Genomic DNA, 56,792 nt, shown 5'->3' on the forward strand with positions numbered 1-56,792 from the left:
GTTAGTCTTAAGTTTGTAATGAAAGCGACGCTACTGATTCCATATTTATTTTAGAAGGATCTTTATCAAGTTCATCAGTGTGAAAGGATGAATCCATAATTAACCACTTAAAGACAGCATTTTTCTCTCAACTAGTGATTTTCATTCTGCTACCATAGTTCAGCTCACCCTTGGGTCTACAATAGTCACACTCATGTCATAGGATCTGAACTATACAATTGTGTATTGTGGACAATTGCTTTAAATTGATACAAGGAAAGAATAATCAATGTCTCAAGTTTACAGAAAACCAGACCGAAACAATTGACCAATATAAATAACTCTTAATACTTGTTTATTCTGCTTTATTCATATAATAACACTAAGATCCTAACACACGTCCCCCTATATTCTCCTTAAGCTAGTTTTCTGGCCTTTAAGTAAAAACATCTCAAAGTCAACAATTAGTTTTATAGCCACTGTTCTTATCAAATGGTGATACACCAAAATCCCAATTCTCATGAATTTTAACATATTCAAAGTACATTATTTAACCTAAGACTGAAAACTGTGCCTTAACTTTATTAAAAAAGATAGCCACATCAGTTTAACTACATATGTGATACTACCTATTCAATTTATTAAAAATTGTAATAAACATAATAATAAACTAGTGCTCCAAACTTAGGCTGTGCATGGGGAAGACCCTATAAGAAGACACAAGAGACTGCCTTGGCAATACGAAGTACAGATTCCTTCTACAGAGATGGAGAAATAAAAGGACAAATCTAGTTGTCTAAAAGACAATTCACTGTACACATTTTATTTACAGTTTTGTACACTGTCTTAATATGAATGGGACCGCTTTTCTACTTGAGCCATTTGTAACCAAAGCAAAATAAACTAAGTAATACAAAGTGTTAAAGTACAGCATAAAGATACAAAAGCAGACATACTAATTCTAGGTAGGAATGTAATTATGGTGTTACATTTTTATAGTCCACAATTATGTTTAGGGATCACACAGACATAGATCACTGATTTGAATGAAATGCATAAATTTGTAGCAAAGCTTTGTAGTTACAAAAAAACAAAAAATTACCAAAGAATGCACAAATTTAATGTTTATTCCACCTTTCTGTCATATTCCTGGATCCTTCACCAATGTTACATGAGGAAAAAACAAAAACAAAACAAATGAAAAACTGAAATCAGAATCACTAATGTTATCAAGGAGGGAAGCAAATAAATTAAACTCTAGCAGCCATCAGCAAGAGGACAGCAAGGAGAATGCTGGGAAAGGAAATGAGGTTGCTAGAAAACTGTACTCAGACTCTCACCAGCAAAACATGCTCCTGCAGAGTGGAACAGAAACAGGTCTTTTCCTGCTAAGGTAACAGAAATGCAAGTTCTTTTTCGAATACTGTGGAAAGGCAAATGTGTGTATCATGGTAATTCTAACCAGCTGTTACAATGCGGGCCAGGAACACATCTGCGGGTTCTGGGGTGACAGATACTGTAATTCTTTGATTGGGATAGTGGACACACTAGCAAAAATTGGGGGAGGGCAGGGAAGAAATGAACACAAAGGTACAAGACAAAGGCGAATGAGACTTCTCTTATATCTTAGCAACATTTAGATGGAATCAAACTTCAGTGCAGTCCACTCTGCTTGGACGAGGCTTTGGTTCAGCTCCCAGTCTCGATTGCGTGACGCAGTCTCCTGTGAGAATACTCAGGTGTCTTCTTAAACAACAAACCTATTTTTAGTGGTGGAGCCGCTCTTTGTAGCTGTGTCTGCATGGGACTGATAACCAATCACTATCTTTGGAGGAAGTCCTAACCTTTCCTTGTATACCCTCCTAGAAGACAAAGGAAACAAGGACCATTAATTATTCCTCAAAATAAATAAATAAATAAAAAGTTTTTGATAAATTCATGTTAGTCTTTACATGAAAAATGTTCACACAGGAAGCAAAACAAAATATTGGCTCATTTTCTTTCAGTATAACCAGCAAAATTAAAAATCAGCATTTATTTTTACAATCATACATCACTTTATAAATATTTATAATCCCACCAGGTCTGTGTAGGTTACTACAATTATTATTATTAAATCAGTAGTGAACAAAGCAAGATCAGTCCATGAGCTAACAGCAAATCAGTAATTATAAATACCTATGATGAAATAGTCACACATATACCTCACTTACTTAAAAAATAAGTAATATGCACTATCTTCTTCATTCCTCTATCTAAAAGGTTAAAACTAAGGTGGATATTTTGTCACAAGCCTGGAATCCCAGCATCTATGAGATTAAGGCAGAAAAAGGCCAGCTTGGTTTACACAGCAAGACACTATCTCAAAAAAGAAAAAAGAAAATATTGATATTTTTACATATGAATTCTATTCTGCCTAGGTACTAATCACAACCCAATTTCCAAATTAGTTGTGACTACTTTTAAGAACACATGTGGTGTGTACTAAACAGGGCTAAGTATGGGATATGTAAATCAGACTGCAGTATTAAGAGAAATCTCTCCTTAACAGCCCAAAAGGTGGCTGGGCATTGTGGTACATGCCTTCAATCCCAGCACTTGAGAAGCAGAGACAGGTAGAACTCTGAGTTGGAGGCTAGCCTGGTCTACATAGTGAATTCCAGGTCAGCTAAGGGTATATAGAGAAATCCTGGTTCAAAATAAATGGATGGATGGACAGACGACCAGTGTCAAGGTGTTAAGTTTAGTCTTCAGTGAATGAAGCACATCTAAATGCTAAGAAAAACAACAAAAGCTATAGAAAAATTAAAAAGTGTATGGCCATGTATTCTAAGTGATTATGAAATAAGGCTGACAAAACACCTGAAAATGTGCACAGAATTTCCTTGTCAACCCTAGAAATCTGAATTTTTAATTCCCAGGAAAAAATACCAAACACTCAAAAAATGAGCAGGAGTTTTACATTCCAGAATTTAACTTCTAAACAGGTTTTTTGTTGGGGGGTGTCATGGGGGGTGGCTGTAGACCAGGCTAGCCTTGAATTCACAGATCAAACTGCCTCTACTTCCTGAGTACTAGGATTAAAGGCTTATGCCACCACCACCTGGCCTCAACAGGTATTTTTTTGAAATAAATAATCTGACAACAAGTATGAGAACAACATTGTAACAGATTAATATACACTTTACCATTAAAAATGTATTTACAAAACAAGAGAAAGAAAGAAAGAAAGAAAGAAAGAAAGAAAGAAAGAAAGAAAGAAAGAGGAAGAAGGAAAGAAAAGAAAGGAAGGAGTAGATGAAATGTGTCAACTGGCCGGGCGGTGGTGGCGCACGCCTTTAATCCCAGCACTCAGGAGACAGAGGCAGGCGGATCTCTGTGAGTTCGAGGCCAGCCTGGTCTCCAGAGCGAGTGCCAGGATAGGCTCCAAAGCTACACAGAGAAACCCTGTCTCAAAAAATCAAAAGAAAAAGAAAAAAAGTCAAGAAGCATCAAAAAAAAAAAAAAAAAAAAAAAAAAAAAAAAAAAAAGCTATTTTCAGCCTGGCCGTGGTGGTACAGGCTTTTAATCCCAGCACTCAGGAGGCAGGCAGAAGCAGGCAGATCAAAAGTTCAAAGTCAGCCTACTCTATATAGCAATTTCCAGGACAACTAGGGCTACAGAGAAACCGTGTCTCAAAAAACCAAAAACAAAAAAATCCCTTGAAAAACTGAATGTTTTTAGATTTCAAAACATCTGATATAAAACATCCATAACAAATTAGTTTCTATTTTAAAGAAATACGACATTCCTACAAGTAAATGTGTAACTAAAAGATGAAAAATGACAAGTCAAGAACGTCTCCTTTCTTATAAATCCCACTTACAATCAAATTTTATTTTTCTTCTTACTGATTTAAGTTGATAGGGGCCAGGTGAGGGGGAGGAGACTGGCCACATTTATAAAGAATAAAACTTACCAAGACAAAATACAAAAGTTTATAAACTCGTTGGCTCTAAACATGGACATGACTCGCTACCTTCATTCAACTAGCCTAGGCAATTATATACACCACTGCACAAAAGCATTTTACAGAAGACAAACACATTCAGTATCAACAGGGTTCAAGCTTCTAAGTGTTCATAAAACATTTACAAAGAAAATAACAGCTCATAACGCCCAAATTTCTAAAGGTGGATGATTTAGTCAAGTTAACGCTGTCAAAGTAGGTAGGAAGAACAAAAGCCGCACCCTATGTGTGTGACTGCGTCTCTGTTTTCACACTCAGTCGTCCATATTGCTATCTTATCACCTTTAGCTCTGACATTAACAACAGCTCCACATACATCATCACTGTAGTCATCAAAAGATTCTCCAATAAGGCACAGCAGCTGAAAAAAAAAGAACACCCAAATTACATGAAACATATCAACAACAATGAGAAAAGCAAAGAGCTCTTCTAGGTGTACATTATAAAAGAAAGCAGCTTTTAAATCTAGAGTTGACTTCTTAAACTGGTCAGGCAGAGGCAGCATTGCCAAGTCTGAAGCCATCTTGATCTACAGAGACAAAAACAAAGCAAATGAATAAAGAAATTGATTCTTAATTTTTTTTGTTGTTGCCATTTTGGTGGGGATGGAGACAGGACATGCACATAATGGCAAACCGAGTAAGAGGACAATTGGCAGCAGCTGGTCCTGCCCTTCCACCCTATAGGTTATGGGAATTAAACTCAAAACTTGGCAGCAAGCACTCCCACCTGTGGAGCCAGAAGCCAACTTAAAAACTGACTTTTAGCCAGGCAGTGGTGGCACTCGCTTTTAATCCCAACACTTGGGAGGCAGAGAGGCTGATCTCTATGAGTTCGAGGCTAGTCTGGTTCACAGTGAGTGCTGAGAGGCTCCAAAGCTAGAGAAACCCATCTCGAAAAACCAAAAACAAACAAACAAAACCCTGACTTTTAAACTGTCTAAATTTAAACATTTATATATTTTTTTACCTTGGCTTAAGAAAATTCAAATGTTTTAACTTTTTCTGCAAACTGGGCACACACAAAAATGATCTCATTAATATCCATCTGCTCGACTGCTTAGTTTGTTGGCAAACAGTCATTAGCAAGATGACTGAAATAGCTACTTATGCTCCCATTTAATTGCCATGTTCTAACAGTTTCAAAGTAGAGTTCATTAGCATTAAGCACATTTAACATTGCTGAGCAACTGTTACTAGAATCTATAGCCATAATTGTTTTTAACTTACAAAAGTGAAATGTCCCTTTTCCTATGGCAGTGGGTCATGGGTCATGTCCCCTTTAGGGACTTAACAGCCCTTTCACAAGGGTTGCCCAAGACCATTGGAAAACACAGATATTTACACTACAATCGATAAAACTATAGTTAGGAAGTAGCAACAATAATTTTAGTTAGGTCACAACAACATGATGTATTAAAGGTTTGCAGAATCGGGAAGGTTGAGAACCACTGTCCTATGGGATTCCAAAATGATATTTACTCATTCTCCTCCAAAAGTGTAACTTTTGCTTTAAAATATTACTGATACACATATGTAGTAAGTGCTTATTCACTTAGTAAAAGCTAACTATAAATCAGGTATGGAGTCTAAGTGGTTACAAAAAAAGCATCAACCATGAACTTTGCTCCCCAGAACCTGACCATAGAAAATGCTTATGACTTCATATTTATAAAACCAAAGTGCTAAAGTCCCATATCAAGACACATACACCAAATAATATCAACCAATAAGCTTAGTTTGATTACACTGATTTCAAAATTTTGTAACTTTTAATCAGCAATGCTATGAATGGGTTGTAAAAACTTACATCAATTACAAACTGTGAGATCCTATCATTTTTGATTAATGAGATGACAGGGGAGAGCTGACTGTAGAAGGTGGAATTAATGTCAATCACTTTGTATCTGACTTGTAGATAATATAATCATTCACCAGACCGACATATACAAGACACTCTCATGGACATGTATATAACCCACAGCATTCCAAGGCTGGAGGAAGGGGGATCCTGGGCTCAACCCCAGCACAGCTGTGTAGTCAGACACTGCCTTTAAAGAGCAAGGGTTGGTGACTGTCAGTCAGCAGGAAAAGCATCCCTTAATTTTTCTAAATGTGTTTTTATTTTATAGGTATTTTTAGATTAGTATAAAGGTAGTGGTTTCCCCATGGCATCTTCATACTTGTGTCATGGTATCATCATCTCATTTCCACTCCAGACAGCGGATTCCCCACCCCCACAGTGCTTCCCTTTAGCCCATCCTTGTACTTTCCAATAGAATGTACGCACTGTCCTATTTCCAAACCTCATTAGGTCCTGTTAGTAGCTTCATGACCTACAAACACACACATACAAATCTTAAACCTAAGTTCTACATATGAGAGAAAACATGAAATTTCTCTTTCCGACTTTGCTTAACAAGATATTTTCAGGTTACACCCAAAAATATCAAAACAACAACAACAACAACAACAAAACCCATAAAATGCTTCAGGTATTTGCATGTCATCCTTATGATACTAATTTCTATTTTGTTTCAATTTTAGTATATGCAATGCCACGTGAGCACCACACAAGGATTTTTTTTTTTTCTAGAACAGGTGACCTGGGTAAGCCAAAGAAAATACATCCTAAAGGTGGTCTGTAATTTTAAAGCCTTACTGTCTCTAGCCAAAAGCGATCGAGGTCACTTCGTCTCTGCTGTTTGTTCAATGTAATTAGCCATCGTCCTCCCCGTTTGTTCTTCTCATCTTCCCACATAGGCTCAATACCATCCTACAAAGTAAGAACACAATTAGAAATCAGCAAGCAACAATACTAACTTTTCTTTTATTCCCTACACCCCTGTGGTTGGTACAGCCTCTTCAAGTACACAAAAATTATGTGCCAGAGACATGTGACCACAGTAGAGTACCACTTCATCACCAAATATCTCATCTTGAGGTTCCACTTTATCTGAAGGTTCTGAAAATTCCCCAGAAGCAGACACCTTTTAGAAGCTACATTAAAAATTATGTACATGAAGCCGGGCTTTGGTGGTGCACAACTTCAATCCCAGCACTTGGGAGACAGAGGCAAGTGGATCTCTGTGAGTTCAAGACCAGCCTGGTCTACAAGAGTTAGTTCCAGAATAGTCTCCAAAGCCACAGAGAAACCCTGTCTCGAAAAACCAAAGTTTATGAGCCAATTAGTGTCCTATCCTAGCACCCAACAAAGCTCTATTTATCTCATAGGTTTAAAATTAGCCGACAAAGTCAGGCTACTCAAGTATATCTAGGAAAGGCTGTACAGGATGAGCAAAGCTCAAAGTCAATCCCAAGATGTGCCCATGAGTAACTAAGTCACACCAGACTGCTGCTGTACTCAAGCCTGGTAAAGCCAACTGCCTGAATCTATAGCCAATTTTTACAAATATATGAATGACCTGGTCCTGTAAGAAATATAAACAATCATTGATTAGGCATACCTTAAAAAGTGAGTAGTCACAGCCAGGCATTAAATTACTAGACAACTGGATATGGTTGTATAAACTAGGTAAAAGAAAATAATAATTAAAAACTTAGTATGTAATGCAGGATTTGGCTGCTTACACACACACACATATATATATATATATACATACACATACTTGGAAAATATGAAAAAAAAGTATAAGTAAATGGACAAAACAGGTCTAAATAATGATTACATTTAAGGAAATTTATAACAAACTACTACAAAGAATTAGCTGAAATGACTTTATTCCAACAAAAATATTTCAATACCTTTTTAACTCAATTCATAGATGTGTATTTAAGAATAGGAAAAGAGATCTCTGTGAGTTCGAGGCCAGACTGGTCTACAGAGTGAGTGCCAGGATAGGCTCCAAAGCTACACAGAGAAACAGTCTCGGAAAAACAAAACAAAAGAATAGGAAAAGAAACCAACCAGTCTGCATTGTTCAATTGACATTATCTCCCCAGCAAGCATCCAAGAGTAAACACAAGAGTGGTTCTCCAACTCCAAAAATGGTTCCATGCCAGTCAGCACTTGGAGGTTGAGGAGCTTGGGGCACATACTAGGCTCACAGCCATATACCAACAGTTGGACCTGTATTTCTGAGCTATTTCCCAAACAGCCATGGAACAGTATTTGAGATGTTTGATACTCACTGCCTGAAGGCAGAAGACTGTATCACTTATCTCTTGTAGTCTCTTAAAAGTAACATTGATTTAAACATTGGTTAACAGTATTTGTCTATCTACAACATCAGAAGGCAGAGATTATCTTAGTTACATGTCTGCAAACCTTTTAAGAGGCATGTTTTCCTGTGCTGACTTTAACTTTGTCTAGGAATATTTCAGACAATTTTAAGAATTCTACATCTTTCTTATCACATTACATAGTCTAATCCTACTTGGATAAGATAACATTATTATGCATAAAGTGTCTAATGGTTCATTATTCCCAAACCACAGTCACTAAGAATCTTCAGATTATACAGATGAGACTGTTCATATGAAATCTGCTAGAAAGGAGTGAGAAATAAAGCAGTAGGCCAGTATGCACAAGGAGGAAAAGGACTCTTTCCAGTATCAATTACAGTACCCAATTTCTCTTACACTAACTAAGGAGGAAAAGGACTCTCCCCAGTATCAGTTACAGTACCCAATGATTTCTCTTACACTAACTAGGCTGTGGGGATGTGCTCTATTGGAGGACAAGCTAGAAACAATTATATAAACTTGGCAAAGCCAAACAATCCAGATCAGGTACAAATATGACTGGAGGTGGGGTTCAAGACCCTTCTTTTCCTTAGTAGGAAATTAGAGGGCTTCCTTCTGTACATATAAAGGAGGCTTCAGAGTTATTTAAGAATCTTGCAATGAACACAATTAAGAGTACAAAACCACTTCATGCTTTCAAGAACTCCCAATTAACTAGATAACTACCTCTCTTAATTAGCAGAACTTAAAATATTCTTGTATCATAAAAAGAAAATAGCAGAAAAAAAGTGAATTCAACAGTTTTATTTAGTCTATACTTTGCCCTTTTCAGTGATGCAATATATACCAAATGTCTATTAGAGGCCAAGCATTGGAAACACACTGAAGACCGACTACGTCCTTGAAAAAATCTACATCTATGAATTATGACTACAATCCATTCTCATGTGTGAGCAAACACACATAGGGAGTTCCATGAAAATGTTAAGAGTCATTAAATTCAGCATGTATATGAACCTAACATAAATAAATATACAGACTGGGCAACCTCGAGGTAACTCAGACTCTTTAAAATTTGTCCTTTTCATTTTCAAACAGTGTTTCCCTATATATTCTCCAAGAAAATCAAAACAAATTAACTTTGGAGGAGCTGGGATGCAGCTCAAAGGTACAGCATTTGCCTATCTAAGTTTCTGAATGCGATCCTCAGAAAACAAAAACTGGAAACATTGATTCAAAGCTTCTAAGGCATGGGCAGTATATGTCTGAAAGGTAAAGGCAAGTTCTAGAATGCTAGGACATCTTCAACAACTCAGCTTTATCCTGTCTGAAAACAAACACAACACTTTTAAAGACTTTCAGTTTATATTCTATTTTTAAATCTTGGAAAAGTTTGATTCCAAGTCAACTTTCCTAAACTGAAAACTAAACCTTAAAAAAAAAAAAAAACTTTTTTTCAATTGCTCTTTCAAAAATTACAATAAAATTGATGAACTAACACCATCATTCTCTAGGCATGCCTCTGAATCTTAATCACTTCAGCTTTTGATATCCTAAGTGGGGAATTCCAGGTATCACAGTGAAAACTGTTTGCAGAGCAGGCTCCAATACCCAGGTATGACACAAACATCCATCTAGGTGACTGCACAGGGGAACAAACTCCAACAATGTTCTCAAAAATTCTAAGACTGTAAGAGGGGATTCTCACAGGCAGATGAGGAATAGAGACTATTCAAGCCTAAATAAAGGCTGACTCTAATGAAACGGTCTCTATCTCTATCTCTATCTCTATCTCTCTCTCTCTCTCTCTCTCTCTCTCTCTCTCTGTTGTTTTGTGCTGGAGGATCAAGCATAGGGCTTTTGAACATACTAAATCTACAGCAAAGCAAAATCAAGTCAAACATTTGTGAAGAGACAAATGAACTTCGTCTTTCATTTTGTGAATGACGTAAAATAAAAAAATATACAACTTAAAGTATAGTTTAAAATAAAATTACTTACGCCCAAAAGTCTTCAACAGTATCAAACTTAGAGATCAACCGAAGGTTTGCTTGCCAAGTTTTGCTTTTATCATTTTTAAAAAACCAGAGTGCCCACCTAAAAATAAAAAGGCAGTATATAAAAACACACATTCATAGCAGAATTATTTACCAGTCAAAAGGTAGAAATGTCCATCAGCAAGAAAATGATGTAAAAATGTAGAACTGACAGACAGTGGAAAAGCCATCAACCCTGAAGAGGAATCTGACACTCAGTACAACAAGGGTGAAGTCTAAGAACACGGGACTATATGAAATAATACCCACCCCAACCATGGCTCTACTTACATGAGGGACCTAAGGTAGTCCGATCTGGAGAACAAAAGTGGTGCCAAGGAATAGACAGAATGTTGCTGGCAACTTACTTAACTTGTTTTAGTTTAAAAGATGAAAACAGGAGCCAGGTGATGGTGGCACATGCCTTTAATCCCAACACTCAGGAGGTAGAGGCAGGTGATTCTCTGTGAGTTCAAGGCCAGCTTAGTCTACAAAGTGAGTGCCAGGACAACCAGGGCTGTCACACAGAGAAACCATCTCGAAAAAACAAGGGGGAAATAGCACAGCAGGCAAATGCACTCACAGTCAGCCTGGTGACCGTGTTTGGAAAAGTTTGGAACTGGAACCCATGTAGAAGCTAGTTTTGGTTTGTCCTATGACCTCATATTTGTGCTAAGGCACATGAAAACCTTTACATATGTATGTAGACATACACAAAAATAAGTATTTTCATAAAATACCAGGGGGGTCTGAAACAGGGTTTCTCTGTGTAACCTTGATTGTTCTAAAATTTTTTGTAGACCAGGATGACCCTGAACTCAGATATCACTGCCTTCCTCCAAGCTAGGACTAAAGACATGTGTCACCTGGCTCTAAAATACATTTTTTAAAGATGTAAATAGGTTTTTTTTTTTAATACAATATAACATGAATGCAATTATTACTAAGCTATAGGTTTTAAAAGGTTAAGAGGGGCTGGACTGGTGGCTCAGTGGTTGAAAGCTCTGGCTATTCTTGCAGAGGACTCAGTTACAATTCCCAGTACCCACATGGTGGTTCACAGTTATCCTTAACTAGTTCCAGGATCTGATGCCCTCTTCTGGCTTCCAGAAGCACTATATACACATGCTGGCCAAAAACCACCAAGCTCATAAAAATAAATCTAAAGTTAAAAAAATAAAACACAAAGGTAATGTAAGTTGTTATTTGTGCTTTACTATATACATTTATAAGAACACAATTTAAAGTGGCAGCTTCTATTACAAAAGCAAACTAGTTTTCATTTAAAGAGTAGATGCATTTTAGTTGGAAAAACAGTGCTTTATTAGTTTGTCAGGTCCTAGGTTTGATCCTCAGAATTAAAAATAAATAGCATTGTGTATCAACTACATAACAGATTCTCTGCAATAGACAATTACAGTGTACAAAATAATATGATAGTAGTCAAGAAAGTACAATTATTTAAAGACAAAACAATAGAAATTGGCTAAAAGGAAAAAGAGGAATGGGGAAAGCATTAAATGTGATGCTATAGTCAAACACACTAAAAAAACAGATCAACAGATATGCTTTAAAATAATGTATGACAATTTCTATATAGCTATATATACTTCTGGCTTACGGTTTTCCTCCTAACATAGTTTATACAGAAGCCTTACACCCCCCCACCTACCTGCAGTGTCTAATGGTAATAATTATTACTCTCTGAGATACAAAACAGTCATCTCTCCATACCCTTAGGTTTCACACCCTCAAGATGTCAGCAACCTCAGAAAACATTTAGGGGAAGCCCTTGCACCCATTCTGCACAGGGTTCTACCTGTATGACACAAACAAAAACCATTCAAAGCGTCTACACTGTGTGAGGTAGCATCATTTAGAAATGACTCAAAATGCATCTTCTTAAGCTAAGGGACTCGCAACCTCAGAAGTTGTACAACCAAGCCTACAAACCTTATGATCTCAGCTGCATGTGGTGGCTCAAACCTGAAGGAATTCGAAACTCATGGGCTACCCGGTGAGTTCCAAGCTATGTTGGGCTACAGTATAAGCACCTTTCTCACTAAATTCCTACCCTTTTACATGTCCTTTACATATCCTACATGAAAAACACATCTGTTTAACAAAATACTGTTTTGAATGGGGATACAAATTATCCATTTTTTTTCCAATTTCACTTGAAAGACTGATAAGCTATACTTATTTTCTGGGAAAAGAATAAGCCTATTACTTAAAATTACGAGTTATCAGGATAAAAATTGTAATTACGCAAAGCTTGCAGTTGTTGCAATAAGCTTGACAATTTCACAAAACAATGGTATTTCTGATGAGTTTAGGTGATGTTTTATGCTCTAAATGAAATGTGTCCACATTTTTCAGATCTGCATAAATCACTGGATTCTTCTCAGAGCAATCAATAGATCATTCTACAAGAATCACACAAGTAAAAGACCTGTTTCAAAGGCAAGAAAAGCCAACGGATTCCAATGTCCTGTCTTAGCATTATTACTGTAACAACAGAGTTAAGCATGAACACAAAAAACAAAACTCTTAAGAGTCCTCAGTATTACTGTTCTGTTTTAAGAGTTTAAAAGGAGGCAGGCAGTGATGAGCTCACCTTTAGTCCCAGCACTCAGGAGCCAGAGACAGATCTCTGTGAGTTTGAGGCCAGCCCCATCTACAGAGAGAGTTCCAGGGCTACAGAAAAACCCTGCCTTAAAAAGAAAAAGTTTAAAAGGAGGGGCTGGAGAGAGACCTCAATGGTGAACAGCACTTGCAGAGGAAACATGTTTGCTTCCCAGCACCCACAAGGTAGTTCACAACCAGTGTGTTTAACGCCAATTCCAAAGGATTTGACACCTTCTGGCCTCCATTTGCATTGTATGCACATGAGGGGAACACTTACACACCTAAAATAAAAACAATGAACAATTTTTTTAAGTGAAAAGGGGGTCACAAGATCAAATATTTGAGGAATTATTGAAAACAAAATGATATAATCATAAAGGACATTAGCATATTTATTTTTAGAATTACTACATGGGGGCTGGAGAGATGGCTCAGAGGTTAAGAGCACTGACAGCTCTTCCAGAGGTCCTGAGTTCAATTCCCAGCAACCACATGGTAGCTCACAACCACCCATTATGAGATCTGGTGCCCACTTCTGGTGTGCAGGTATACATGGAAGCAGAATGTTGTATACATAATAAATAAATAAAATCTTAAAAAAAAATTACTACATGGTAAAGTTGTACTAAGACTGACAGGAAATCCAGAAGCCATGGGGAAAATGATATTTGCCTACATAAATATTAAAATTTTTAAATCCAATCCCATACAATTCCAAAGAACCTAATAAAAGTAAATTGGAACTGCATTTGCTGATTTACTATTCCTGCTATTTGAGTAACTGGAAATCAACTCGAAAGATAATCCAAAAGGAAAAAAAAAAAAAAAGATATAGGTAAAAACCCAGAACAGACTCTCCAAAGAGAAAACCACAAGTGACCAAAAGAATATGAAAGTGCTCTCAAGCACACAGTAAGAAAAGCGGACTTCCCACTTCAGACTGGCACCCATCTGGTCATAACAAACAGCTCACGCACAAGTGGGCACATACAACAGCACTGCAAGGCACCCCACCACCGTTAACAAAGGGGAGGAAGGCAAACATACTACCTTTATACACTGTCCCCACTCATTACTAAATCCTCTAACTGTTAAGTGCTTATAAGAACATACAGAAACCACAAAATTTACGAAAAGTCAGTGATGGTTTTAGTACCAAATAGCATTTATAGTATTTTCCCAACTGGCATACTTTGCAAAATAAAAAAAAAAGATTAGAACTTAGAGAAATTGTAATCTCTTGAGATCTCACGAGGATTGAATAAATCTGTTTACACTTTTGCATGGTCTCAAATTTCTCAGCAGTCTGGTGTGCTGGGTTACTCCCCTCCTAATGACAGCAAAGCAGTAACTGGGTTCAGACAGCTAAAAGGAGTGTTAGCTGTGTATGCACATGAGTGTGTTGGCCTGTGTGTATGTCCATGGACGAGTGAAGGTGGGACTGGATGCCCTGAAACTGGAGCTACTGATGGTCATGAAAAGCCATCTGAGTCCTCTGCAGGAGCAGCTCATGCCTGTAACCATGGAGCATCAACCCCTAGAGTTAGGGTTTTAAAATGCCATAAAAAGGGCAAAAACTATGCTATCCCCTTGATGGTGAAATACGACAATAAATTACAAACAGGCTGGCAGGCTTTCAAATAAACTCAGTTAAAAAAAAAAAAAAAAAAAAAAAGATCTGCTTTTGGTAAACAAATATGGAAACCAGAAAGGAACTCGACCCTCAGAAGTCAGTTCCAGTGTTACTTTTTTCCAGGTTCATGTACATTTCAAGTTTCCATTTTCTTCCCACCATCAGTAAAATAAAAATGTTTTTCATTACATAATCTGAAAACCCAGTAACTAAACCAGAAACATAGGTAAAGCTAGAGAACGGTATAACAAACCACCACCCATCTTCCGTTACACCGCTCATTTGAAAACTTGCCTTAGTTCCCCTCCCTCCTCCACCTGGTCTGCATGGGCCACCTCCTCTAGCCTTCACAAACCCCATCTCTCTCCTTTCTCAATCTGCCTTTGTTTCCCATTCTTGCTTCCTAATATGTCTTATCCACTTTTCAAATGCTCCAACCTCTCATTCCTTCACCTACACTTTACAAAAAGCCTTCGCTGAAGTCAGCAAGGAGTTACTTCAGTGTGCAGCCCAAGGGAGACTGTGACACCTTGAGTAAGTCTTGCTCCTGTATCCCTTGGCCCCCCACTGTCCTGTCTTCATGACCATATCCTTCAGAGGCTTCTCTTCTCCTCAGCGAAGATCCTTTGTGGGCTGACACCTGAGCATATACATCTAAAAGGAGGCACACCTCATCCTTCTGTTGAAACCTAGCTGTGCACCACCCTTCTTACCTCTCTCAGAAAGCAGCTTACCTGTTCTGTAGAGGGTGTTTGATATAGTGCTCTGGGTTGGCAACCTCCTGATTAGATTCTGTTTTTTCCTCTTCCACAGGTGGGGGATTAGTAGTAGGGGTGGTTTCCTAGTGGAAAATAATAAAGTAGGATTTAAAAAAAACTTTAAACAAAACCAGGACAGCAATACTATAAGCAAGTTTGATACAACGAATAAGAGCAGATGATTTCACAAGATTGACTACAGACCAACCCCTGGGACAACCAGACCACTTTAGCTCTTCATTAAAGCAGAAAGGCTTCTCAAATTTAAGTGATTTTTATAAAACTGTAGATACACCCCCCCTATTTGCACATTTTAGGTCATCAAAGATTATAAATAAAGGTAATGGCCCCTCCAAAGCTAGCTCGAGAATCCATCTCAAAAAACAAAAACAAAACAAAACCAAAAAAGAAAAAAAAATAGCCCAATTTTCTTAATATGTTAAAATATTATAGAAGGGCGGTTTAGTGTGTTCAATTCCTAGGTCCACAAAAAGAAAGGTAAACCAGTACTCTATATTATGGAGGTAGACTGTGGAAAGGTTTAAACTATTATTTTGCAAGTATAACAACTATGTTGATACAATGAAAACAATTAGAAAAAAACAAAAACAGACAAACAAAACAGCATTTCAAGTGAGCAAGCCAGCAGTACAGAAGTCCTTCATAAATTCATGTCAGACTCACTGCTTGACACAACAGCTGTTTGGAATTTTCTGTGGTAATATATTATTTATGATTTATTAAAGCTTGCCTGTGGTTTCAGAAAGCAAAGTCAGCCACAAGCCATAGAAGCCAGGCACACACCTTTAATCCCAGAAGCTAGGAGGTAGTGGTATACATCTTTAAAGGTAGATGATCTGTGAAACTAAGGCCACCCAGATCTACACAAGATTGATCCAGTCCTAAAGAGAAACAGCTTACACAAAGATGATATCAGCACCTGGGATCACACACTTTTAATCCCAGCATTAGGGAGGTATGTAAGACAGGAGCAAGGTCTCAGTATCAGGCATTCATTCTCCAGCCTCATGGAAGATAGGAAGACATTCAGACTTCTACAGTCACGCTGAGGAAAGGCAGCAGGATCAGCCCATTCAACCTGAGGTAATGGTAACAGCTAATGGCTTGGCTGTTTTGTTTTTCTAATCTTCAGCTTCAAGTCTGAACCCCAATATCTATCTCTGGGTCTTTTATTTTTCGTGATAAAATTTTCAACAGGTAAGGCATAATTAATATTGTCATTGCAACTATGAAAAGGAGCCTGGGAATAATTTAAAGCATTCACCACTGTGCCCTTTGCAGTTCCTCAGCCTGCTAAAAACTGACCTTAACAGTTAAAATAGCCAAAGTCAGTCATTAGAAGCTAAAACAAATGCCCGAACATGTATGTGCACGCACACAGGCACTTCAACAATACAATATTTTTTATTGAACTTATATACTCTTCAGCATTGAGCATCAAGCCTAAGGCCTTGTATGTATAAAGCAACACTGAATTATACACCCAGTCTAACTACCAGCTTTCAATTGACCCAGAAAGATATGTATGCTCTAAAAGACCTCAACTAGAAGCAATAAATACTAAATTTAAACGGTACTTTTTCTTAAATCAGCCTATAACATGTACAGAAACTTTATGCTTACCCAGACACATTGGCAAGCATCTTAATACTATGGTCAGATGAGAAGCAAGAGACAGGACCACCCAGAGGTTGTGGGCCAGCTAGCTTTGAGTATGAGATACAAGGGTGTAAGCATAGACATAGACACACACACACACACACACACACACACACACACACACACACACACACACACACTAAATACAAGAATAAACAAAAACTATTTAAAAATAAGTAAAGAGGGGCTGGAGAGATGGCTCAGGGGTTAAGAGAACTGCCTGCTCTTCCAGAGGTCCTGAGTTCAATTCCCAGTAACCACATGGTGGCTCACAACCATCCGTTATGAGATCTGGTGCCCTCTTCTGGTGTGCAGATATATACATGGAAGCAGAATGTTGTATACATAATAAATAAAAATCTTTAAAAAAAAAAAAAAGTAAAGAGGCTGGTCAGATAGTTTGGCGGGTAGGAGACAACTGGTTCCTGCAAGTTCTCCTCCTGACATCCATGTTCCCACTACATATACACAAATAAGTAAATATAAAAAACTACATAGAAGTCACTCTATCACAGGGCTTGGTGGCACACGCCTTTAATCCCAGCACTTGGGAGGCAGAGGCAGGCGGATCTCTGTTGAGTTCCAGGCCAGCCTAGTTTCCAGTGAGTGCCAGGATAGGCTCCAAAGCTATACAGAGAAACCCTGTCTCAAAAAACCCCCACCCCCAAATCTTGGCATTACGAGTATGGTTTAAGTCTTAAAAACAAATCTTGATAGTGTCAAGGACATCTATCTATGGATTAACTGCCTCCAAAAATAAAACTGCACTCTTCAGCTGGGGTGGGGAAAGGAGGTTGCATGCCTTTAATCCCAGCAGCAAGTAAGTTCGAGTCTGAGGCCAGCCTGGTCTACAGAGGGAGTTCCAGGACAACCAGAGCTATATAGAGAAACCCTGTCTTAAAATAAGCAAATCACAAACACAAACAAACCAAAAACTGAACTCTTCAGAGAGGATAATACACTCTTAAGAATTAAGCTCACTGGGGCTAGAAAGAGAGCTCAGTGGTTAAGAGCACTGGCTGTGAGGGGCGGTGGCGGCACACACCTTTAGTCCCAGCACTCCTGAGGCAGAGGCAAGAAGATCTGAATTACAGGCCAGACTGGTTTACAAAGTGAGTTCCAGGACAGGCTCCAAAACTACAGAGATACCCTGTCTTGAAAACAAATAAATACATAAATTTTAAAAAAAAAAAAAAAAAAAGAATTTTCTTAAGTGACTAATGGTAAAGAGATAATTCTAAAGACCTGAGTTCAGTTCCCAGCAACCACATGGTGGCTCACAACCATCCGTTATGAGATTGGTGCCCTCTGCTGGCATGCAGGAAGAAGACTGTATACATAATAAGTAAATAAATAAAAAATCTTAAAGAAAAAAAAAAAGTTACCCAAGTCTTAACTACAATTTCCACTGAGATACAAATTATTCACTTTAGAAAGTGTTTAATTTATGTGTATGAGTGTTTAGCCTGCATGGCACATGTATATATGTATGTGTGCCATGTTCACAGAAGTCAGGCTTCCTAGAACTAGAATTAGATGGTGGTATGGGAGCTGGGAACCAATCCAAGGTCATCTACTAGAGCAGCCAATGCTCCTAACTACACAACCATCTTTGCAGCCCTTAATTTTATTTTTAAGACACTATGTAGCCCTGGCTGTACAGGAAGGAGATCTGCTTACTTCTGCATCTTGAGTACTAGGATTACAATCATATGCCTTGACACACAGCTAAATACACTGACTTTTAAGGTTGTTTCTTACAGAGTACAGATGGCAGAACTGAATTACATCTTTACATTTAAAAAGAAACTTCTTAAAATGGGCATAATGGTTTGCATCTGTAATTGAAGGACTTAGGGAGGCTAAATTAAGACTCAATGTTCCAAGCTAGCCTATGCTGCCTAGCCATTTTGAGGTCAGTCTATGGAAGTCTGTGAAACCCTGTCTCAGAAACCAATGCAGCTTCCAACTGGCTACGTAGTAGATGGCAATGATCCTGAGTGCTAGGAATACAAGTGTACAGCACCATGGCTGCCTTTCCCAACCACATCTTAAATGCCCACTTTTTACCAGGATTTTCAGGTTTGCAAATCATTTGGACAGAAAAGTAAAGGCTAACAATAGATTATGGCTATTCTCAAAATAATCTAACACATTTTTAAACTGATAGCCTGACCTTGAAAGGCCACAGTATAAAGTACATTTCACAGTTAGACCAGAGAAGAAAGAGCAAAGTCATAGGATGGTCCTGTGTTTATCCAGACCATATCCAAGGTACTCAAAGTGAGGGTGGTCCAAGAAACTGAAGACTGGGCAGTATGCTCCAGAGATTATGAAGGTCGCAGATGTCAAGCCAAAGAACATCTCAACATTTCAGCAGTGGAAGCCATGAACTACCAGGTCAGACAGATTAAATGCCCATGGCAAGTAAGGGAAGAGAGAAATACCATCGGTCCAAGTGCAAAAGAGTAAACTTGATTTTAGATCAGTTGAAGTCACATGTGTCAAATAAGGGGTTCAGTACTATACTTTAGAGATTCCAGGTTCAGTAAGCCATTGTACCAACAGCAGAAAGTTGAAAAGAAAGAAAAAAGCAGAGCAAGAGCAGGATAAATCTAACTAGCTGCAAAAACAAAACAAAAAATCTCACCTTTTTCAATATTCTGTAAAAATTAGAACATGTCAACAAGTTAATACTACCAATGTGTCATAGTCCTAACATTATATGGCTGAGTGTTTCCTGGGTCTACCCCATGTTTATGGTATTTTCTATAATAAATGTGATGAAACTTTAACTTCTTACTCTGATCACATCAATTTTTCATCAGTTTCCAAAACCTTGGTATGCTTGTTTGTGGTTTTAAATATTCAAATCTGTCACCAACTTGCAATACAAAGATGCATTTAATCATCTCCTCTGGAAATGAGGGTTAGCCCTCCAAGACACTCCATTGTGTCTACCACTACCTCCACACCAAAAATAACTTAACCCTTCATCTTCATTTGAAGTATATAAAATCCTTCAGTTTAGCACACAGCTCTCCTGGCACTAATATAGATTTGAAGCAGTAACTCCAAGTGCAGCCTACACAAAGTACTGCTGGTCTACCTACTAGTGATGGTCTATGGGAAAGATAAGCTATTGAAAAATAAAAATATGTAGCCAGGCATTGGTGGTGCATGCCTTCAATCCCAGCACTCATGAGGCAGAGGCAGATGGATCTCTGTGAGTTCGAGGACAGCCTGGTCTACAAGAGATACTTCCAGGACAGGTTCCAAAACGACAGAGAAATCCTGTCTCGAAAAACTGGGAAAAGAAAAAAAAAAAAAAAAGGTAAGATAAAAATAAATATTTGGGAATGTTTACAGCATTTGATAATAATTATCTATCTACTCAAATCAATCATATGCTTTTATCATTTTATAAAAGCAGTACATTTTTTTGGAAGCAAGGTTTCATATAGCCAAACTGGCCCAAAAGACATTAGACAGCAGAGGGCAGATGAGCATGAATTCCCGATTCTCCAGCCTCTACCATCCAAGTGCCAGGGACAGATGTGCTAGACTTAGCCTAACTTCAGTCAATGATTTAAACACAAGCTTTTTTGCTTCAGTTCCCATCTACAGCCATATTATCCACTATCCACAATGGAATCCCAGTTTTGCCATTCATGCTGTGTAACTTTGCATGACAATTTTCCATGCCTCATTTTCCCCATCATAAAAATGGGCATCACATGCCAGGCAGTGGTGGTACATACCTTTAATCCTAGCAATCCAGAGGCAGATCTCTGTGAGTTTGAGGCCAGTCTGGTCTACAGAGCCAGTTCCAGGACAGCCAGGGCTGTTACACAGAAAAACCTTGGCTTGAAAGATGGGCACTGCAGCACTTACTAAGAGGATTCACCACTGGGACTAGATGAATCAATAGATGAAAAGTTCTCCTTCAACTTAGTCCACAATGACTGTACCCTTTACCAGGGAATAACCTAAGGGCATTTCTGTTACAGATCTTGCATTTCCTTACTGATCTGGAATGGTTCCAGTACACACACACACACACACACACACACACACACACACACACACACACACACACACACACACACACACGGGTGTGTGTGTGCGCGCATATGTGCCACAGGCAATGGCTCCTTCCTGGGTGTGTTATCAATGTGGATGCTAGGAACCAAATTCGGTTACTTTGGAAGAGCAGTCTACCCTTACCCTTTTCAGCCCCTTCTTTTACATTTCTTAAAAATGGTGTTGGTGGCACAAGCCTTTAATCCCAGAACATAGGAGAAAGAGGAGACAGGTCTGTGAGTTAAGAGGCAAGCTGGTCTACAGGGCAGCCAGGGATACATAGGAAAACTGAGAAACTATAAACTATGGTTGCATGGCTTTCCATTCTACAAGTATCTGAGGTATATTATGTGGCTGGAGACTTTCCTAGGTATGCTATGATTTTTACAACAGGAAAAGAAATGCTATACACATTCTGTTTTCCTCTTCTCCCTGCATCAGGTGTACTCAATGCTTCTGGGTAGCCAGTAGAAAGAAAAAAACACTTTAGCCTTCTGAGAGTAGATACACAACACTATGAAGTCACTGCAGCATACTCAAGAACACTGAAGACACTCCTAGTCCCCTTTCTATTCTAAAGTTTTAATAGTTTGGGCCTCATTTTCTGTATTAACAAATGGCTAGAACATAATATGGAGCCGAACTATTTATTAACAAGGGATATAATGGATATTGAAGTCAAGCACCAAATTAAAGATCAAAGGAACCAGAGACAAAAATGAATTGTGGCATATTCACTCACCTCTCCTACTGTGGCTGCAAGCAATGCTGCAACTAACAGCTTCCATTTCCTAGGCTCTGCCTTCACTACACCATCTTTCCTCTGATAACATGAAATGCAATCCCAGACCTACCAATTTCTGATAGACTGGGGAGAAATATTACAAAGCAGGGTCCATGTAGGGGGAGCTTATAGCCCAGATCTAGTTGTAGCCCGTGTTTGAAACTTTTTAAGAATAGGGATTTTAAGTGCCTCAAACTCCCTATAAGCATCAATTTCATTTACAAAGAGTTGTGAGGGTTTTTAGTGGTTATCCAACAGTCTGTCATGCAACTGATCAACAACTGACAACTGCAATTAGTCAGCAGTTCTGTTGGGTGCTTTGACTTTGAAAAGCCAGCAGATGAGTAAATGAAGCAGACCAAACAGGATTTCCAAACTCTAAGGTGGTCCGGCTGGTCCTTTCAATTTTACCATAAGGAAACATAAATTTAAATTGCATAAGCTGAATCATCAGCATTTATATCTCAGCAACATCATTAGGAGGAGTGCCCTAACCTGCCTGGAGCATGCTCTTTAAGTTAGTCCTTGACTCAATAGTTCTCTCTACCCTCAAATGCTTCAATCAGAGCATCCCAGCCTAATCATGCACATGGCAAGTTGGCTACCTGAAGGAAAAAATGCCGGTGATTTGTTTGGAAACATATACAGCATGATCACCACACTCAAATGACTCTAATGTCAATGTTTTTCTTCCCACTTTGAAAACTTGGCTGGTCTTGAACTCAGAACTCAGAGATCCACCTGCCTCTGCCTTCCAAATGCTGAGATTAAAGGCACCCTTATCAACAAAGATGCCTCAGAGAACTTTCTGGAGCCACTACAAAGTCTGTGCTACAATGTTGTTGGCTACCACCCTCACGACACCAACAGAGGCACAGTGAAATAGTCAACTAATTAAGAATTACAAAGGAAAATATTTCAATAAGTAAATAAAATTATAAAAGTCCAGAAAGCACCAGCACAATGGATGAAAGGGACAAAAGGAAAACAAGCCATCACAGTAAAACAATGAATGAAGACCTACAACAGAAGCTGACCATAGAATGGCTTCAAATTACTCAAAATACCAATGCAGGCTAATATTGGTTAGTTATCAAGTTATCTCAAAAACCATTTAATTTCCATGTACACTTATTTACTTATTCTGACAATTTCATACACGAATATAGATATTTTCATCCCCAGTGTCCTCTCTTACCTCCCACTCCCAAAGAACAATCTGTTCTCCCAAGTCTCCCTCCTATTTTTTTTTTTTTTTTTGGTCTGCCTAATGTTTTATGACTCAATAGAATTGTCTGCATGATCATGGGGGTGGGGGGAAGCAGGATTATATACTGGAGCACAGGAAATCTCAATGGCTATAGCACCAAAGAAATGACTCCCATTTCCCTCATCCCATGTCTAACAAAGTGAGACAAGAAACCAAACAGGAAAAAAGACAACAGGACACAGCAAAGAGACCAATCCAAGTCACACAAGTCGGAAGGGAACCAGGAACACAAAACACAGCACACTAGGTAACAGAAAGCAGGAGTGATTTAGGTGAAAATGACAAGCAATGTGATTGATGAGCTATAATGCCAACATGCCCATTACATCATATTATCTAATAAACACAAGCAAAATACCAGTTCAATGGTGGAGCTCTTGCCTAGCATCCATAGGGCCCTGGGTTAAGATAACAGCAGTGCAAAATATAAACTAAAAACACACCAACTGTTGTGGTATGTCTGGCCCTGATCTTAATTTATAAATTACTCCTTCTGACCACATTAATGAAGTTTTTCCTTTCTGTTCCCCTGGCCTGTACATTTAGACCAAACAACCTAGCTCTAATCTAATCTTAAAACAAGTAAGAATGGCCCACTCCTACAGACTAGTCTCTATTATCCAAGTCTTTGCCTGGCCAATAAGACAAACAGTAATGTCCGTCCTACCTTCTCAGGACATGCTCACAAGTTTACTCACTGGCTTCTCCAAGAAGACCTATGCTACAAATTCTAGCAGCTGAAGCTAGACTACAAGTCCAAAATTATACTCAAAAAAATTTTTTTTCAAAACTTCTACCCAGCAATGGCAGCACCATATCATTATCTTACACACCATGTAGGTTTTCAGGATTTTGTTGTGGTGTTTTTGTCCCCAAAGCTAAACAGTAAGTCAGGTCTGGTGTTGCAGGCCTGTAATTCCAGAAGCTGAAAGGCGATGACAAGTTCAAGGCCAGCCAGAAGCATCTCAGACCCTGTTTCAAAATAAAAACAAAACTCAGATAGACCTCTTACCTACTCAACAAGTACCTTAGACTCAACCTCCAATTTCATTAATATTAATGTAAAACAGAGCTTGCTATTAAATAATTAGATAAATAAATGAAGGAATAAACAAGTAAATGTGGGGCTGGGAGGTGGTGGCACATGCCCTTAATCCCAACCCTTGAGCGGCAGAGGCAGGAGGTCTCTGAATTTGAAGCCAGCCTGGTCTACAAAGTGAGTTTCAAAAGTCAGGGCTACATGGGGAAACCTTGTTTCAAAACACCCCCCACCCCCAAAAAGGGGAATAAAATAAGAGGGAAGACAATACTCAAACTAATTATTTTATTCCACTAAGTAAAACCTCTGGTACCCAAGAATGGGCTATATCTGTTGAGCCATTGGCCAAAGGAATTCCTACACACTTACCTCCCACCCCAAACATTACAGGCTCTTGCCAAGGCTATTGGTTGCCCTCACAACCTACTGCTGAAGCCAACACTCAAGTCACTGAACACAAAAATCCAGCTGGTTCCTAACCAAAGCAGCACCCATACTGACTAACACCAGGGCACTGGAATGTACTCTGCATGCTATCAAAAGACCAGTGCCGGATTCAACCCACATCAAAGACACTTCTTGCAGTAGGTGAAAATCAACAGAAACCTGCAACTGGACAGTTTACAAAAAAGCTAGAAACTTGTGGAGCACCGTCCTGAACAGGACGTCCTCATTAAAGCCCTCCCAACACGGCTCAGGGAGGGAGGAAAGTGTCTTCAAGATACAACAGAATTGATGCACAAATGAACAGATGCACGCCTGAGTGTGGCAAGCATGAACAAGGTCTGCATTGTTAAGCTAGACAGGGTCTCAGCACTAACAGGGAGCAGTATACATCGGCTCCTACCACTAGCCAAGAAACTCTCTGCAACCCTTTGACAACGGGAAAATCAGTTTTCTCCAACTGAATGTCACCGGGCGTATTACTCCGGGCAGGACTCATGCCCCGGATTAGTTGACCAACACAAGACAACTCAGTGGTATTTTTGTGAAAATTTTCTTTCCTTTTGCTTTGTTTAGGCTTTTTTTTTTTGAGGGAGGATCTTTTGCTTGTTTTGATTTTCATTTTGGTGCGAGTTTTAAAGAACAAAGTTGTATGGGTAGGGAGGTGGGGAGAATCTCTGGGAAGACTAGAAGAGAGAAAAATAATCAAAACATACTGTATGAAAAGTTTAACTAAAAAATAATAAAAATCACAGGACAGTGTGGCACATGCCTTCATCCTAGTGCTCGGGAGGCAGATGCAGGCAGATCCCTGTGAGTGCGAGGACAGCCTGGTCTACAAAGTAAGTTTCAGGATTGCCAGGACTGTTACAGAGAGAACCTGTCTCAAAAATAAAAATCTATAGTAAGAAAAGAGAGGAACAACTGACACATGTCAGGATAGTAGGTAGACAGACAAGAAATAAGAATATGGAACTGGAGCGATGGCTCAGCAGTTAAGAGCACTTGCTGCTCTTCCAGAGGACCCAGGTTCAATTCCCAACACCCACATGGTGCCTCCTAACCACCTGTTATTCCAGCTCCAGGGAATCCAATGCCTTTTTCTGGCCTCCTCTGGCCCCACTCCCACACACAAAAATAAAAATAAAATACATTAAAAGGCCTTTTTAAAGTAAGCATATGATGGTAGAGTAAAAAGAAAGTTGATCTCCTTAGTGATAGGTACCAAATATATGTACATATGTATTATTACTCTAAGCCGTATGTATTTATTATGGATTTATATATAGACATATATATATATAATTTCCATTAATTTTTTAGCTCAGAGAATATCAATTTCATACACTAAATTTAAATAATTTATCCAGCCAAATTGGACCTTTGTACTTTCAAAATTAAACCAAATACAAAACACATATAACCCACATGGTAGAGACACTTCCCACCTCTGTCCTCTGACCTCAACATGACCCCCGTTAGCACATGTCCCCTCACTGAGTAAACGTAATAAATATTACTAGAAAACAAGACAAAAAGTAATATTTATACTGAATCTGGGGGAATAGGCAACAGTTCTTTTTTACAACAGTAAAAGCAAAGCCAGGCACAGTGGTGCACACCTTTAATCTCAGCACTGAAGAGGCAAAAGCATGTGGATCTCTGAGTTCTGGGCCAGTCAGAGATACAGTGAAACCTTGTCTCAAAAAGGTGGTGTGTGTGTGTGTGTGTGTGTGTGTGTGTGTGTGTGTGTGTGTGTGTGTGTGTGTGTGTGTGTGTGTGTGTGTGTGTGTGTGTGTGTGTTGTCTTAGTGGTTAAGAGTACTTGTTGCTCTTGTAGAGGATCCAGGTTCAATTTTCAGCACCCACATGGTGCTTCACAACCACCTGTAACTCCAATTCCAGACAATCCTGTTATGAGGACCACAAAGATAGATATATTTGCATATATATTAAAGGATGTTATGGGGAAAAGGACTCATGGGTACTGGACAAGGTATAACCAGTTGCAAAATCTCTCTGCTCTGCGCAAGGAAGCTGGGAACCGGCCACATGCTGCCTCAAGCCACCTGACCCAGTATTCACGACCCAAGAGAATATGAGACCTCTGCCTCTCTCATGTCTGAAGACAAGAAGCCATTCCCTAAGGCTGGTACCCCAAAGGTACTGGCAGAATAAATTCCCATAGCAGAACCCAACACCCACAGGCACCCACATACACATGACATACAGACACATATGTAAGTAATAAAATAAAAAAATGATAGCAAAAGACAGGACTTAGCCAATTACAGTCAATGTATTTAATGTTTCACATTAATTCAATTTTTATTTTATTTATTTACTTTTGTTTGAGATAGGGTCTCTCAGTTTAGCCCTGGCTGCCCTAGAACTCACTCTGCAGACCACGCTGACCTTGAACTCACAGAGATCCGCCGGCCTCTCTCCTCTGCCTCCCAAGTCCTGAGATTAAAAAGCACACTCCACCATTGCCCAGCAATATTTTTTTAAATTCACTGAAACTTTCCACTAGCAAAATATCCTAAGTGGCAAAAAAGAAGTCAGGAGAAGGGAAGTGATCACTTGATGTCTTTTGAAATCTACCTACAAAGTTCTAGACCAAGTACTAAAACAAATGACTATTACACAATGAGCTTTCTGTATTTGTGGGTTTGTTATCAACAAACTCAACAAAAGATATTCAAGGTAAGAAGCAGCTCCTATTCTAAAAATGACACAATTTTTTCATTCCCTAAACAACCCAGTATGGATCTTGTTGTGGTATTTGTGTTCTGCTAGATACATTATCCCAAGTTCATAGCAGGGTGTATTAAGTACCATGCAAATACACCACTGCCTATGAGGCATAAGCTATCTGCAAGCTATTAAAAGTCTATGCTTTAATTCAACATGGTCACGTGTGTAAGCATCGTCTTAAAGTCTGTCTGCACAAATCTTAGAGCTGAAACAAAGCCCTAGAAAGCTTATCAACACTAAGCTCCCTTTCTCAAGTTACCCTCCATGCCCAGCAGATAGCAGTGTGATGCTTACAAGCACAGCCAGAACTCGGCTGCCTTAAAGGTTTCCTCATCTGTGAATTAAGAATAACTCCACTCATCTAACAGAACTGCTGCAAGCAATAAATGAATATATATAAAATACTTACTCTGAGGCCCAACACACTAAGTTAGCAATTAATAAAGATCTGCCTCTATTAAAAATAGTCGCTACAAAAGCAAACAGTTGTTACAAACAGGCGGTGACTGAAAGGTCATTTTTTAAAAAATTACTTGCTTAGAACACTAAATCCACATTCCTGGAAATACTAGTCAGGCTTGTAGTCCACCTAAGCCTCCCATCAATTTCCATGGAATAATGTATTTTTAAAATTACAATATACAAAGAGGAACACACATTCAGAGACAACTACTTGTTTCTGACTGTAAGACAAAAAAAAATGACCTTTTTTTTTTTTTTTAGATGAAAAGCAATCCTTTCTTCTCTAGATGTGACTAGACTCTGGTAAAAACAGGAAAGTCGACAATACCTGAGCTGTGATCATAGATTTCACATTGCTTGCTAATAATGGCCAAGGACTGACAAGAATTTTCCAGCACAAGATGTGCGCATGCAGAGAGGTGCCGAACCTTGATTGAGTACAAACATTAGATCCACACAAGTGACACATATCATCTCCAATACTCCATTTAAAAATCAGGGTAAAATTAAGCTATTTGATTCCCATTTTTACCCGGACTAAGAAATTTCAATGTTCCCCACTCCCAGGAAAATTTAAACAAGACTGTATAAGCCATGCTTAATCCCACTCCTCAGTCATCTCCCTGAGAAAGACCGCACAACTCATAATGTAACAGAATCGAGTCTCCAGTGTGGCAGGGAAGGAAAAGGAGCAATGACTATTGACACGATAACTATTGCACATGTCTCCTATTATAAGAGGGCTGCTGGTACTTCTACTGACCTTTATAGTTTTAGCCTTCTAGAACAGTGGTTTTTCAACCTTCCAATGCTGTGACCCACCAATACAGTTCAAGCTGTGGTGACCCCCAGCCATGAAGTTATTGTTGTTTCTACTTCATAACTGTTATTCTACTACTCTAGGAATTACAACATAAATATGTTTCTGGTGGTCTTAGGCAACCCCTGTGAAAGGGTTTTCACCCCCCAGTTGTGAGCCACAGTCTTAGAAATTAAGTGTGTCATGAAAGTGCTATTGCTCAGGACTTTCTGTTCAATCTGGATTAAGCCAATCTGAAAAATTTTAATTGATTCTATGTAACTATGATGCATAAAGTGTATATCCACATTTCGTTTTTCTAAGTCAAACAATCACACAGATTCAGAGTATAAAGTGAAGTGAAATGTGAAATAACTAAACAAAGTTACTAATAAAATGAGTTCCTGCTGGAGAAATGGTTCAGTGGTTAAGAGCACTGGCTGCTATTCCAGAGGAAACGGTTCAATTTCCCACACGGCAACTCACAACTGTCTGTAATTCCAGGTCCAGGGGACCTGACACCCTTACACAGGCAAAACACCAATCAATGCACATTAAATGAATAAAATGAAATGAAGCATGGATTTAACTTTTAGGGCTAGAGAGACAGCTCAGTGGTTAAAAACACTGGATGTTCTTCCAGAGGACCTGAGTTCAATTCCCAACACCCATATGGCAGCTCACAACTGTCTAACTCCTGTTCCAGGGATCTGATACCCTCCCACACAGACATACATACAGGCAAAATACCAATGCACACAAAATATAAATAAATAAATTACAAAAAATGAGTTCTCAATTAAAAAAAAAAATTGTCAATCTGCTTACCAATAAACAGCTTTTCGGTTGATACATTTTATAACTTTTAGTGCTTTTCCTTGTTTTTTTTTTAAGCTTTTCACACATATATTTACTTATTTATTTCTCTATGTGTGTGCACTTGCCTTGGTGTGGACTTGGAGATCAGAGGACAATTTGCAAGAGGTCCTGTTTGCAACCTGAGGGTTCTAGTCTCCAACTCAGACCCTCAAGTTTGGCAGCAAACACCCTTGCCCCTAAGCTATCTATCTCAGTGGACCTTTTCTCTTAGACTTTATTTTGCTTTAAGACAAGGTATGACATGTAGGCCAGGCTGTGCTCCAATTCACAGTTCTCTTGCCTCCACTTCTGAGTGAGTCCTCAGGTTACAGGCATGCACCACCACAGCTGGCTTCTCCATGTTTGCCAGTCTTATTTTAAAAGCAAGGCTAAGTATAAAGAGAGGAAATATCTGGACTAGGTGTGATGTTGTGCACCTGTATATATCCCAATGCTAAAAAGGCAGAACTCCCAGCTTTGATCTATGGAGTTCCAAGACAGACAGACAGACAGACAGACAGACAGACAGACAGACACAAGTTCCAGACCTACACACAGACACACAAAAAAACACATTTTTTAAATAACAGGAAAAACAGCAGAAGAAAAGTAAGCTATCTAAAAGGAAGAACCCATAGAATACCATCAAGGACATGGTCTACCATTTTCACTAAGTCTAATTTTGACTTTCCTCAATTCCAAACTAAGAGGAGCAACCATTTTCCACAGGTTCTGTAAAGCAATATATTTCCCCTTTGAACGTCTCAATCTCTATCTGTAAGCCATTACTTGCATAACTAACCTCAAACACTGATTGAAAATGACTGATCATTCGAGGGGCGTTGGTGACGAACACCTTTAATCCCAGCACTCGGAAGGCAGAGGCAGGTGGATCTCTGTGAGTTCGAGGCCAGCCTGGTCTCCAGAGTGATTGCCAGGATAGGAACCAAAGCTACACAGAGAAACCCTGTCTAGAAAAACAAACAAAAAAGAAAATGATCATTTATGGATTTTCCATAGATTACTGGAAATACTGACAAATACTTATAAAAGGTTGGATATGTAAGGAGAGAAGTATCACCTACTCATGACTAAGTAAGTTGCTCTCAACTTTCCTAATCCTGCAACCCTTTAATACAGTTCCTCATGCTGTGGTGACCCCAACCATAACATTACTTTTGATGCTACTTCATAATTGTGATTTTGCTTTTATGAGTAGAAATGTAAATACCTGTGTTTTCAGATGTTCTTAGCTGACCCCTGTTGAAAGGGTTGTTAATCCCCCAAAAGGGGTCAGGACTACAAGCTGAGAACCACACTGCTCCAGGTGCTTACAATTCAACACACTACAAAAAAAAAAAAAACTAAAGAAACACACACAGCAATAACCAAGTAAGACTTTTACAAGCTTTAACACAGTTCCTCAACTGCAGTCCAATAGTAAAATATAACAGCTGCTTTAAAAAAAATAAAAAGATCTGAAACTGAAGAAGCACCAGCGTAGTTTAGTAGCAGAATGAACTTAGTGTACACCAGGCTCTGAGCTGAAAATCAAGCACCAAAACCAAATCTGTTGTTGTTGTTTATTTGCTTTGTTTTTCAGGAGAGGGTTTCTCTGTGTAGCCCTGGCTGTCCTGGAACTCAAAATCCACCTGCCTCTGCTTCCAAAGTGCTGGGATTAAAGGCATGCACCACCAAGGCTGGGCTCCAAAAGCAAATCTCAAAAATATTAAAAATACCATGAGTAGTCTAAAGGCAGGGGTGTTACAAAAAGAAAAACAAGTACCTCAATGCCACTCTGCACACTATCTCCAACTAGCTTCAATGCAACTTTCACAACAGAGTTATCACTAGGAATATTTCAACTCTGACCCAAACCAGGCTCCTAAGGAACAAGTACAGACCACATTTTGTACAACTCTGTATTCTAAACCTCACTTGGTACCCCACCTTAAACATATCAACAACTCAGAACTGACTTAGAACAAACTCTAAAGACACTAAGTTGTGGTTTTAACACAATCCAAGACTTGAATGTAACTGAAATATCATAGAACATATTACTGTTTTATTGCTTAGGGTCTTTTTCAGTTTTGCCTCTATTACTGCCCATACTATTTTCCCCTAATACTGGTAGAGAAAAGTATAAGACTCAGAAGTAGATACCAGAACTTGTCAAGAGAGTTTACGTTAAATTTAAATGCTTCCCTCTTGTTCTTACATAATACTGATATTCTAAAGTCAGTTAACTTCACTAACAACTTATGAGGCAGTTTTGCAGACAACCAAATTGCCAGGAAAACTGATGCCAATAAAGAACAAGTAAATCACGCCAAAAAGAAAAAAAAAGTTGCCTTGAATTCTGCCAAGATAAGTTTGTTTTGCAAACTAATCAAAATTCTTCAGTCCATAGGTGAGTTTTTAAAATTTTAAAAATATCTGGCCAAGGTAGTCTACAAGCGTTCCTGTGTCAAAGGTTTCTTCTGGTTGCTAGTCTACACCTTTAACCACCTGAGATCTTAATCACACAGGTGTGACATTTCTTAAAAAAATAATCTGGGATGCATGGCCAGTGACCCAGCTGTTGGTAAACCCAAAGCATGACCAAAAAAAAAAAAAAAAACATAAAAAACCACTCTTCTGCCTTCGGGGTAGCTACCAACACGTTGCTCGGTGAGCATCTTGCTTCAATCAATTTCGGAATAGTGCTTTAATGAAGAGGAAAGCAGTGTAGGGTGGGAAGGAGGGAAAAAAAAAAAAAAATCAAACGTTAAAGCAGTACTGAGAGGCCGGACTCCAAACGCTGTCCTCCGACTTCCACATGCGAGCCAGACACGCGCTGCTGCCCTCGTGCTTGTTTTTTGTTTTGTTTTAATTTAAGGAAAGACAATCTCGAAAGTTTCTATTTCCAATATTAGTGTGTTCGTTGGGGATCTTCCAGACGGTCACGTCGCCTCAGAGCAGAAGAATCTACAGAGTCGTAGGGTCGGAGGCGTGCGCGCTGCGCCCAGAGAGATGAATGAATGGAAGCCCGGCCCGGCGCGTGTGAATCGCAGGTCTCCGGCCGGGTGGCCGACCCGCGGCGGCGGCGGCGGCGGCGATCTGCAGGCCTCGCTCCTCCCCCTCCTCTCCTCCATGACAGCCCAGTCCCGGTGTGGAGGGGCCGGGACAATGTGGTCACCTCGGCCGGCCCCCTCCCCCGGCCCCGAGAGGTGCGCGGCGCGGCCCCAGGGCGTCCTCCCCACTGCACCCCGCAGCTCGGCGGCTCTCCCTCCGCCGCGCCCGCCCCTCTCTCGCTCCCGCCCGCCCGGCTCCGCGCGCCCACCGGCTCCGCCAACCCACCCCTCCTCCTCCCTCCTCCTCCTCCCCGCGGCTCGTGCGAGCGCGGCCCGCACGAGGATCCCGGCGGCGGGGGAGGCGCAGCTGCCCCAGGCTCCCTCGGGCTGCTCCGGGCCGGTTCACCGCCCGCCCGCCCACCCCTCCGAGCACCGTGCCCGCTCCGAGCCCGCCCCGCGGCCCCGGACCCGCGCCGCCCGCCCGCCCGCCCGAGCCGCCCGCCCGCCCCCCGAGCCGCCCTCCGCCGGCCGCAGCTCGGGCCGCGCGGCGCCCCTCCCCCACCGCCCCGGTGCCCGGGCCCCCCGCACGGCGTGTGCGCTCCACGCTGCCGCCGCCAGCCTCCCGGCGCCCGGGCTGCCCGCGGAAGGTCAGGCCGGGGGGACGGGGGCCGGGCACGGCCGGCGGCGGCGTGCGCGCCGGGAACGCCGCCCCGCGGGGAGTCCCTGAGCGGAGGGAGCCGGAGCGCGGGGACCTCGGGGGTGGGGGCCGAAGGCAATACTCACCGGTTCCACAGTCGCCATCTTAGATCGATCTGATCGCACAACCGCTCCTGAAGGGGGGGCGAGAGGAAAAAAATGAGATTCAAACCGGATTGGCCGGCTCCTGCCCACGTGACGGACGCGTCCGTTTGGCCCTGGCGGCGCCTGCGCAAGACTGCAGCTGCGTGGGGACCGAGAGGCTTCTGGGAAGTGGAGTCTCTCTCTCTCTCTCTCCCCCTCTCTCTCTCTCCCTCTCTTTTTTTTTTTTTTTTTTTTCTTAAGGCGAAGAAGTTTTTTTTTTTTTCTCTTTAAAAAAAAAAAAGAAAACTGATCACGTGGTCGCTGGCGAGGGTGCGCGGCTCCCGGCGCCGCGGTGCTGGCGGCAGAGTAGGTTTCAGGCCTCTGCGGTGCGGCGTGCAGGGCTGCGGTCGCAGTCACTGCGGGGCATTCCTGCTGTGCCCTTTGTCGCCCGGTCCTCCCATCTCTCCTGCAAGGTTGGGAACTGCGGGCTCAGCACACGCGGGAAGGCTGCATGGGCTTGGCTAGCTGAGGTTCTAGGACAAGTTGCTTGTGTGTGTTTTTACTTAGTTTTCCGTTCGCCTCCCACCATTTTCTCCTGGTCTCCGAAAGAGGCGGCGATGGAGAGTCGTTGACGCGGCCTGCGTTCTCCCCGTCCCCGAGAGCCACTACCGCGGGTGGTCGCTGGTTTCCATCGCCGCGGCCCCAGCGGGTGGGCGGGCTAGCCCACGGTACCCACTCGCTCGCTCGCTCGCTCGCTCGCCCGCCCGGGGCAGGAGGGGGGGCGGCGCTGACTGCACGCGTCGGCTTTTCCCGTTCCCAGGCCTGAGGTGAATGCGTCAGGGTTGGATCTTGCTGGACGTCAAAAGTTGGCAAGTTCTGTCCAATCGGTTCCAGTATTCTGCTTGGACGTGAACGGAAATAGCCTACGTCCAGGTGCCAGCCAGGGAAGCCACTCGGGGCTCCGCTGACTCAGCCCTGGACTGAAGGTCAGGAGTCGTTAAGCCGGGTCAACTATGACTCTTGACGTTGACTCATGCTCCTCGGGCGAGTGACTTAATCGCTCGGTGCCTCAGCTTTTTCATTTGTGAACCAGAGATGATAATACACTTACCTCACAAGGGTGTGCTGTGGGGAAGGACTGTAACCAGCTTTGGAAACGCTTCGGAACCCAGATGCCAGCAGCAAGCGCGCGTGCCTGCCCGAGGACCAGCTGCCTCCGCCTCCGCCTCCGCCGCGGCTTCAACAGGGCCTCCCCGTAGCCCAGGCTAGCCTCGAGCTTGCGGAGTAGGGGAGGGTGGCCTTGAACTGTAGGTCTTCCTGCTCCACCTTCCCCCAGAGCACTGGGAGTGCTGGCGCGCGCCGGGGTGGGGGTGGGGACTTGCAGCCCTAGGGATGGAACCCTAGGCGCTCTACCAGCTGAGCTACATCTCCAACCCTTAACAGTGTTTTACATTTTTTTTTTACCCCTCGTCTTCGACTTTGTTACATTGCCACGGACATCCTCGCAGTTTTGAAGTTTCAACATTTTTTTTTTCTTTTTCTTTACGGATGTAGCTGCTCTCAACGGAAGCTTTATATTCAGGAAAATACGTTCCTAACAACTCTCCTCAAACAGAAGTTTGTCCCCACGCTGGCAGGCTGTTTTCTGCTACGTTACTGGGCTATCGTTTCTCAAGACAGTGTTGAGTAAAGGTTCTAACGAGGAAGACAGGATCTCCTGTTGCTGTTTCCACGCTGCTTAAGAACGCTAGCACCAGGAAAAGCAGCACAGGCAAGCTATCTGTGCCGGCCTCCCAATGGTGTTGCTGTTGTCCGGAGCTGTGTCATAGCTATTATTGAGTACATAATGGATGCTTGGGTTGACTAACACATAATTGAGGCTGTATAAGAACTCAAAGCCAATTGCCTGTTCATGTTTTTTGTTTTGTTTTGTTTTTAACCAGGATGGCAGAAGTGATTTAAACGCCAACTTTTTTGTCAGCACCAGTAGATTCTAAAGTAGATACAATTCTGCAAACTAAACAGGTGAATTTCTCCACACAAATCTGTTACACTAACCAAAGTTTATTTTCTGTTGTTGGTAAAATGGTTTATGGTTCACTTTGGTGAAAAGACCCCATAGGGTTCCGGCAGTATAGCTCTTAGAGTGCTCACCCAGCTGTCAGAAAGTCCTGTTTTTAGATCCCCAACACCACATGGACCCAACATTCTCGGGGATCAGGACTTCAAATTCAGCTTCCTAGCAGGTTCCAGGCCAACCAAGGCAACATGAGAATCTCAACCCAAGGAAAGAAAAGACAAACAGCTTATATATCCTGGTTTTGGTTTTAGGGTTTTTGTTTGTTGGGTTTTTTGTTGTTTTTCGAGATAAGGTCTCTCTGTGTAGCTTTGAAGCCTGTCCTGGAATTCGCTCCGTAGACCAGGCTGGCCTTGAACTAAAAAGGCGTGCGCCACCACACAAATAACAGCAAAAAATCCATTGCTAAGAAAATATCCCAATGAGCCCCATAGCCACTGATAGAAAACTTTTGTTTTAAATAGCTTTTTATTTGTTTTTTTGTTTGTTTGTTTGTTTTTGGTTTTTTTTGGTTTTCGAAACAGGGTTTCTCTGTGTAGCTTTGGAGTCTATCCTGGCACTCGCTCTGGAGACCAGGCTGGCCTCGAATTCACAGAGATCCGTCTGCCTCTACCTCCCGAGTGCTGGGATTAAAGGCGTGCGCCCGGCTTTATTTGTATCATTTTTTTTCCTTCAACCTTCCTCCTGTTTTGTCAATCAAAACTCATATTTGGGGCTAGAGTATAGCTCAGAGATAGAATGTTTGTCCAGTTGCTTAAGACTCTGGATTCAATTCACAGTACCCCTGTCCTCCCCTTCTCAAAAAAAAAAAAAAAATGACTTGTGCCTTTACAGTACTCATGTCTGTCTCATTCTTTATAGTTTCGTTGATCTCCATATTTGTATATGACTTGTTGCATTTAATATTTCAGATGTGTTTGCCTAGTATCAACACTAAGATCCCATCGTGTCAAATATATGGTGACCAGGTTTTATATGTTAGGATTATTTGTATGTAATTGATTTAGTTTTGCTTGTTTGTCAAGTCAGAGTGTTGTTGCTATGTTGTCCACAGTGGTCTTTAACTCATAGACTCAAAGCATCTTCCCATGTCATCCTCCCAAGAAGCTGGGACTAAAGGCACAGATAGGCAGCTGCGCCCATCTCTGTGCTAACCTTAAATGTGCACAACAGAATATAGTATGTCTTATCTACTTAAAAAAAAATGTGCTGGGCCCACGCCTTTAATCCTAGCACTCGGGAGGCAGAAGCAGGCAGATTTCTGTGAGTTAGAGGCCAGCCTGGTCTACAAAGCTACACAGAGAAACCCTGTCTCAGAAAAAAAAAAAAAAATGCATTTGTCACCTTGCTACCATATCAACGTTTGTATTAAAGAAAACAAATGTATAATTTTAAATCAGAGTTATGAGTGAGAGGTGATGTTATTGTAATGCTGTTCTATATGATGGGTTGTTTTTACTTAAGCATACTTTAGAACATTCCATAGACATCCATAGTTCCTGATAAGCACTAAGCAGCCATTTTTCTTAAGTAAGCTTTGAGACAGAAGCCATGAAGTTGTGTAATCAAATAAATTACCTCAGTGTTGTAAGCTGAACAGTATCTAGAAAGAATCTAAATCAATGTGTAGCCACATCTTTGCTTCATTCACTCTTCCTCAAGACAGTACTGCCTTTGCTGTAATTTATACTCTAGTTTTCTTATTGTAATTTTCCTTCAGGAAAGATTCAACAACATAGTATCTTCTACATGCAAATTAGCCTTAGAAAGTATTCTGTAGCTAAGAACATCTAGGGTGGGGTCAAGCTCTTGTACCACAACCCCTGTTGCTCACTGTGTTGACCATGGACAGATGTTTTAGTCAGTCTGTCCCTCATTCTTCTCATGAATTAGATGGGGAAATAATAATCTTTTATTTGGTTACAGTGAGGAATACTATTTCATGTAGTGTGTTTGGAATAGTTTTTAGAGCACAACAAACATTCCATTTTACTAATCATTAGAGTAATAAAATATTACATTGATATAAATTTCTTTTTCTTTGTCGTATACTAGACAAGTGCTCCACCACTCAACTATACACTGTCCTCTTTTTTTCTAAGACAAGGTCTCACTAAGTACCCAGGCTGGCCTTGATCTCACAGTGTAGCACAGGCAGAACTTGAATTTTCACTACTCTGTTATCAACCTTCCATGTAGGTGGCATTATAGATCTTTGCCACCAGGCCAGGCTTCTTCCTTTTTTTTTTTTTTTTTTCTGTTGCTACTGCTGCTGTTTTTAAGACAGAGACTCGCTGTATAGCCCACGAGAAATGGAACTGCCTAGTAATCCTTCATCTGTTTCCTGAGTACTAAGTGAAACTGAGTGTGTGCCACCATACCTGGCAACATAAATTTATTGTTTCTTCTCTTTTAGTAAAATGTAATGTGTTTAAGAATTCCTTTGTCAGGGGCTGGAGAGATGGCTCAGAGGTTAAGAGCACTGCCTGTTCTTCCAGAGGACCTGAGTTCAATTCCCAGCAGCCACATGGTGGCTCACAGACATCTATAATGAGATCTGATGCTTTCTTCTGGTGTGCAAGCATGTGTGCAGATAGAATACTGTATACATAAGTAAATATTAAAAAGAATTCCTTTGTCAGGAACCTGCATAAGACCAAACCAGGCCCCCTGAATGTGGGTGTCATCTGTGGGGCCACTGGCAGTGGCACCGGTATTTGTCCCTAGGGCATGAACTGGCTTTTTGGAGCCCATTCCCTTTGGAGGGATGCCTGCTCAGCCCCGATACAGAGGGGGAGGGCCTCAGTCCTGCCCCAAATGATGTGACAGACTTCAATGGTTCTCTGAGGAGTGGATGAGGGGTGGGATGGGGAAATGGTGGGGGGAGTGCGAGGACCGGAGGGAGAGGGAACTGGGATTGGTATGTAAAATAAGACTTTTTAAAATAAAAAAAAAATTACCTTGTCTCAAGAAAAAAACTGCTGCTTATTGACTTTTTAGGCTATTTCAGGCTTACGAAAACTAAAAAGTCAGCTAACATGGATTGGTCTCCTGTAACATGCCAAGTGTTTTTCATATGCATTACTTCATTTGACTTCTTTAAAAGTGTGAGCGAAACACATCATTCCTATTGGTGGTTGTTTAATATAAGCAGAGGGATTGCCATTAAATGACATGTTGAAGTCCACAGATACAGTGATGGAATCAAACCGTTTTCTCCATTCCCGGGGTTCATACTTTCACAACATAGTTGCTTCCCTCTGATTGAGTCTTCCAGATGATGCTTATTTTTCTTTAAAATGTTTTAAATTGTTTTTAATGTGTTCTGTATAAGATGGGCAGGGGCAGTGATGGGGGCAGGGAATGAATGTGGAGCCCAGAGGACAACACAGTGGACTCTGTTCTCTCTTCAAGCATGTGTGTTCAGAGTCCAACTCAGGCCGTCAGGCTCACTCAGCAAGCATCTTTACCCACTGAGCCTTCCCCTGGGCTCTCTTCAAAGCCCTTCTAATTACAAGTTGGTTTACAGGCCTGACAAGAAAGCATCCAAGAGGTACTAAATGGGAACTATGTGATCAGTTAAGGCTATTTAAAGTCACATGAAGTATAGGCACTTCCTGGATCTTAAAATCTGGTTGGTATACCAAGTCATGAGGCATAAATAATTCAGTGCCCGTATAAAGAAGTGTGACTAAGAAGCAAGAGGACGAAGCTAACGAGCACCACGAGGCACCCTCATGAGTGGCACAGTCATGGAATTGCTTCCCTCATTTCATTCAAGCTTCTGCCCCAAGTCATCTGAGAGATGCTGTCCTGACTCACCCCTGTAAACTAGCTTCCCCATTACTCTGTCCCAATCGTGCTTTATTTCCCCCTTACCCTAAGCTCGGCATCACACCAAACATTCTTTAATCATTGATTGCCTCTGCCATGAAGATACTGGCTCCTTGATGATCAGTGGGCACAGAGTAATAAGTATTTAAAGGAAACTCAAAAGTCCTTTTTCTTAGCCAGGCATTGGTGTGCACGCCTTTAATCCCAGCACTCAGGAGGCAGAGGCAGGTGGATCTCTGTGAGTTCCAGGCCAGCCTGGTCTCCAGAGCGAGTGCCAGGATAGGCTCCAAAGCTACACAGAGAAACCCTGTCTCGAAAAACCAAAAAAAAAAAAAAAAAAAAAAAAAAAAAGTCAGTTTTCTTAAAAAGCCCAGACTTAGACTTAGGCCTAATAAAGTAGCTATCAGGAAAAATGCTTAAATGTATGTCAGCTGAGCCATTTGTGTGGGTTCCTCATTCAAACCAGCAATCTGAGGCAGGTATGCCTGGTTGTTTGAGGTGGCCACTCTTAGCAGGTCTAAGAGATTGACCAGATTGTTAATTGGACTGCATAATGAAGGCCACACTCCAAAACAATGAGAAAAGAAATAACCTGTGGGAAATGTGAAAAATTCATGTAAGTAGTATATTAGGCTAACAATAAGGTTAAATAAATGTAATTACTTTATTCTATTGACACCTGAGTATAGACCAGACATGGAGACTTAATAATTATGAAAGTTTGGTCTCAGCTTAGGCTTATTTCTAACTAGCTTTTTTTTTTTTCTCCAGATAGGGTTTCTTTGTGTAGCCCTGGCTGTTCTGGAACTATCTGTCGACTAGGCTGGCCTAGAACTCACAGAGATCTGCCTGCCTCTGCCTCCCAAATGCTGTGATTAAAGATATTCATCACCACTGCCCAACTCTAACTAGGTCTCATAAGTTAACAACCTGTATTTTTTAATCTACATTCTTCCATGGCTCATTACCTCATCTCTCTGTACTGCCCATCCTGCTTCCTCTGCATCTGGCTGGTGACTCCCCCTTCCTTATTCCAAGCGTCTTCTCTCTCTGGCAGTCCTGCCTATACCTCTTGCCTAGCTATAGGACATTTAGCTTTTCATTAAACCAATCACAGTGACAAATCTTCACCCAGTATAAAGGAATATTCTACAGCATTTCCCCCTTCTGTCTAAGTAAAAAAGAAAGGTTTTAACTCTAACACAGTAAATCTATATACAGTAAAACCGATTATCAGGTAAGAATTACATTTATAATGTCCAGTCCATTTGCATTTGGCAAACTTATCCTTAGTCCAAAGTGTTTGGTTTTTTTTGGGTTTTGGGTTTTTGGTTTTCTTGTTGTTTTTGGTTTTTTGAGACAGGGTTCTCTGTGCCTTTGGAGGCTGTCCTGGAACTATCTCTTGTAGATCAGACTGGTCTCTGATGGGGAATGTACTTCTGTGTATGTTCACCTTATTGATTGTTGAATAAAGTACTGTTTGGCCAATGAGGCAGCAAGTTAGATAGGACTAGGATTCAAAGAGAATTCTGGGAAATGTAGTAAAGAAGTGATGATCCAGGCAGGAAGTGACATAGCAGGGAGACTCATATTTCAGGAAGGACAAGGAGGAAGTGGTCCCTTTTTCCCCTTCGCTATTCCTCCAGCAGCACCATGTAATCCACCAACAAGGGAGGCCGCCAATGGAAGGCGTCCGATAAGATAAGTCTTATAAAATATATAGATTTATGATAATTAAGACTGAGCTAACAGATAAGAATCCTAGTCATTGGCCAAGCAGCATTTGTACCTAATATAAGTCTCTGTGTACTATTTGGGGCCCTAACTCGGCTGGCAGAACTCAGGCGGCTGGCGGAAAGCACCCACGTGGCGGTAGGGCTCGGGCAGCTTTTGGTGGAAAGGTTTATCTTAACAGGTCTCTAGTCCAAAGTTTTATACCTTTTTTAAACCATTTTTGTCATAACTTGTATTATCATCCTAAAAATATCTTTTTAGATGTTAAGACATTATTTTAATAAACAACTTAAGCTTTTATGTTTCTCAACCTTATAAACTTTACATCTCTTATGTAAGTTTCTCCTTTGAATTTGCAAACAAGAAAAACTGTAAAACTATAATTATTAGTCTTCAGTCTCCATCAGAGACCCAAGAAGGATAACATATTACCTGAGTTGTTGGGGACCAAGAAAGTTCCATTATGGAATGTCTTAAGGTCCAGCCTCCAGTTTCAGTAAACAGGAGCACCCAGGAGCTCTGGCCTACAATTGTATTGCTAATGTGAGCAAGTCTGCTATTGAAAGGCATGGCCTCAGAGCCATCTAGCAGAGAGGAGTCAACTGAAGATGACAGAAATGGCCTCGTGGCCTTGGAAGCATGGTTAGAAAACAGACAGCAAGATGCCGAATAAACAAGAGACTCTAGTTTTACAGCATGAAACTGAGAGCTCTCTAAAGATGACAAGATGTCTGTGTTTGGTCTTTATCGCCGTTGGGTTGCTAGGAGTTTCCAAGTCCACGCTTCCCCACTTAGGCTGAACCTCATGGCTTCTGTGGCTTGGGGCTGAGACATGGCTGGGCCACGACACTGAGTAAATATGATGTACAGAGAAAACAACTTCCAAACTAAAAGAAATGACAGAAACAGCTAGCTGCATGGACCGACACCTTAAGATTCCTCTGCAACCCTGGGGTATCCATCTTCAGCCTACAGGCCTAGGATATCTGAGAGACTTTTCTGTGAAGTAGGAATTTTGAAGGATTGTTTTACTCTGTCTTGGAAAAGTTTGGCAGTTGTTTTTTTGTGTGTCCTGCTTGTCCAGTTTGGGCAGCATAGTATCAGAAATCATGGCAAGGCAGTTTCTTGCCCAAATGGCTAGCTTTGCCAAAGAAAGCAAACTCCATATGGAGGTTCTTCAATGCCCATCATCCTTTTTTTTTTTTTTTTTTTTTTTAAGTAAATTGGTGCTGCCAGGAGCAGATGTGTCTCACTGTCATGAAAAGCTTTATGTTATTATAACATTTTAAATGCCATATTCTGTAGGCCTTTGAAGTATTTAATGACCACCTATCTATCCAAAACATATCTCTGTATGACCTTGAAAACATTCCTAACATGACCATAAGTTTGATTTTTACAGATGACTGTCAACCTGTATTTCTTTATTATTCTAAATATTTTTTAAGGGCTAAAATTTTACTTTTTTTGGTTTTTCGAGACAGGGTTTCTTTGTGGCTTTGGAGGCTGTCCTGGAACTAGCTCTTGTAGACCAGGCTGGTCTCCAACTCACAGAGATCCGCCTGCCCCTGCCTCCTGAGTGCTGGGATTAAAGGCGTGCGCCACCAACACCCGTCAAAACTTAACATTTTTAAATGAGCTGTATAGGTGCAATACTTTAAACAAGAATAGAAACATATATACAGTATAGCAAAAATAGCCTTAAATTTGTATCAGTAAGCCAGGGGGTGGAGGTGCATGCATTTAATCCTAGCAATTGGGAGGCAAAGGCAGGTGGATCTCTGTGAGTTCAAGACCAGCCTGACCTACAAGAACTAGTTCCAGGACAGCCTCCAAAGCCACAGAAAAACCCTGTCTAAAAAAGTCCCCCCCAAAACAAACAAACAAACAAACAAACAAACAAAAGAAACCAGAATCACCTATACCTCCTGCCTAGCTATTGGCTGTTTCACTTTTTGGTAAAGCAATCAGAGTGGCACGTCTTCACACAGTGTACAGGAATATTCCACAACACCTGTGCGAAATAAAAACGCATGGGATAAAATCAGTAATCTTTAGAAGGAATCAACATTGTAAACACTTGTCAGGGAACAAAGTACAACAATTGGATTTCAAGGTCTTAGCAATTGGGTCTTTTTTTCAATGCTAGATCAGATAACACTTTGCTCTACAAAAATAGGACTGTTCTAAAGAGCCAAGCAGAGGAGGTTGGACTCGTGGAAGGCTGATGAAAATAAAAACACAGCAAAAAGCAGATTGGTCACTTCCTAGTTCTTTGCCATGTAAGATGAGAAATGGTAATAGGAAGATTACTGGCAGAGGGATTTCATTATCGTACTACCTCAGACTGGTCTTTGGGGAATCTGGGCCCTTATCTCTCTAATACTAATAGATAAACAGCTTAGTTTCATTATGCAGATGTGGAGCTGTAGCATCATAGACCGTTATTTGGGTCCAGTGTAGGAACATGGTCCAAAACAATGGCCTTTAAATTTCATTTAGAGTACCCAAGATTTAATCAGAGATCTACATAAGGGAGTTATTCAGCTCTTCATTGCTCCTTTACAATATGGTGTTTGAGTGGACTTGTGTTCATTAGGAGCAGCTGACTGACATCTATAAGAAATCCAGAGTAACAATACTTGGACAGTGTCCACCTGTTCCAGGGGCAAGGTTTCCCAGTGTGGAAACACAAATCCAGCTCTTGGAGACAGTGCCTCGGGACACAACCAATTCACCTAGTCTTGATCTCAGACTCACCCCGCAACCATAAAGATAAACCTACCTTCCCATATTTATTTGGGCCATGTTACGATAAATCTTTCCGCCAAAAGCTGCCAGAGCCCTCCCGCCACGTGGGCGCTTTCTGCCAGCCGCCTGAGGTCTGCTAGCCGAGTTAGGGCCCCAATTAATGCACAGAGACTTATATTAGGTACAAATGCTGCTGTATATCCACGTCATGACTTAAAAACAAAGATAAGCTCAAAGAACTAATGGAAAACCATGTTTAGAGCTTATAAAATGTAAATAGTACAGCTGGACATGGTGTATACCTATGATTCCCAGCTCTGGAGGCAGGAGGATCAGACGTTCAAAGCCAGCTTCAGCCCCATAACAAGTTTGAGGCTAGACGGGATTCCACGAGATCCTGTCTCAAAAATTTGAAAAACAACAAAAGTAAATATAGGTGATTGTCATATCAAGGAAACATGCTATGTAGTTTAAAATAGTGCCATCCACTTACATCATTTGCTGAATGACACATGCTTAAGGGTGGTAAGAACTTGGAACACACTTCCCCATCGATGTCTCAGGAATCTGACACCATACCTTATCAGACCCCATACGAGAGACCCTGCCCTTCTGAATGGATTCACCCATGGATGTGATAAATAGATCAGTCAATTAATGGTTTATTTCAAGAATAGGTTTGCAATGGGCATAGTGGTGCAGACCTTTAATCCTGGCACTCCCAGCACTCCGGAGGCAGAAGCATGTGGAACTCTATGAACTTGATGCCAGTGTGGTCTATATAACACAGTGAGACCCTGTCTCAACAAAACAAAACCAGAATAGGTTTGCTAGAAAAGCCAGTTCTCTAGATCTGTGCCCATTCCTGCCTCTCTAAATGTAATGCTTGAGTCACCTGGGGACTCTACCAGAATAAAGCCACTACCAGATATGGCTCTGTGACCTTGGGGAGGGGAAATGAGCCCCCCCCCAAAAGCTGTCTCTTTATAAACTACCTGGTTAGTGGTGTTATATTAGCAACAGAAAATGGGCTGAGATATGAAGAATGTGCTTGGTGCCCACAAGATCTACCTTGTATTTCAGTAACTGATTTTGATAGGAAAAATAAGTACACAAATTCTCATCACAGTATGGCACTCAGGAATCTGTCCCCTAGGATAAGTCTAGACTAAACTCTAGGACAACTTGGGGGAATCAGTTCTCTTCTTCCACCATGTGGGTCCTAAAAATTGAATTCAAGTCAATAGGCTTAGCAACAGGCACCTTCACCCGCTGAGACATCTCACCAGCCCTTCTTGCTGTTTTTTAAAAACCGTTATTCTACTCAATCATATAGCTCTCTTGTATCTTTATTCGCATATGGTTATACAGAATAATGGAGTTAGTTGTGGTTTTCATATGTATATTCTACATGCCTTGATGCTATTCATCTGCTTGTATCCGTTTGATGATTTAAAAATAAATTGACAGTATTCTTACTACTAAATACTTTAAAATGCCCATCACTAAGCAGAGTTCACTTTTTGTTTACAGCATGTTTTTTAGAATAAATTTGTATAAATGAAATGTACAAATACTAGAGATGCATTGAATGAACTTTGGCAGATAATAGAATTGTACAATGCAAACATTATCAAGATGTAAAATGTGTGGAATAATCCTTCTGTACATTGTAAATATGCATTGCCCTCATTGTTAATAAAAAGCTGAGAAGCCGATAGCTGGGCAGGAGGCAGCCTGAGACAGAGAGAATGCTGGGCTAAGGAGAGGTGGAGTCAGAGGAGTTGCCAGCAGATGCAGAGAGAAGATGGGATGCTGTGCTTAGAAAAGGTACCAAGCCACCCGGCAAAGCATAGATAAGGAATATGAGTTAACTTAAAAGGTAAGAGCTAGTTGGTGGAGCATTTATAAGTCTCAGTGTGTTTATTTGAGAGCAGCTTCGGGACAGGAAAATTCTACTTTCAGTAAAATGTTTTAAAAACACAAGAAAAAGTAAAAAACATATATAAAGTATTTCCACCAGCCCTCTTCCTACACAAATACAGCTCCTTTCCCCAGCTGAGTCCTTCATACTCAGTTTGGATAATTCTAACCTTTTAACCAAGTGCAATTATGTACTATGCACTTCTCCTTTGTTTTTTGGTTTTTTTGAGACAGGGTTTCTATGTGTATCCCAGGCTGTCCTGGAATTTGCTCTGTAGTCCAGGCTGGCCTTGAACTCAGAGATCCAATTGCCTCTGCCTCCTGGGTACCGGAATTAAAGGCAGGTAACACCACAGCCCAGCCACAGTGTACTTCTCTAATACTACTCTCAGTGTATATTTAATCCATATGGTATGTATTATCAAACATGTTTTTTAAAGTGTATACTTAGGTACTTCATTTTCTCTGGCAATTTTAAGGTTTTACTTATCATAAATTAACTTTAAATAATAATGGGTCTTATTATGAGATTTCAGTCTGAAGCTCACTTTGTAGTCTAGGCTGACCTCAAATTCAAGGCAATCCTCCTGTCTCAGCCTCTGTACTGCTAGGATTACATGTGTGTACCTCCAGGCTCAATTTAAGAAAACTTTTAAACCTAGTGATAGTGACACCTTTAACCCCAGTACTCAGGAGGCAGAGACAGGAAGATCTCTTGAGTTCTATGCCAGCCTGGGCTATAGAGCAAGTTCCAGGACAGCCAGGACCGTACAGAGAAACACTGTCTTGAAAAACCAATAAAAGAAGAAAAAAGAAAATGTTAAAGGCATAATGTTGAGGGCTGAAGAGATGGCTCGGTGGTTAAGAGCACAAACGCTCTTACAGAGGGCTCAAGTTCAGTTCCCAGCACCTGCACCAGATGGCTGACAACTGCTTGTATCTCCTGCTCCTAGCTTCTTGAGACTTCAGGTGTCTACAGGCACCTGTACTGACATGCACGTACCTGGCACACACATACATAGAATTTAAAATTTTTAATCTTTAAAATAATTTTTTTAAAAAAAGACGGGTCTACAGTGGTTATTCACAGGGTCAATTCACTATTGATCAGCACAGGAGTTTTGACTTGCTCCGTTTCTGAGCTGGACCAGTTCACCCCTCCTTAGGCAACCTGGTGGGCCCCAGCTCCTGGGACGTCACCATATTGATGCTGAACTTAGTGTCGACACCTGATCGGCATAGCACACTATAGCCCAGAACTCCTGGATTCAAGAGATCCTCCCGAGTAGCTGGGGACTACAGGTGTGTGCCACCACCAGGCGAAAAGATGTATTTTTTAAACTATGAAAATATTTCCATTATACAAGAAGGAAAGACTATGTGTGACTCTTTCTCAACTGAAAGTAGTTTTTTTTTTTTTTTTTTTTTTTTTTTTTTTAAGTCAATGTTATTGACTTTCGCCCAAACAACTTCATTTTCTGGTTCTGGCTCTGCTCCCTGCACAGTGTCAGGGAGCCATGTATTAACCTTATTTCCTTGGGTCTAAGCTACCTGATTGTGTGTGGGTACCCCCTGAATAAATTGCATCCTGGGTCTACAGCTTTTGAGGGTAAAATGGGAAAAACAGAATTCTGAACCGTTACAGAAACGGTATAACATACTTTGGCATTTTATGTTACTGGGCCATCAACAAAGCTGAGCGGGTAAAAGCACTTGTGCAAGCCTGATGACCTGAGTTGGATCCCTGGACCCATAAAAAGCCAGATGTGGTAGGTCACAGCTGCACTTCCAGCATTCCTATGCAGAAATGCGAGGTACAGATAAGAGAATGACCCAGGAGCCTTCCTGCCAGCAAGCCTGGAGTACACAAAATGACAGCAACAAAAGAACAAACAATAACCTGTCTCAACAAGGTTCCGAGAGAACAGACACCAAAAAGACGTTTTCTGTTCCCTACACTCTGGGATGCGGGCACACACACATGCACACATACACACACTGAAGTAGAATAAGGTAGGAGAGACCCATTGTCAATTTTGTGAGTCATTTAGGGATTTGCTTAAAGCACTGTTTGTATTACCTATTTGTCAAGCATGACTTCACTTGCTACCTGGAACAGAATGACCTGGAGAAATAGCTGAACTATGGGTCACTGCCCTTAACAACCCGATGACTGCTGCATACACTTCTGTAAACCCTTGCCTACCCACCCTAACATTATGGTTTCAGGGTATAATGTGAGAATAGAAACTGAGCACAGGATAGAAACTTTTCAGGAGCTGTCATGGCTCCCGACACGGCTCCACAGCTGATATCTCATATCTGACAGCTTTCACTCTCATTAGTGCTAAAAGTGCTTATTCCAGAAAGATTCCTGCAATGGCACAAAATAATAAAAGTTCAAATATTTGGTATCACCTGAACAAAGCAATGTTTCAGAGACAGGAGGATGAACAGTCTCCTTCAACCGAAGGTTTGCTCTTCAGAGGCACAGCATGACCAAGAGGGAAATTACTCACAAGTCTCTTAATGGAAATAACTTAAAAAAAAAAATAAAAGACAGTAGTGTGAGTGGATCTTAGGGACAGAGAGCTTGAATGACTTCGGAACTTCTCTTTTCCCCTTGCTCGTCTCGCTGTGTCTGTTCTCTCACTAAAAGCTGGCTTCCTCCAAATTGTAGGAAACACGACTCCCAAGGATTCCGACCTTCACTGACATCTTAACCCCTCTGCCACCACATTTGTGATGCCTCACCTTGTCCATGGATCCTCCTTAAAGCCATTCAATGAAAGGAATAGCTCCAGGCACCCACACCTGGACCAATCAATGACACATGGCAGGGATGGGTGACAGGATGGACCAAATTTTTGGCCCAGTCAACTCTGCCTGAAAGGGAGAGCAGACATTTGTGAGGACTGAAAGCCTTCTCTGTGAGTCAGAGAGTAGGAAGAAGGAGGAGCTGGTTACAGGAAAGGGAGGAATGACACATTGCAGACATCGTATTTGCCACAAAAGATAACCCCAGACAAGCACTTAACTAACATCATGTGGTAACTAGCCAGACACCAAATAAGACATTGTAAAATGAATGACCTCTGACACTAGGGTAACAGCAAAAGCCCCTTTTCAAGCTATAATGTGAGCTTGAAAAGATACCAGAAAGATACACATCACTGTATTAGCAACGGTAGTGTCTGAGCAATGAGCAGGGAAAAGGGTCATGGAAAGACACTGACATTTTGTGCTTGTTATAGGTGTTTAATTTTTTTTTTTTAAGAATTTGTAGACCTATGCACTTGTAGTATATAAAAACAAGTAAACAGCAAGGCCCAAAATACCTTACAAGTTTTGCAAGCCGTAGCAAAGATGGGATACAGCATACTGAAAACATTACAGATGTCATGGGTAATGAAAAGCACACCAGAAATGTACAGAATGTGATGTTTTGCATTCTACGTCTTTGAATGGGGGAGGGGGTGTTTCTACTCTTTAAAGAAACGAATACACAAAGAAACAGCATCCAGGAGGATACAGTAGTAAGGCGGTTCTATGCCCTCTGTCCAGATAAGAGAGAAAAACACACACAGAGGAATTCCAGTCAATAAAAACCTGACTGGAAAACAGTAAAAAGTATTTCTATGGCTCTGATACAGACCTATGGCAAATAGTTGAACTCATCATCACAGAAATGTTGGAGGTAGAAATTCAGAGTTTCTAGCGCTCCAGAGCAAGGCATAATGGGAAGAAACAGGAGCGTGTAAGAGCGCTTCAGGAAATGCGTTGTGTGGCTAGGAGGAAATCGACATTCGTTTTACAAGCTTACAGCCTCTCAGCTGCTACTCCAAACTGAGACAAAAGTTCACTTCAGGGTGACTCCCTCCTTCCTTTTTCCTAAGAAGCACTAAGTGATTGCTTTTCATTGACTGAGTGTAAGAACTCCAATGCCCTTTGCTCCTTATTGTGTCCGGCGAGGTCTGCCCCTCCTGATATCTCTGGGCATGCAAATGTTCACAGAAAGCATGAAGACCCCTAAGTGAAAAGGAGCCAAGACCTTGACCCCTTCCTTTCTGGTAATTCCAATTTATTAGATCTATCTAATTAGATGGACCGAAAGGATGTCATGGGGGCAGAAAAGAGCAGTAAATTCACAGGCATTATCATGAAGAAGCAGCCGGAGGGGAGTGGCGAGGCTAGGCCACTCAGTGCCCGGTGGACCAGAAGCTGTTCATCACTTCACATCCTACTCCCCCTTGGGGGATTTGCCCATATCCTTTGGGATGTCACGACAAGACTGGCCTAGCACAATGGAGACAGAAGCTCAACTATCTGCAGTGCTGTCGAATGTTTTTACTTACTAGTTCTCTCTGAGCAGCTAATATCCTGAAATTAAAGCAGCCCCCTTGGACTGGCAAGTTTTGTAGGCTACTAATAATTCAAGGGAAATTTCCAAAGTAAAGTCTTCTCCCCAATAATTAGAAACTACCAAAATTCAATTTTTAAAAAAAATCACTGTAATTTTTGGTAGACACAGTTGAATTGTGGGGTTTTTGTTTGTTTGTTTATTTTTTGTTTTTGAGACAGGGTTTCTCTGTGTAGCCCTTGCTGTCCTGGAACTCACTCTGTATACCAAGCTGGCCTCAAACTCAGAGATCTGCCTGCCCCAGCCGGGGGGAGTGCAGAGAACTAAAGGCGTGTGCCACCACACCCTGCCATTTCCCTTCTTTCTAAATTCTCGAAAGTTATTTTAAGATAATCCACACAGAGCAACTACCCAATCTTCAAGCTTGTCATGCATCAAGCTTTCTGCTGGAACAGGTGTCTTGACTTACTATTTCATTCCTCTTATTAAAAAGAATTCTTCTTATTAAAGGCCAATAAGCCAGAGTGGAAAACCTTCATACCCCGAACTCTAGGTCACAGGCACCACAGACTTTTTACAAAAGGCCATTTCTTTCCACTCATTCTCAGAGTCCTTTTGTCTTAGTTAGGTTTTTATTGCTGTGAAGAGACGCTATAACCATGGCAACTCTTATAAAGAAAACATTTAATTGGGGTGGCTTGCCTAAAGTTTCAGAGGTTTAGTCCGTTTGTCATCGTGGCGGGGCCGCAGTGGGCAGGCAGAAATGGTGCTAGAGATGGCGAGTGCCACATCTTGACCTGCAGGCAACAGGAAGTCAACTGACTGTCACACTGAGGGAAGCTTAAGAAAAAAAGAGATCTCAATGCTTGCCCCCACAGTGACACACTCCCTCCAACAAGGCCATACCTCCGAATAGTGACACTCCCTTTGGGGGGGGCATTTTCTTTCAAACCACCACTCCTTTGAAGCTGCTCATTGACTTGTTTTGCTGAAGACTTTGATTTCATTTGAAGCAGGGTTTTATTGAGTATTTACCAACACTGATTTAGGGAGCAGTTTCTTCACCTATAAACTGAAATAGTTGCAATCAGGGTACTAAGGCTTTTTCTAGCTTTGAAATAATGCTAGGGAAAAGATGCTGCAGTAGTGGGTTTGTCTGGGAGAGAGGATAGGTGAAAAGATTGTGCACCTCTTTTGCCATGGAAGAGTTTATGGCAACGGAGAAAAATACTAAACAAGACTTAAGTGTACATTTTAAACCTTTTAAGTAGGTTTTTATGGTATCTCATGGAGGGCAAATTGACCAACACAGTCAGAGAAGGCTTCATGGGGAATACAGAAATTAAATTGTGCTAGAAACAGAGTCACCGAGTGGCAGGGATTCAGACACATGCAGATTTACTCTAAGACTTAAGACGAAGTGTAAATGGAACTGTTGGCCCTTTAACCCCCACTTCGCTTCTTTCCACTCTGGCCCAGGAGGCTGTCTGTGCTGGTTGACTTGTGCACCCTCTGACTTCCAGGTGGTTGGTTCCAGCTATGCTGTAGGTAAAGGGGAAATGAGACAGCATAGCAGGTGGCTGAATGGCTTGTTCCCTCCACTGAAGGTCTAGGACAGTTGTTCTCAACCTTCCTGATACTGTGACCCTTTAATGCAGTTCCTCGTGTTGTGGTGACCCCCAACCACAAGTTATTTTGGTTGCTACTTCATAACTGTAACTTTGCTACTGCAATGAATCATAATGTAAACATCTTTTTTTCCAATGGTCTTAGTCAACCCCTGTGAAAGGGTCATTTGACCCCGAAAGGGGTCTTGACTCGAAGAATAAGAACCATGGATCTAGAGTATGGTCCATACACTTTCTTCTTTGGCTTCTGATGTTTCCTCCTTGGCTTGCTTAATCGTCACTGTCAACTAAAATTAGAATGACCTAGGTCATACTCTTCTGGATGTGTCCAAAGAGGTTTAACTGAAGAGGAAAAGCCTCTCCTAGTGTTCATGGCACTACTCTATCAACTGGGATCCTGAACTGAATTAAAAGGAAGAAAGGAATGATGGGGGATGTCCTTCTGTATGCTGTGAATTATGTTTCTCTTACTAGTTGATGAATAAAGCTGTTTTGGCCAATGGACAGGCACGATTTAGCCAGGTAGGAAATACAAACAGGGATAGAGAAAGGTAGTCTGTGAGTTAGGGAGAGCCATGTAGCTGCTGAGGAAGCAAGAGACCCGGACATCACCAGTAAGCCAAGACCACGTGGAGATACATAGATTAATAGAAATGGGTTAATAATTAAGAGAGAGCTAGCCAATAAGAAGCCTGAGCCATTGGCCAAACAGTTTATAATTATTATAAGCCTCTGTGTGTTTTTGGGGACTAAACAGTGTGTGACCGGAATAGACAGACACTTATGTCTACAAAGGAGAGCAGTTGAGATGGCTCAGTGCTTGCCAGCAAACTGGTCACCTGAATTCAGTCCCCAGGACCTATAAGATAGAAGGAGAGAACTGACTTGCTTAAGTTGTCTTCTGGTTTACACAAAAGTGTGCCTCATGGGTGGAGAGCTGGCTCAGAGGTGAAGAGCTGTGAGTGCTCTTCCAAAGGTCCCAAGTTCAATTCCCAGCAACCACATGGTAGGGCACAACTATCTGTAATGAGATCTGGTGCCCTCTTCTAGCCTGCAGGCATACATGCAGGCAGAACACTGCATACATAATGAATGATTTTTTAAAAGTGAGCTTCATTTTATGCATGTGAACATGTGTACACACACTCAAAATAAACAAATGCAAATTCAAAAAGAACGAAAAGAAAAAACAGAGGAGAACCAAGCGGCATTCATCTGCGTCTATACAAAGACTGGAGACTCTGTGACCAGATGCCTCATGCTTCTGCCTCGAGGCAGAGCCACTCTCACCACCAAGTCTTCCCTACAATGATGGACTGTATGCTCGAAATTTGTGGTTCTCAACCTTCCTTTTGCTGTGGCTCTTTAACACAGTTCTTCACAGTGTGGTAACCCCCCACCCACCCACAAAACTATTGCATTACTACTTCATAACTGTAATTTTTCTACTGTTCTATAAGTATCTCATACACAGGATATCTGATATGCAACCCCCAGAGGGGTCTCGACCCATAGGTTGAGAAACACTGAGGTAAATGGTAAGACAAAGTAAACTCTTCCTTCCTTCCTTAAGTAGTTTTGGTAGGTAGTTTATTACAGCAATGAGAAAAGTGATAGATACACCTCTCTCCTCCCTCTGAGACACAGAGGCTATAATACCCCTGTAGCCGGAGGCTTTTATCTGTCCTACCCAGTCCTGCAGCCACTTATAAAATAATTCACTCAGAGGCTTAATATTAATTATAATTGTTTGACCAATGGCTCACACTTATTACTAACTAACTGTTACATTTAAATTGACCCATTAATCTGTGTATTGCCACATGGCTCATGGCTTACTGGTGATGCTCAGACATCTTTCTCCTTTGATAGCTGGATGGGGTCTCCTCCCGACTCTGCCTTCTTTCTCCCTGTATCTCTGCTACCTATATTTTGCCCTGCCATAGGCCAAAGAAGCTTCATTCATCAACCAATAAAAAACGACACATATTGGAAGTATACAGAAGGCCATCCCACATCATACCCCCACTTTCTCCAAAGCCAGCCCTGCCCACGTCTGTAATTCCCCTATTACTATCTCCCCTAACTACCCAGGTTAGCATGCCATCCATTTCTTGTTGTTATGCTGATATTGTAGTGGTGACTGTATGCAGTGGGTGATACAGCTTTTCATTTTAATAATTGTGAAATCACAATTGTTTTATCCACATTTGTAGGTTCCATCCTGTCTCGTGGTCTCTGACCCAAAAGTTGCTTGCTAAGACCGATGTTCTATGCTCACAATCAGTGACATCTTGGAATTGAAAATTAGCATGATACAGTAAAAGATACACTAGTGAGAAAACCTACCTTGGATTCTGTAGAAAATAGGCAATTTGAATTTCATTCTATAGTCAACTGAGAGCAATTGCTGAGCGCCTGAATGGAGTGTCATAATTAGGCATGTGGCATAAGAACACACTTCCAGCGGTGTGAAGGGGGGACTGAATACAGGAAGGCCAATTAGGCTGCTGTTGCTATAATTTAGACGAACTTGATGAAGGTCCCAAAGTGCAATTAGAGTAGAAATAAAGAGGACAGAGAAGGCATCAGAGGCTGTTATTGCTGCAATAAAAAGAAGCTGAGTCTGAACAGCCCAAGAACTGCCTAAGAGGTGCAGAGGCTCTGGAAGGAAGGATCCTGGCCCCAGACCTTCCTTCTACTTCTACTCATCCACCTCCTTCAGGAACACTGAGGGAGGGGCTGGACAGGTGACTCTGAGCTTAAGAGGATGTACTGCTCTTCCAGAGGACCAGAGCTGGGTTCCCACTGCCTACACCAGGAGGCTCCCGGAGACCTGTAACTCCAGCTACGGGGGATCTGAAGCCCTCCTCCGGAGTCCACAGGCACTTGCACTCAAAAGCACATACCCCCCACCCCATATATATATACTTCATTTAAAAATAAGAAGAACAGGGACTGGAGAGATGGCTGTGAAGTTATGATTTCTTGATGCTCTTACCGAGGACCTGGGCTCAGCATCCACATGGAGGCACACAACGCTCTGAAACTCCAATTCCTGGGTACCTGATGCTCTCATCTGACCTCCTACAGCATTAGGCAAGTGTGCGTGTTGAACATGCATTCATGGAGGCCAAATACTCATGTAAGTAATATAAAAACAATTTTGTAAAAAAGTAATAATAAAATAAATCCTCAAAAAATTGTGATGGCGGACTGTCTGCTCTTCCAGAAGTGCTGAGTCCAATTCCCAGCAACCACATGGTGGCCCACTACCATCTACAATGCAGATAGAGAACTCACACACATAAAATAAATAAATAAATAAATCACATATGTACACATGTATATGAACACAATCTCGAAGCAACTCTATCTGAGATGATTTTTAAATTACATGCCAAGACCTGCAAGATTGTCTAACGGCCCAGAACCCATCTTTTCTCTCTCTTCCCAGCCTCACAAAGGCAATTGTGCTAACAGCCCAGGTTTCAGAGGTTGGCCCTGTGCCTGCTGCAAAAATTAAGTCATTTAATCCTAACAGTTTCACTTTACAGATAAGGAAAAGGTAAGAAGCCCAAGGGCATACAGCTAACAGGCAACAAAACAACCGGACATTCTGGTTTCAGAGGTTGGTTTTGTGAGCACTGTATGTCGCAATAGGCTGCAGTGGCCATTATGAGAAAGAAAATATCTATCCTTGACACTATGAAACAGTGAAGAGACTATGGATAGTAAAAAATTCACCAACAGTATTTTCTGGAGGAGTCTCAGACTTTTTTTTTTTTTTTTTTTTTTTTTTTTTGGTTTTTTGAGACAGGGTTTCTCTGTGTAGCTTTGGAGCCTATCCTGGCACTTGCTCTGGATACCAGGTTGGCCTCAAACTCACAGAGATCCGCCTGCCTCTGTCTCCTGAGTGCTGGGATTAAAGGCGTGCGCCACCAATGCCCGGCCGAGTCTCAGACTTGTATAGAATTGCTCATTGATGGAAACATAGGAAAATGATGAATAAACACACAAAGTAAAAGTGAAAGAGAAGAGAACATACAGCAGAGGCTGGAGGGAAGGCTCGGTCATTAAAAGCACTGGCTACCCTTATAGAGGACCAAAGTTTGGTTCCCAGCACCCACATGTTGGCTTACAAGCACCAGGAGATCTGTCCTCTCTTCTGTTCTCTAGGGGCAGCAGGCATGTAGGTAAAACACACATAAAATAAACCAAGTCTTTTTTTAAAATGCTAAAGGACATAATATAATGAGATAATAGTCTAAAAAAGATGCTAAGAGGGGCTGGAGAGATGGCTCAGAGGTTAAGAGCACTGACTGCTCTTCCAGAGGTCCTGAGTTCAATTTCCAGCAACCACATGGTGGTTCACAACCATCCGTTATGAGATCTGGTGCCCTCATCTGGTGTGCAGATATACATGGAAGCAGAATGTTGTATACATAATGAATAAATTAAATCTTAAAAAAAAGATGCTAAGATAGTCTAAATAGGCCAATAGATTAAACTTCAGGGTACATAAAAGAGAAGCTACTATATACACTCAAATCAGGCTAAGTATATAAGTAATATGCGATTGTATAAGGGAACTGTTAAACATTAAGAAAAATTTTAAACAGGGGACCTGTGAGACAGCTCTGTAACCAGAGGCTTTTCTCTCCCACCCTGCCCCACAGCATTTCCAAATAATCATTCAGAGGCTCAGGTTTACTCTTAGCTAGGTCTTACATTTAAATTAACCCATTATGCCCGGCATTGGTGGCATACACCTTTAGTCTCAGCACTTGGGAGGCAGAGGCAGGTGGATCTCTGTGAGTGAGTTTGAGACCAGCCTGGTCTACAAGAGCTAGTTCCAGGACAGCCTCCAAAGCCACAGAGAAACCCTGTCTCGAAAAACAAAAAACAAAACAAAATAAATTAACCCATTTCTACTAATCTAAGTATTGCCACGTGGCCTGTCCGCTCACATGTTCCTTGGGAGTCTGGATATTGTCTCCCAGACTCTGCCCTTCTCCTGTATCTCTGCTTTGATATCCTGCCTGGCTCTATCCTGCCTTGCCATAGGCTAAAGCAGCTTTATTTATTGACCAATGAGAGCAACACATATTCACAGCATACAAAAGACATCCCACAGCACAGCTCAGTGGGTAAAGAAAGGCTCTTGTTGCCAAGCCTGACAACCAATTTGATCCCCAGAACCCATAGGGTGAGAAGAAGAGAACT

At 41.2% G+C, this 56,792-nt stretch overlaps 1 protein-coding gene and 1 non-coding gene across 5 annotated transcripts; both read right to left on the reverse strand.

Annotated features, from left to right (window-relative positions):
• Positions 1 to 317: 317 nt before the first annotated feature.
• On the reverse strand, positions 318 to 33,747 carry Eif4e (eukaryotic translation initiation factor 4E). Of its 4 annotated transcripts, XM_027395822.2 has the most exons (8): positions 33,574 to 33,747; positions 33,263 to 33,309; positions 15,225 to 15,331; positions 10,195 to 10,290; positions 7,455 to 7,518; positions 6,650 to 6,763; positions 4,210 to 4,349; positions 318 to 1,841 (listed from the first exon to the last, which is right to left on the reverse strand). In XM_027395822.2, exons 2-8 carry the CDS (start codon positions 33,278 to 33,280, stop codon positions 1,727 to 1,729), a joined length of 654 nt encoding a protein of 217 aa, XP_027251623.1. In that variant the 5' UTR covers positions 33,281 to 33,309; positions 33,574 to 33,747; the 3' UTR covers positions 318 to 1,726. The 4 variants fall into 4 exon arrangements, with proteins under 4 accessions (XP_027251623.1, XP_035306275.1, XP_035306274.1 ...); XM_035450384.1 differs by lacking the exons at positions 33,263 to 33,309; positions 33,574 to 33,747 and adding an exon at positions 30,655 to 30,672; XM_035450383.1 differs by lacking the exons at positions 33,263 to 33,309; positions 33,574 to 33,747 and adding an exon at positions 30,226 to 30,270.
• Positions 33,748 to 34,171: 424 nt separating this feature from the next.
• Positions 34,172 to 34,251, reverse strand: Mir1956 (microRNA mir-1956). The gene has a single exon (NR_105160.1). It is a non-coding gene; the product is annotated as a microRNA mir-1956 (primary transcript).
• Between the last annotated feature and the right edge of the window lie 22,541 nt (positions 34,252 to 56,792).

The sequence above is a fragment of the Cricetulus griseus genome, assembly GCF_003668045.3.
Source record: "Cricetulus griseus strain 17A/GY chromosome 1 unlocalized genomic scaffold, alternate assembly CriGri-PICRH-1.0 chr1_0, whole genome shotgun sequence".
Taxonomy (NCBI): Eukaryota; Metazoa; Chordata; class Mammalia; order Rodentia; family Cricetidae; genus Cricetulus; species Cricetulus griseus.

Excerpts from the sequence above, each read along its gene's own strand:
- Eif4e (XM_035450383.1), bottom strand. The coding sequence starts at position 30,255 with ATGATCAGTCATTTTCAATCAGTGTTTGAG. Across the intron at positions 4,350-6,649 it reads ATCGCTTTTGGCTAGAGACA|CTGCTGTGCCTTATTGGAGA; the intron begins GTAAGGCTTTAA and ends TTTTTTTTTCAG. Across the intron at positions 1,842-4,209 it reads GACGCAGTCACACACATAGG|GAGGGTATACAAGGAAAGGT; the intron begins GTGCGGCTTTTG and ends TTTGTCTTCTAG.